Source organism: Salvelinus namaycush, chromosome 38 (genome assembly GCF_016432855.1).
Source record: "Salvelinus namaycush isolate Seneca chromosome 38, SaNama_1.0, whole genome shotgun sequence".
Lineage (NCBI taxonomy): Eukaryota > Metazoa > Chordata > Actinopteri > Salmoniformes > Salmonidae > Salvelinus > Salvelinus namaycush.
In genome coordinates this window covers 846,448-918,536 of record NC_052344.1, presented here as the reverse complement: position 1 = coordinate 918,536, position 72,089 = coordinate 846,448, and positions in this window count along the sequence as shown.

Below are 72,089 nucleotides of genomic sequence, written 5' to 3'. Positions count from 1 at the left end.
CCCTACCCTAGATAAGTTAACCCACCATTTGGTTTACATTCCTTTCCAGTGAGCCACATACACTGTGTACACAAAACATCTTCCTAATATTAAGTTGCGACCACTTTTGCCCTCAGAACAGCCTCAATTTGCTGGTGCATGGACTCAATTTGCTGGTGCATTCCACAGGGATGCTTGCACATGTTGACCCCAATGCTTCCCACAGTTGTGTTAAGTTGGCTGGATTTATTTTGGGTGGTACACACGGGAAACAATTCTCTTGATAGAATTTCTCTTGATAGAGCTTCCCTGGCACAATGGAACCAAAAGTGCAAACTCTATTCCCAAACTGGCCCTCCAGGGAGGCTCAAACAGACTGTCAAAATATTTGTAAGAAAGCAAATGCTATTTGAATCCAGCTCTGCTACATATCTCAGCTCTATGGTTGTGCTACCACAGAGAGGTCTGTGAGATATGTCAGTGACCACATCATTAGTGGTGACTGATGAGGAGTCAAGTTGATTAACAGCAAGAAAATGAATGAGATGTAAAGAGATTATGCATTCTGGTCTGGAGCGTGTTAGAACACTAATCAAGGTGTGTTTGGGTTAGAGAGAGAGAGAGAGAGAGAGAGAGAGAGAGAGAGAGAGAGAGAGAGAGAGAGAGAGAGAGAGAGAGAGAGAGAGAGAGAGAGAGAGAGAGAGAGAGAGAGAGAGAGAGAGAGAGAGAGAGAGAGAGAGAGAGAGAGAGAGAGAGAGAGAGAGAGAGAGAGAGAGAGAGAGAGAGAGAGAGAGAGAGAGAGAGAGAGAGAGAGAGAGAGAGAGAGAGAGAGAGAGAGAGAGAGAGGACTGGTAGGAGATGGTAGACAGATCCCAACACTTTGTCTCAAGACACCGATTTTCACGTGTGACCTCACAAGCCACCTCCATCTGATGTGTGACTCTATAAGGGCAAAGCGTACATGATAATCCCAAGTTTGGTCAACATCAACTTGGTTCCTGGATCCTTTCACAGCATTACAAGGCTGCGTTGAGACAATGACTTATCAATGACCCAAGACCAGCTCATTTCATCCCTACCACTGTGTCGCTCAGTTGTCATAATGCTTCAGCAAATGTACATTATCCCAGGGGATTTGGAGTAACTTAATTCATGTCCCTCTTACTGCCCTGAATGCCTCTGCTGATTCCACAGCTATTGTATGTAGTAATCATGTGCTTATGAACGAGAGTGATACTGTTAGCACTAAGGCATTGTTTCCTAGCAAGAAGTACACTGTGTACAGCTCACCATGCATGAACATAAATAACATGAGCATGTCTACCTCTGCTAAGCTTCCCAGTAAAGCAATAAAAACAATCAAGCATCCCAGAAAAGTGTTAAAAATAGCCCACGTTAACATATGTAGCTTATAATGAAATCAATTATTTTTTAGTAACAGATGACATTCATATTCTAACAATCTCTGAAACTCACTTAGATAATACCTTTGATGATACCTTCAGCATCGTAGTTGGAGTCCAGGACACCTACAGCACCAGATGTCACAGGAAGGCCAAAAAGATTAGCAAGGACATCAACCACCCGAGCCACGGCCTGTTCATCCCGATATCATCCAGAAGGCGAGGTCAGTACAGGTGCATCAAAGCTGGGACCGAGAGACTGAAAAACAGCTTCTATCTTAAGGCCATCAGACTGTTAAATAGCCATCACTAGCCAGCTTCCACCTGGTTACGCAACCATGGACCTTAGAGGCTGCTGCACTATACACATAGGCTTGGAATCACTGGCCACTTTAATAATGGAACACTAATCACTTTAATTATGTTTAAATAATTTTTACATACTGCTTTCCTCATCTCATGTATATACTGTATTCTATTCTACTGTATTTTAGTCAATGCCACTCCGACATTTCTCAATCTAATATTTATATATTTTTTAATTCCATTCTTTTACTTTTAGATTTGTGTTGATTTTTGTGAATCATTTTTAGGTACTACTGCACTGTTGGAGCTAGGAACACAAGCATTTCGCTACACCCACAATAACATCTGCTAAACATTTGATTTGATTTGATTTTGATACAGTGGCAGCTGTAACGGTGTTCCTCCTCCTCTTCATACGAAGAGGAGGAGTAGTGATTTGACCAAAGTGCAGCGGGGTGTGAATTCATAATGATTTAATAAACAAAACGACGAAACACGAAATAACACTATAGAAATACAAAATAACAAAACGAACTAAACAGACCTAAACTTACGAACTTACATGAAACGAAGAACACACGAACAGGAACAGACAAACCGAAACAGTCCCGTGTGGTAACATCTACTGACACGGAAGACAATCACCCACAAACAAACAGTGAGAACAACCTACCTTAATATGACTCTCAATCAGAGGAAACGTCAAACACCTGCCTCTAATTGAGAGCCATACCAGGCAACCCAAAACCAACATAGAAACAGAAAACATAGACTGCCCACCCAAAACTCACGCCCTGACCAATAAACACATACCAAACAACAGAAAACAGGTCAGGAACGTGACAGAACCCCCCCCCCCCCTCAAGGTGCGAACTCCGGGCGCACCCCTACAACTCAAGGGGAGGGTCTGGGTGGGCATCTGTCCGCGGTGGCGGCTCCGGCGGTGGACGAGGACACCACTCCACCACTGTCTTTGTCCCCCTCCTTAGCGTCCTTTGAGTGGCGACCCTCGCCCCCGACCATGGTCCAGGAACCTTCACTAAGGCCCCTCCTACATAGAGGAGACAGCTCAGGACAGAGGTAGCTCAGGACAGAGAGGTAGCTCAGGACAGAGAGGTAGCTCAGGACAGAGAGGTAGCTCAGGACAGAGAGGTAGCTCAGGACAGAGAGGTAGCTCCGGACAGAGAGGTAGCTCCGGACAGAGAGGTAGCTTAGGACAGAGGGACAACTCTGTACTACTGGCAGCTCCGGACTGAGTGGCAGCTCCGGACTGAGTGGCAGCTCCGGACTGAGTGGCAGCTCCGGACTGAGTGGCAGCTCATGACTGTAGGGCAGCTCATGACTGTAGGGCAGCTCATGACTGTAGGGCAGCTCATGACTGTAGGGCAGCTCATGACTGAGTGGCAGCTCATGACTGGAGGGCAGCTCATGACTGGAGGGCAGCTCATGACTGGAGGGCAGCTCATGACTGAAGGGCAGCTCATGACTGTAGGGCAGCTCATGACTGTAGGGCAGCTCATGACTGGAGGGCAGCTCATGACTGGAGGGCAGCTCATGACTGGAGGGCAGCTCATGACTGGAGGGCAGCTCATGACTGTAGGGCAGCTCATGACTGTAGGGCAGCTCATGACTGTAGGGCAGCTCATGACTGTAGGGCAGCTCATGACTGTAGGGCAGCTCCTGACTGGCTGGCGGCTCTGGCAGCTCCTGACTGGCTGGCGGCTCTGGCAGCTCCTGACTGGCTGGCGGTTCTGGCAGCTCCTGACTGGCTGGCGGATCTGGCAGCTCCTGACTGGCTGGCGGATCTGGCAGCTCCTGACTGGCTGGCGGCTCTGGCAGCTCCTGACTGGCTGGCGGCTCTGGCAGCTCCTGACTGGCTGGCGGCTCTGGCAGCTCCTGACTGACGGACGGCTCTAGCGGCTCCTGACTGACGGACGGCTCTAATGGCTCGGGACAGACGGGCGGCTCTAATGGCTCGTGGCAGACGGATGGCTCAGAAGGCGCTGGGCAGACGGATGGCTCAGAAGGCGCTGGGCAGACGGATGGCTCAGAAGGCGCTGGGCAGACGGATGGCTCAGAAGGCGCTGGGCAGACGGATGGCTCAGAAGGCGCTGGGCAGACAGATGGCTCAGACGGCGCTGGGCAGACAGATGGCTCAGACGGCGCTGGGCAGACAGATGGCTCAGACGGACCTGGGCAGACAGATGGCTCAGATGGCACTGGGCAGACGGATGGCTCAGACGGACCTGGGCAGACGGATCTCTCTGACCCGCTGAGGCGCACAGTAGGCCTGGTGCGTGGTGCCGAAACTGGAGGCACTGAGCTTGAGACACGCACCACAGGAAGAGTGCGTGGAGGAGGAACAGGACTCTGGAGACGCACTGGAAGCCTGGTGCGTGGTGTAGGCACTGGTGGTACTGAGCTGGGGCGGGAAGGTGGCGCCGGATATACCGGACCGTGTAGGCGTACTGGCTCCCTTGAGCACTGAGCCTGCCCAACCTTACCTGGTTGCATGCTCCCCATAGCCCGTCCAGTGCGGGGAGGTGGAATAACCCGCACTGGGCTGTGTTGGCGAACCGGGGACACCATGCGTAAGGCTGGTGCCATGTACACCGGCCCGAGGAGACGTACTGGAGGCCAGATATGTTGAGCCGGCTTCATGGCACTTGGCTCAATGCTCACTCTAGCCCGGCTAGTGCGGGGAGGTGGAATAACCCGCACCGGGCTATGAACACGTACAGGAGACACCATGCGCTCTACTGCGTAACACGGTGTCTGCCCGTACTCTCGCTCTCCACGGTAAGCCCGGGAAGTTGGCGCAGGTCTCCTACCTGACTTCGCCACACTACCCTTTAGCCCCCCCCCAAGAAATTTTTGGGTTGTACTTGCGGGCTTCCAGCCTTGCTTCCGTGCTGCCTCCTCATATCGTCGCCTCTCCGCTTTAGATGCCTCCAGCTCCGCCTTGGGACGGCGACACTCCTCTGGCTCTGCCCAGGGTCCTTCTCCGTCCAGAATCTCTTCCCATGTCCAATCCTCCTTGACCCACTGCTGCTGTCGTTGCTGTCCGTTAACCCGCTGCTTGATCTGGGTTTGGTGGGTGATTCTGTCACGTTCGTCTGGTGGTGTATGAACGGACCAAGGCGCAGCGGGTGATGAATACATAACGATTTATTTCAAACAGACGAAACACTGACAAAACACTAGAACAAACTACAAAACAATAAACGAAGGCAACAGACCTGAAACAAACGAACTTACATATAGACGAAGAACACACGAACAGGAACAGACAAACCGAAACAGTCCCGTGTGGTAACATCTACTGACACGGAAGACAATCACCCACAAACAAACAGTGAGAACAACCTACCTTAATATGACTCTCAATCAGAGGAAACGTCAAACACCTGCCTCTAATTGAGAGCCATACCAGGCAACCCAAAACCAACATAGAAACAGAAAACATAGACTGCCCACCCAAAACTCACGCCCTGACCAATAAACACATACCAAACAACAGAAAACAGGTCAGGAACGTGACAGCAGCAATACATGGTTATAAGATCTACAGAAAATACAGAAATGCCAAAGGTGGAGGTGTGGCCGTTTATATTCAAAACCACATTCCTGTAAACCTTACAGAGGATCTCATGTTAAATACTGTTGAAGTAATATGGCTACAGGTTCATCTGCCTCACCTAAAGCCAATTCTGGTGGGAAGCTGCTATAGACCACCAAGTGCTAACAGTCAGTAGCTGGATAACATGTGTGAAATGCTGTGATAATGTTTGTGAAATCAACAGAGGTATATTTTCTGGGTGATTTAAATGTTGACTAGTTTCATCAGGCTGGCCATTCAAGAAAAAGCTGTTAAAAACTGTAACTAGTGCCTGCAACGTGGTTCAGGTTATCAGTCAACCTACCAGGGTAGTTACAAACAGCACAGGAACAAAATCATCAACATGTATTGATCACATCTTTGCTAATGCTGCATAAATTTGCTTTAAAACAGTATCCAAATCCATCGGATGTAGTGATCACAATATAGCAGCCATATCTAGAAAAGGCTGGGCCTAATATAGTGTAGAATAGGTTATACAATATGTTTTGTAGTGATTCCTATGTTGTTAATGATTTACTGATTTACTAATGCAATAAAATGCACATTAATTACCTAAAAATCATACAATGTGATTTTCTGGATTTTTGTTTAAGATTCCGTCTCTCACAGTTGAAGTGTACCTATGATAAAAAATTACAGACCTCTACATGCTTTGTAAGTAGGAAAACCTGCAAAATCGGCAGTGATTCAAATACTTGTTCTCCCCACTGTATATACAGAGAAAAGAGTCAGCCCGAGAATTGAACCCTGAGGCACCCCCATAGAGACTGCCAGAGGTCCGGACAACAGGCCCTCCGATTTGACACACTGCACTATGTCTGAGAAGTAGTTGGTGAACCAGGCGAGGCAGTCATTTGAGAAACCAAGGCTGTTGAGTCTGCCGATAAGAATGCAGTGATTTACAGAGTCGAATGCCCCGGTCGATGAAGACGGCTGCACAGTATTGTCTTTTATCGATGGCGGTTATGATATCGTTTAGGACCTTGAGAGTGACTGAGGTGCATCCATGACCAGCTCGGAAACCAGATTGCATGGAGAAGGTACGGTGGGATTCGAAATTGTCGGTGATCTGTTTGTTAACTTGGCTTTCAAAGACTTTAGAAAGGCAAGGCAGGATGGATATAGGTCTATAACAGTTTGGGTCTAGAGTGTCTCCCCCTTTGAAGAGGGGGATGACTGTGGCAGCTTTCCAATCTTTGATCTCAACGATACGAAAGAGAGGTTGAACAGGCTAGTAATAGGGGTTGCAACAATTTCGGCGGATGATTTTAGAAAGAGAGGGTCCAGATTTCTTTTCAGCTCTTTCAGAACATCAACTGTCTGGATTTGGGTGAAGGAGAAACGGGTGGGACTTGGCCAAGTTTCTGTGGGGGGTGCATTGCTGTTGGTCGGGGTAGGGGAAGGCAGGTCGAAAGCATGGCCAGCCGTAGAAAAATGCTTTTTGAAATTATCGATTATCTTAGATTTATCGGTGGTGACAGTGTTTCCTAGCCTCAGTGCAGTGGGCAGCTGGGAGGTGCTCTTATTCTCCATGGACTTTACAGTGTCCCAAAACTGTTTGGAATTAGTGCTACAGGAAGCAAATTTCTGTTTGAAAAAGCTAGCCTTAGCTTTCTTACCTGACTGTGTATATTGGTTCCTGACTTCACTGAAAAGTTGCATTTCGTGGGGGCTATTCGATGCTAATGCAGTCCACCACAGGATGTTTTTGTGCTGGTCAAGGGCAGTCAAGTCTAGGGTGAACCAAGAGCTAAATCGGTTCTTAGTTTTAAAAAAAATAATGGGGCATGCTTATTTAAGATGGTGAGGAAAGCACTTTTAAAGAGCAACCAGGCATCCTCTACTGACGGGATGAGGTCAATATCCTTCCAGGATACCCTGGCCAGGTTGATTAGAAAGGCCTGCACGCCGATGTACAAACTCTGAAGATTGATGTGGGCCAATCATTTCACATATGGTGTCCAGGGCACAGCTGGGGGCTGAGGGGGGTCTTCAACAAGTGGCAACGGTGAGAGACTTATTTCTGGAAAGGTGTCTTTTTAGAAGTAGAAGCTCAAATTGTTTGGGTACGGACCTGGATAGTATGACAGAACTCTGCAGGCTATCTCTGCAGTAGATTGCAACTCCGCCCACTTTGGCAGTTCTATCATGTCGGAAAATGTTGTAGTTGGTGGACTAATGTTGTAGTCCACCAACTGGACTGGAGTCATCTTTTAATCACCCATGTGAGTATATGCTCCTAAAAACCAAGGAGGAGATGGGAGAGTCTACGTCCAAGAGGCTTCTAAACAGCTTCTACCCCCAGGCAATAAGACTCCTGAACAGCAAATCAAATGGCTACCCAGACTATTTGCACCCCCACCCTGATGCTACTTTCTGTTGTCATCTATGCATAGCCACTGTAATAACCCTACCTGCATGTACATAATTACCTCAACCACCTCGACACCGGTGCCCCCGCACATTGACACATTGACTCTGTACCAATAGCCCCTGTATATCAAATCAAATCAAATGTAATTATAAAGCCCTTCTTACATCAGCTGATATCTCAAAGTGCTGTACAGAAACCCAGCCTAAAACCCCAAACAGCAAGCAATGCAGGTGTAGAAGCACGGTGGCTAGGAAAAACTCTCTAGAAAGGCCAGAACCTAGGAAGAAATTTAGAGAGGAACCAGGCTATGAGGGGTGGCGAGTCCTCTCCTGGCTGTGCAGGGTGGAGATTATAACAGAACATGGCCAAGATGTTCAAAATGTTCATAGATTACCAGCAGGGTCAAATAATAATAATCACAGTGGTTGTCGAGGGTGCAACAAGTCAGCACCTCAGGAGTAAATGTCAGTTGGCTTTTCATAGCCGATCATTCAGTGTATATCTACCGCTCCTGCTGTCTCTAGAGAGTTGAAAACAGCAGCTCTGGGACAGGTATCACGTCCTGTGAACAGGTCAGGGTTCCATAGCCGCAGTCAGAACAGTTGAAACTGGAGCAGCAGCACGGTGTCACGCCCTGACCTTAGTTCCTTTTTTATGTCTCTATTTTGGTTTGGTCAGCGCGTGAGTTGGGGTGGGCATTCTATGTTTTGTTCTATGTTTTGTATTTCTAGGTGTTTGGCCTGGTGTGGTTCTCAATCAGATACAACTGTTTATCGTTGTCTCTGATTGAGAACCATACTTAGGTAGCCTCATTCCCACCTGTACATGGTGCGTAGTTGTTTTCTGTTTTGTGTATTGCACCTTGCAGAACTGTTCGTTTGTCGCTTTGTTGTTTTTGTTCAAGTGTTCGTATTTATTAAAAGTATTATGAATACTTACCACGCTGCACCTTGGTCCTCTTCTCCTTCTCCCGACGACAATCGTTACACACGGCATGTATATAGCCCTGCTATTGTTATTTACTGCTGCTCTTTAATTATAACTTTTTCTTATCTCTTCCTTTTTTTTCTATTTTTTTTGGTGTTTTCTTAAAACTGCATTGTTGGTTAACTTCTCTAGGGTAGGGGGCAGCATTTTCGCGTTTGGATGAAAAGCATACCCAAACTCAACTGCCAGCTACTCATCCCCAGGGGATAAGATATGCATATTATTAGTAGATTTGGATAGAAAACACTCTGAAATTTCTAAAACTGTTTGAATCATGTCTGTGAGTATAACAGAACTTATTTAGCAGGCGAAACCCCGAGGACAAACCATTCAGATGTTTTTTTTGAGGTCACTCTCTTTTCAATGAGGTTTCATTGGGAAACCAGATTTCTAAGCGACTTGCTTGCAGTTCCTACGGCTTCCACTGGATGTCAACAGTCTAGAGGAATTGGTTGAGGTTATTCCTTTGTGTAATGAAGAAATACGGCCATCTTGAAGTCGAGTCACTCTAGGTGTCCTGTGAGATAGAAGCGCATGACCAGAAGGCATGCTATGGTTGGTTTTAATCCTGTATTGAACACAGATCATCCGGTCTTAAATTTTATTGATTATTAACGTTAAAAAATACCTAAAGTTGTATTACAAAAGTAGTTTGACATTTTTTGGCAAAGTTTTCAGGTAACCGTTGAGATGTTTTGTCGTCACGTTTGAGCAAGTTGGAACCTGTGTTTTTCTGGATCAAACGCGCCAAATAAATGGACATTTTGGATATATATCGACGGAATTAATTGAACAAAAGGACCATTTGTGATGTTTATGGGGCATATTGGAGTGCCAACAACAGAAGCTCCTTAAAGGTAAGGCATGAATTATATTTTTATTTCTGCGTTTTGTGTCGTGCCTGCAGGGTTGGAATATGCTTATCTCTCTTGGTTTACAATGGTGCTATCCTCAGAAAATAGCACCGTATGCTTTCGCCGAAAAGCCTATTTGAATTCTGACATGTTGGCTGGATTCACAAACAGTGTAGCTTTTATTTGGTATCTTTCATGTGTGATTTAATGAAAGTTTAATTTTATAGTAATTTTCATAGTAATTAATTTGAATATGGCGCTCTGCATTTTCTCAGGCTTTTTGCCAAGTGAGACAGTAGCGTCCCGCCTAAACTCAGATTTTTGGATATAAATATGAACTTTACCAAACAAAATATACATGTATTGTGTAACATGAAGTCCTATGAGTGTCATCTGATGAAGATCATCAAAGGTTAGTGATTCATTTTATCTCTATTTCTGCTTTTTGTTACTGCTCTCTTTGGCTGGAAAAATGGCTGTCTTTTTCTGTGACTTGGCTCGTACCTAACATAATCGTTTGGTGTGCTTTCGTCGTAAAACCTTTTTGAAATCGGACACTTTGGCTGGATATACAACAAGTGTAGCTTTAAAATGGTGTAAAATACTTGTATGTTTGAGGAACTTAAATTATGGGATTTCTGTTGTTTTTAATTTGGCGCCCTGCAGTTTCAATGGCTGTTGATGAGGTGGGACGCTACCGTCCCACATACCCTAGAGAAGTTAAGGGCTTGTAAGTATTTCACTGTAAGGTCTACATCTGTTGTATTCGGGAGCATGTGACCAATAACATTTGATTAGATTTGATTTGAGAGGCGGAACTTGTAGCGCGTCAAGTGTCACAAATTATTCTGTCTGAAGATGGCGCCGACAGGGAGGGCTGCCTCGCTTCTAGTCCTTAGGAAACTTTGCAGTATTTCGTTTTTTGATGTATTATTTCTTTCATTGTTAGCCCAGAAAATCTTAAGTGTAATTACAGACAACTAGGAAGAACTTTTGGATATCAGAGCGATGTCAACTTACCAGCACTACGACCAGGAATACGACTTTCCCGAAGCAGATCCTTTGTCCGAACCACCCAGGGCATTTGAACTGATTCCAGAGGGTGACCCAAAACAACGCCGCCGGATCGGTCTTCTGGTCAGACTTCGTAGGTGCGCACACCACCCACAGCATACAAGCATTTCGCTACACACGCAATAACATCTGCTAACCATGTGTATGTGACCAATAACATTTCATTTTAAATAAAACCAAGTTCTATTTTAGCGCCTGGCTACGCAGACACTCGCGATCAGTGTGGGTGCAATGATTGAATAACATGTATGTGTAAATTTATGTTGCAACGCTTGCGCACGTGACGCAAGCGGTGTGGTCAGAATGTTACTCCTATTGGCTATGCAAATTGTTTCATATTCGTTTCTGTGTATTTGGAGCAGAAAATAAAATATTCCAAATGGGTCGTTTTGTTGCTTACTTGAGCCTTGTTGTGTAGAAGAGGAAAGAATTCAGAGCTAATAAAGTTGTAACTCGTTCAAACATAGAAGCGATTATCCAAACGTTGCAAACAAACATTCTGAAACCTCTTTCCAGGAACTCCGGAACCCCGGTTTGTTCCATGTTTAATGCTAGGTCATTGGACACCACCTGTGAGGAGTTAACAGCCTGGATGAAAGCGATGAAAGGGAGCGAGGGGGAGAAGGGGCCATGGCAAGGCTAGACTGTAGCGTGTCGCCCCCCCTTCTGTCCCCCACTCTCTGAGGCCACTCTCTGCTATTGTTTTGACTAAGAGGCTATGGTCACGTGTGCGCCGCTGTATTATGTCTGGGTGTCTTGGAATTTAGGTCACTCTAGAGACCTCTCTCTCCTCCCCTCTTCACTCCCTCCCTTCCCCTGTCCTCTCTCTTCTCTCTTTTGAGCTGGCTCTCACCGAGACCTCTCCCTCCTCTCTCTCCTTTCAGCTTCTCTGTCTATTTCTCTCCTCCCTTTCTCTACCTTCTCCCATCCCCTTCTTCTCTTCTTCTGACAAACTCTGCTCTTTAATCCTGTGTCTTGTGGCACTGTGCTGTTTCGTTCCTGGGTTAGCTAGCTGTCTAGGTCAATGTGTCCCTGCCTCTGTCTACGTTCCAAATGGCATCCTATTCCATATGGGACCTGATCAAAAGTAGTGCACTATAAATGGAATAGGGTGCCATTTGGGACGGATCCCTGTCTCTGTCTGTTGTCGCTATCCGCTAGCTGCTGCTGCAAATGCCAGGCGTTTATCAGAGCTAAACAGCTGCTGCCTCCCTACTTTTCTGGGCACTGGAAGAGAGACTCAATGAGAGATACACACATATACAGACACGATTGCAGGAGAGCTGGGAGATACAGGCAAACTCATCTGGCGCAGTTGATTGTTTAGTAAGATTTTTTTGTTGTTGTTGTAGAGATACAGACAGACTCAGTTGACTGTCTAGATTCAAAGTCTGACAAGTGAGCAAATTATCTTGATTTTGACCCCAGATATGGGAAGTCAAAGCAAACAATCACATACTCAACATTATGATGGTATTGCGTTATTATGTCTTGTTACATCAGCAGGATATTAAAATAACTGGCAAAGAGGTGAAGGCTAAGCAAAATGTGTCATAGTTGGAATGTAGTGCCTAAACAATGGGATTACTTACAGTAACACTCGTCAACTTTCACTGAGGACTCATAACTCAGTACGCTAGTTAGAAACAATATAGTTATAAACAAATGGAAGCCCTAACGTGATGGTGTTGTGTTTGTAATTCCCTGATGCAGCACAGGCATCTGACAGAGCTGTTCCGTCTGTCTTTATCGCTCTGCCTCATATAAGAACTGCCTGCTAATCAACCAATTTGATGGTTTTACTGAACAGAAACTTAATGAGAGGAAATTACACTCCTTTATCTTCTTAACATAATTACCTATCCTCTAACCTATAGTGGATAGACTATGGAAACATAAAGCATCTGACTATTTTGCTAAATATTTTAGTTCTGGGTTAACCAAGATTACCTATCCACTGACACCAGATACTCTCTGCCAGCCCTCATGTAGCATGCCTAGTCAGCTCATCTGTACAGAAGCCTTCCCTAGTAGTGTTTGCTTTGCTCTGTTGACTTTAATCAGATGGTATCTCACACAGGGCAACATGTAATTTGGCTAAAACAGGGGTGTCAACCTAATTTTGCCCAGGGGGGCACATTCGGTCTTCAACGAGGTCTGGAAGGCCACACTGAAAATTGGTTATATTTCCTCGCTGTCATCATTTTCAAAATATTATCCTTTATCCATCGTTTTTGGAACTTTTAATGCTCCCTGACTGTTTAGCTAATGCCCGCGGACATTTGTTTCTTCTCCTTAATGAGTCTGGATCTGAGTACATCCACAACAATTTCTAGAATGAAAAAACATTCTTACCGTTCTGATTGGTCCCAGAAACCGATGGGTTGGGCCAGAGCCATTCATCAATGGCTTTGCTACTCTGATTGGTAAGATATGATCCAATCGCTGGTTAATTTGTTTTGTACAAAACCCCTCATTTTGAGGTCACCAAAAACCAGAGGCAGCCCGCCTATTAGGGCTTCAAGGTCGGTGCCCCACTTGTGATTGGTTGAAAGAATTCTCATAAAATTGCGGTAAATGTGTACATTTTCATGTTTCAAAAATATATTGTTCAAAACAAGCTGTTCACTAACTTTCTACTCTGCCCATCAATGACTGCCAACAGCAGCAGCTCCACTTCTGTGGGTGCATAGGCAGTGTGAACATTGCTTGGATTGTTTTGCCAACTATTTGCTATGAGGGGGAACTGCCCCAATGAAATCGTAGGATTTCATAGCATAAATTGTAACAGCACAAAGTAAATGGACCATCCTTGGGTGCTCAAATGTGCATCCGTTCAGTCAAAACTTCTGGGTCTGCTCTAGGCTCCCTCCCAATCTAAGTCTCTCGCCGGCAGACAGTTTACTTCTACACGTGAGACTCTATCAGGTGCAGTTGGCGCTAAAGACAAATCAAATTGTAATGAACTTGTAAATAATCATAATATTCGTGGGAGCCTGGGACCTGATAAAATACATCCAACAAGAGTCGAAGGACATAGGAGTGACGATTCTCGTCCTGGGAAGATGAGGAGGAAGGATCGGACCAATACGCAGCGTGGTAAGTGTCCATAATATGTATTTTAATAAATCAATTGAACAAAATAACAAAGAGCACGAACGAACAAACGAAACAGTTCTGTATGGTGAAAACACACAACACAGAAAACAACTACCCACAAACACAGGTGGGAACAGGATACCTAAGTATGGTTCTCAATTAGAGACAACGATAGACAGCTGCCTCTGATTGAGAACCACACACGGCCAAACACAAAGAAATAGACAACATAGAACACCAGACATAGAATGCCCACCCCAACTCACGCCCTGACCAAACCAAAATAGAGACATAAAAAAGGAACTAAGGTCAGGGCGTGACAATAGGGATACACCTACTATAACCTTCTCTATGCGGATCTGGTAGGACAAAAATGTGATTGTTTCCCCCATGTTGTTCATCAGGTTCTACTGTAGGGGGACATGGTGACATGTTGTGTGGACTAAAATAGCATTAAACCGGGTGTATCACAGAGCATGACCAAATGAATTAGCCAGCTACAGTAATTTTAAGAAACATTGAGAAATAGTTTGGTCGATTTTTTTGGTAGCTTGCTAGCTAGTTAGCGCCCATGCCAATTTCAAGTCTTTCTGAACTAATATCTTACTATCTCGGAAATATGAAGTTATTTCAGAATGAAAGTTAACTGGCTAGCACATCATGCTTTGTGACATTATGTTAACTAGTTATCCCCCGTTAGATAATGTGTTTTTCACTTATGCTTGCTTGTTGAGTTTTCCCTGGTGCACTCATTTGTTTGTGACATGAGCTGGCTGCTCTTTCTAAACACTATAATCTAATCTGTTTATAACAGTGGCAGCATGTGCAGCAGGGGTCATTCCATTTTTGCAAAAGTTAAACAAGTGTATTTATGCTGTTGTTCAAATGCACAGATTGCTTCATATATATTCTAAAAGAAACTACCGGAAGTTAAAAAGTTGGCATGAAATTTCTGTCATGCTGCTTCGTTGACAACTCCAACCACCTCGGGCCCTGGATATTCAGTCAGTCAGTGGCTGCCACAAACGACTTCAACGAAGACTGAAGTATGTAGTGAACGATAGAGCAGCGGAATAATTCATTTTTGAGTCGTCAAGCAAAGTCCACCCCCCCCAAAAAAACGAAAACATAATATACATGCAGTATTTAATTTTTTTTTTATAGTCAAACCACTCTTGGGCCGTATGTTTGATACCCCTAGGTTAAAATGACACTCATATATCATGGAGACTAGTGCAGCCAAAACACTGTACTGTTGCTGCAGGGCTGGACACACACATACACACGTGTACACACACACAGTCAAACAGTAGAGCTGAGGGACCCAGCTGAGAGTAACATTCCAGAGAGCACCCAGATAGACACCCAGGACACATAGCTACAGTTCCTCTCACAGTGCACACACAGCTCAAACACAACTCCATCCCACAGCACATCAGGGTGTATTCACACTCACTACTCCTCTCCTGAGGACTGGAACCTCTCATGTGTCTGTCCTGTCTGTACTGGTGGCCAGCACTGATGTGCTTGTGTGTCCGCGCTTGTGCGTGTGCGTGTGCGTGTGCGTGTGTGTGTGTGTGTGTGTGTGTGTGTGTGTGTGTGTGTGTGTGTGTGTGTGTGTGTAGAGGAGGGTTGCGGGTAAATGAAAGCAGTAGGCTGTGACTGTCACAATGCGTCTCCCTTCCCAGGGGACCGTGACAGAGATCACAGCTGGGGGGCCGCATGGATGTTCTGTCCCTGTCCTGTAGGACATATACACACACACACATACAGAGACATGCAATTACTCCTCTCCACAGTTTAACAGCACACAGGCAGGATGTCACCGTGAGCTGGGTTTGTAGGAATCAGAAGAGGACTGTGTACATTGTCAACATTCTGTTAGAAATAGGGATAGGGTTGAATTGCTCACATGAACAGGTTAGGAAATAGGGTGTTGAGTAGAATAGCCTAGGGTGGGGTCATTAGGTTTGCTTGTCCCAGTCATATGGCTGTGGTATGTTGAATCACTCTGTTAGATTTATTCAGAATGATTTGGCTACACCAAACCTGATGCCGAATTCCTTATTGTTTGGAATGGACAATTTTTTTTATTGCGTACTGATCGCGATTGTAATCCAGGACATTCATTGTATTGTAAACATAATGGATTGGTATACAATGGCTGAGGTCAATTGGTTAATGACGATTAAAAAGGAGTGTTGGGGTTGGAATGGGAGGTGGGATGGGGATGATTGACAGAACAGTGTCAGATGGGAGGCTGACGAGCGGGGGGAGGGGGGGGGGGGGGCTGGGGAAGTGGGTTGTGGTACCTCAGAGGTTTGGGGATAGGGTGGAAAGATGGGGCGGGGCATGAGATAGGAGGGGGGCTTATGTACCGTCACCACCACAGGGCTCAGCGGGAAAGGGGGCCATGGGTGGGGGTGGGGGGGTGGGGGGGGGGGGGGGGGGGTTGAGATAGTGCACTGACTGAATTCGGTGCCCCTCCTATCAAGATCTGGCAGCTCTGGCAGCTTGTCAAGAAGACTTCACACACTTGTCAATCAAACTGTCCTTCAGTGAATAAGCAATTCATCATTTGCATCCACAAGCAATCAACAACAGAGGAGGACTATGTGTGTGTGTGTGTGTGTGTGTGCGTGTGCGTGTGCGTGTGCGTGTGCGTGTGCGCGTGCGCGTGCGCGTGCGCGTGTGCGGGTGAGCGTGTGTGTGATAACAATGACCTCTATTCCCGGTAGAGTTCCTAGCTATAGTGGTAGCTATAACCACAGGATTATCTCCTTAATAAGTCATGGAGTTATGGAAATGACCGTTAGCTAATCACAACAGAGCTGAAGAGCATCTGTGAACCAGCTCCTTTGTTTTCTCTTCTTCTTGGGGTACTTCCATTCTCCTTCCATTCTTCACCAAGAAAGGCTGCATATCTTCTAGATCTAGGTCCTTTGGTTTGGGTACATCGACTGGATATCTAGCCTCTCGTATTGGAGCTGGGATCATTGTCTTCACTTGTTGGCTATCTAATGTTTGGGGTTTCCCTTTTCTTCCAAGAGAAGTGTGTATCTGCTTGTAGATCAAGTGTGTTTGGTAATTTCATGCATGTTGTGTTGGTTAGAATGTGAGATTGTGATAGTGAACGTTCCTCTTTGGGCATTTGTTTCCCAGAGACTGGAGGAAACATTGTCCTCAAGTATCGGCTGATGATAATCCTTATTGGTCAGGTTGGTGACCTATAGCACAATACATGTTGGGTGGCAAGTAGCCTAGTGGTTAGAGCATTGGGCCAGTAACCAAAAGGTTGCTGGATCAAATCCCTGAGCTGAGAAGGTAAAAATCTGTCATTCTGCCCCTGAACAAGGCAGTAAGCGGTAGGCCGTCATTGTAAATAAAAATGTGTTCTTAACTGACTTTCCTAGTTAAATAAAACATCATGCCCACTTCCATCATTGGATTCAAATAATAATAAAAAACGTTTCAAGTTTTATTTGTCACATGTACAAATACAGTGACATGCAAGCTCTTACCAACAAATACAAAAACCAAGAGAAATAAGAACTATGAAAGGAGATGTTACGTTCCTGACCTGTTTTATGTTATTTTTGTATTTGTTTAGTTGGTCAGGGCGTGAGTTGGGGTGGGCATTCTATGTTTTGTGTTTCTATGTTTAGGTCTCTTGTAATTAGCCTTATATGGTTCTCAATCAGGGACAGGTGTTTGACGTTTTCCTCTGATTGAGAACCATATATAGGTTGGCTGTTCACACTGTTTGTTTGTGGGTGATTGTCTCCTGTGTCTGTGTATGTGCACCACACGGGACTGTTTCGGTTTGTTCGTTCGTTCGTTTGTTGTAGTCTGTTCCTGTTCGTGCGTTCTTCGTGTTATGTAAGTTCCATGTTCAGGTCTGTCTACATCGGTTTTGTTATTTTGTAAATTCTCAAGTTTGTTTAGTTTTCGTCTTGTTTAAATAAAAGTCATGTCGTATCACAACGCTGCGTTTTGGTCAAATCCCTACTCCTCCTCTTCGGACGAAGAGGAGGAGGAAAACCGTTACAGAATCACCCACCAACCAAAGACCAAGCGGCGTGGGAGAGCGCAACAAAGAAACCAGGACTCGTGGACATGGGAGGAAATATTGGACGGAAAAGGACCCTGGGCTCAGACCGGGGAATATCGCCGCTCTGTTGAAGAGAGGGAGGCAGCTAAAGCCCAGGAGCGGTGGTTTGAGGAGGCAGCAAGGAGACGTGGCTGGAGACCCGAAAAGCCTGTGAGTAAACCCCAAAAATTTCTTGGGGGGGGGCTTAAAGGGAGAGTGGCGAAGTCAGGTAGGAGACCTGCGCCCACTCCCTGTACTTACCGTGGAGAGCGAGAGTACGGGCAGACACCGTGTTACACAGTAGAGCGCATGGTGTATCCTGTACGTGTGCATAGCCCGGTTCGGTACATTCCAGCTCCACGTATCGGCCGGGCTAGATTGAGCGTTGAGCTGGATGTCATGAAGCCGGCCCAACGCATCTGGCCACCAGTGCGTCTCCTCGGGCCGGCTTACATGGCACCAGCCTTACGCATGGTGTCCCCGGTTCGCCTACATAGCCCGGTGCGGGTTATTCCACCTCCCCGCACTGGTCAGGCGACGGGGAGCATACAACCAGGTAAGGTTGGGCAGGCTCAGTGCTCAAGGGAGCCAGTACGCCTGCACGGTCCGGTATTTCCGGCGCCACCTCCCCGCTCCAGCCCAGTACCACCAGTGCCTACACCACGCACCAGGCTTCCAGTGCGTATCCAGAGCCCTGTTCCTCCTCCACGCACTAGCCCTATGGTGCGTGTCTCCAGCCCAGTGCCTCCAGTCCCGGCACCACGCACCAGGCTTCCAGTGTGTATCCAGAGCCCTGTTCCTCCTCCACGCACTAGCCCTATGGTGCGTGTCTCCAGCCCAGTGCCTCCAGTCCCGGCACCACGCACCAAGCCTCCTGTGCGTCTCCAGAGCCCTGTACGCACTGTTCCTTCTCCCCGCACTCGCCCTGAGGTGCGTGTCTTTAGCCCGGTACCTCCAGTTCCGGTACCACGCACCAGGCCTACAGTGCGTCTCAGCCGGCCAGAGTCTGCCGTCTGCCCAGGGCGCCTGAACTGCCCGTCTGCCCAACGGCGCCTGAACTGCCCGTCTGCCCTACGCCGTCTGAACTGTCCGTCTGCCAAGCGCCGCATGAACTGCCCGTCTGTATTGAGCCTTCAAAGCCGCCCGTCGGTACCGAGCCTTCAAAGCCGCCCGTCTGCCATGAGCCTGCAAAGCCGCCCGTCTGCCATGAGCCTACAGAGCCGTCCGCCAGACAGGAGCCGCTAGAGCCGTCCGCCAGACAGGAGCCGCTAGAGCCTTCCGCCAGACAGGAGCCGCTAGAGCCTTCCGCCAGACAGGAGCAGCCAAAGCCTTCCGCCAGACAGGAGCAGCCAAAGCCTTCCGCCAGACAGGATCAGCCAGAGCCTTCCGCCAGACAGGATCAGCCAGAGCCTTCCGCCAGACAGGATCAGCCAGAGCCTTCCGCCAGACAGGATCAGCCAGAGCCGTCAGCGAGCCATGACCAGCCAGAGCCGTCAGCGAGCCATGACCAGCCAGAGCCGTCAGCGAGCCATGACCAGCCAGAGCCGTCAGCGAGCCATGACCAGCCAAAGCCGTCAGCGAGCCAGGACCAGCCAGAGCCGTCAGCGAGCCAGGACCAGCCAGAGCCGTCAGCGAGCCAGGACCAGCCAGAGCCGTCAGCGAGCCAGGACCAGCCAGAGCCGTCAGCGAGCCATGACCAGCCAGAGCCGTCAGCGAGCCATGACCAGCCAGAGCCGTCAGCGAGCCATGACCAGCCAGAGCCGTCAGCGAGCCATGACCAGCCAGAGCCGTCAGCGAGCCATGACCAGCCAGAGCCGTCAGCGAGCCATGACCAGCCAGAGCCGTCAGCGAGCCATGACCAGCCAGAGCCGTCATCCAGCCATGACCAGCCAGAGCCGTCATCCAGCCATGACCAACCAGAGCCGTCATCCAGCATTTTGCCCCTCATTCTGGTGTTGCCCCTCATTCTGGTGTTGCCCCTCATTCTGGTGTTGCCCCTCATTCTGGTGTTGCCCCTCATTCCGGTGTTGCCCCTCATTCCGGTGCTGCTCCTTATCCTGGTGATGCCCCTTAATTTAGGTGGGGTTATTTGGAGGGTGGTCATTGTGAGGGGGATAAAGAAGCGGGGATTTATTATGGTGGGATGGGAACCACGCCCAGAGCCTGAGCCGCCACCGTGGACAGATGCCCACCCAGACCCTCCCCTAGACTTTTGGTGGTGCGTCCGGAGTTCGCACCTTGAGGGGGGGGTTCTGTCACGTTCCTGACCTGTTTTATGTTATTTTTGTATGTGTTTAGTTGGTCAGGGCGTGAGTTGGGGTGGGCATTCTATGTTTTGTGTTTCTATGTTTAGGTCTCTTGTAATTAGCCTTATATGGTTCTCAATCAGGGACAGGTGTTTGACGTTTTCCTCTGATTGAGAACCATATATAGGTTGGCTGTTCACACTGTTTGTTTGTGGGTGATTGTCTCCTGTGTCTGTGTATGTGCACCACACGGGACTGTTTCGGTTTGTTCGTTCGTTTGTTGTAGTCTGTTCCTGTTCGTGCGTTCTTCGTGTTATGTAAGTTCCATGTTCAGGTCTGTCTACATCGGTTTTGTTATTTTGTAAATTCTCAAGTTTGTTTAGTTTTCGTCTTGTTTAAATAAAAGTCATGTCGTATCACAACGCTGCGTTTTGGTCAAATCCCTACTCCTCCTCTTCGGACGAAGAGGAGGAGGAAAACCGTTACAGGAGAATGTAAGCTCAGGGTCAGTGCCAGTACCAAATGTACAATGTGCAGGGATACTGGAGTAGTTGAGGTAGATACAGTGTCTTCAGAAAGTATTCACACCCATTGACTTTTTCCGCATTTTGTTGTGTTACAGCCTGAATATAAAATAGATTAAAATGAGATTTTATGTCTCTGGCCTACACACAATACCCCATGATGTCAAAATGGTATTATTTTTTCAGAATATTTTACAAATTAATTACTACTGAAAAGCTCAATGTCTTGAGTCAATAAGTATTCAGGCCCTTTGTTATGGCAAGCATAAATATGTTAAGGAGTAATAATTTGCTTAACAAGTCACATAATACATTATTTGGCATGGACTTATGTACAGATGAAAATGTATCCACAAACTACTGTAAGTCGCTTTTAAATTACTAAAATGTAAATGACGTTGTATGCAATGATAGTGTTTAACATGATTTTTGAATGACTACCTCATCTCTGTACCTCACACATACAATTATCTGTAAGGTTCCTCAGTCGAACAGTGAATTTCAAACGCAGACTCAACCACATACACCAGGGAGGTTTTCGAATGCCTCGCAAAGAAGGGCACCTTTCTCTTTGAGCATGGTGAAGTTATTAACTAGACTTTGGATGGTGTCGCAGCTATCAATGAGGAGTCGGTCCCTCTTCCAGAGGGCCAGAACTGATTGAGTCAGCCCGGAATCGGGTGTCGGACTTGGCCCGGAATCAAAATGAATGACTGCACAAGTACATCTGGCCATTTCCGTCTACCGGAATTCCCCCAGAAGCGGCCCGATGCAAATTTAAATAAATGTATACAAAATTACCCGATTTAGTCATTTTAAATATTACTATTATACATTTTATCCATACAAATTATACCCATCCACAAAAAAACATTTTGCATCAGAGGAAACACCAGGTGACCGTGTCAGCGCCTGGCCCATCACAGGAGTCGCTACAGCGTGATGGGACAAGGACATCCCAGCCGGCCAAACCCTCCCCTAACTCGGACGACGCTGGGCCAATTGTGCGTCGTCTCCCGGGCACAGGTCTCGAACAGGCATCTGTAGCAACGCTGTTTGCACTGCAATGCAGTGTCTAAGAACGCTGAGCCACTCGGGAGTTAATGCTTATCAATTGCCTTGCACCAAGTATCAAAAGACTAAAATACTACACAGGGCTCTTAAAGAATTTCATTTAAATGTTAATTGTATTTTTTGATCACAGAAACAATGAGAAAATATGGGGGGAAAAATTATGAAAAGTTATTTAAATAAAGCAGCCCACGTAATCATCTGCCACAAAGTAGCCCCAATCGGAACGAGCCCCAAGTAATACATTTGGGTCGGATAACTATCACCGGAATTGGACTGAGCTCAATCCCTGTTTCCTGGCCATAAGCAATACTGCCGAAGGCGGCCCAGACTCGGGCCATATGACGTCGGCCGAGTCTGACTCTCAGCCGGAATTGGCCCAGATCCACTGTGCTAGCTGGTGTGTCAATACACCCAGTCAATACAAATATACAGGCATCCTTCCTAACTCAGTTGCCAGAGAGCAAGGACACCGCTCAGGGATTTCCCCATGAGGCCAATGGTGACTTTAAAACAATACAGAGTTTAATGGCTGTGATAGGAGAAAACTGCGGATGGATCAACAACATTGTGGTTATTCCACAAAACTAACCTAAGTTACAGAGTGAAAAGAAGGAAGCTAGTAGAGAATAAAACAATTCCAAAACATGCATCCTGTTTGCAACAAGGCACTGAAGTAAAACTGAAAAAAATGTGGCAAAGAAATTAACTGCATGTTCTGAATAGAAAGTGTTATGTTTGTGGCAAATCCAACATATCACTGAGTACCACTCTTCATAATTTCAAGCATGGTGGTGGCTGCATCATGTTATGAGTATGTAAGGACAAGGGAGTTTTTTATGATAAAAATAAATGGAATATAGTAAACCACAGGCAAAATCCTAGAGGAAAACCTGTCTCAGTCTGCTTTCCAACAGACACTGGGTGACAAATTCACCTTTCAGCAGGACGCTTACCAAGACGACATTGAATGTTCCGGAGTGGCATTGTCACGTTCCTGACCTGTTGTCTGTTATTTTTGTATGTGTTTAGTTGGTCAGGGCGTGAGTTGGGGTGGGCATTCTATGTTTTGTGTTTCTATGTTTAGGCCATTGGTAATTAGCCTTATATGGTTCTCAATCAGAGACAGGTGTTTGTCGTTTCCTCTGATTGGGAACCATATAAAGGTAGGGTGTTCACACTGTTTGTTTGTGGGTGGTTGTCTTCCGTGTCTGTATTGTATGTTCGTACCACACGGGACTGTAGCGTTTTGTTTGTAGTCTATTCCTGTTCGTGAGTTCTTCGTGTTATATGTAAGTTCTCTATTTCAGGTCTGTCTTCGTTCGTTTTGTTATTTTGTAATTATTCCAAGGTTTGTTTCGTGTTCGTCTTCGTGGTTGAATAAATTCATTATGTTCTCAAAACCCGCTGCATTTTGGTCTGATCCCTACTCCTCCTCTTCGGACGAAGAGGAGGAGAACAAGCGTTACAGGCATAGTAACAGTATTGACTTAAATCGGCTTCAAAATCTATGTTATGACTTGAAAATGTCTGTCTAGCAATGATCAAATTGAAGAATAAAAATAATAATATTTAGCAAATATATTTTAAACAAACACTCTATAATCATCACCACAACTAGACTAACTTTCACAGAACCAATTTTGGTTTGCTGGGTAGTCGACTCTCAGATGGAAAAAAATCCCAGATATTTTTTGTGCCTAATGTAAAATTTAACGATTACTGTGTTGATATATAGCATACTACATGGTATTAGCATTAATTACTATTTCTTGCCAATTGAAAATATGGGTTTTCATGCAGTCATATCACATGTCACAGTCAATAGAGTAGAAACACAACTTGGTGAACCAAAACAATATATAATTTGTATTTGCATTTATTTTGGATCCCCATTAGGTTCTGCCAAGTCAGTTACACAATTTTAAAAACATTACAATACATTCACAACAGATTTCACAACACATTAATTGTGTGCCCTTAGGCCACCACTCTACAACACAAAATGTATGTGTGTGTGCGTATGTTATTGTGTATGTGTATGCATGAGTCTGTGCTTGTGTTTGTGTCTCCATAAGGTGTATTTTTATCTGTTTTTTAAATCTAATTTTACTGCTTGCATGACTTACTTGATGTGGAATAGAGTTCCATGTAGTCATGGGTCTATGTAGTACAGTGCGCCTCCCATAGTCTGTTCTGGACTTGGGAACTGTGAAGAGACCTATGTCTAATAGATCTCAAGCACTCACAGCTTAATTTTCTTTATGCATTTTGTCTTATTTTACTGGTAAATTAACATTGCATTGTTATACAGTGCATTCGGAAAGCATTCAGACCACTTGACTTTTTCCACATTTTGTTAAGTTACAGCCTTATTCTAAATTTGATTAAATAAATCTACAATCTACACACAATACCCCATAATGACAAAGTGAAAACAGGCTATGAGACTCGAAATTGAGCTCAGATGCATCCTGTTTCCATTGATCATCCTTGAGATGTTTCTACAACTTGATTGGAGTCCGCCTGTGGTAAATTCAATTGATTGGACAAGATTTTGAAAAGCACACACTTGTCTATATAAGGTCCCACAGTTGACAGTGCATGTTAGAGCAAAAACCAAGCCATGAGGTCGAAGGAATTTTCCGTAGAGCGCCAAGACAGGGTTGTGTCGAGGCACAGATCTGGGGAGGGGTACCAAAACATTTCTGCAGCACTGAATGTCCACAAGAACACAGTGGCCTCCATCGTTCTTAAATGGAAGACGTTTGGAACTAACAAGACTCTTCCTAGAGCTGGCCACCCCCAGGCCAAACTGAGCAATCGGGGGAGAAGGGCAATGGTCAGGAAGGTGACCAAGAACCCAATGGTCACACTGACAGAGCTCCAGAGTTCCTCTGTGGAGATGGGACAACCTTCCAGAAGGACAACCATCTCCGCAGCACTCCACCAATCAGACCTTTATGGTAGAGTGGCCAGATGGAAGCCACAGCTCAGTAAAAGGCACATGACAGCCCGCTTGGAGTTTGCCAAAAGGCACCTAAAGACTCTCAGACCATGAGAAACAAGATTTTCTGGTCTGATGAAACCAAGATTGAACTCTTTGACCTGAATGACAAGCATCATGTCTGGAGGAAACCTGGCACCATCCCAACAGTGAAGCATGCATCATGCTGTGGGGATGTTTTTAACCTGTTTGGGCTGCAGGGGCAGTATTGAGTAGCCGGATAAAAGGTGCCCATTTCAAACGGCCTCGTACTCAATTCTTGCTCGTACAATATGCATATTATTATTACTATTGGATAGAAAACACTCTAGTTTCTAAAACCGTTTGAATTATATCTGTGAGTAAAACAGAACTCATTTTGCAGCAAACTTCCTGACAGGAAGTGGAAAATCTGAAATCGATGCTCTCTTCTAGGGGCTGCCTATTAAAGTCCTTGATATATATCAGTATACATGCACTTCATACGTCTTCCACTAGATGTCGACAAGGAGTGAGAGAAGAAATGGAGTGTGTAACTTGATCTGGACTCGCATAATAGCTCTTGGCATGACGTGTCACCAGTTTCCTGTTTTCTGGAGAGCGTGTGAAGGGACCTGGATTTGCCTTCTGTACAGCTGTCGTTATAGACGACTAATATTTCCGGCTTTGATTTTATTTGATACGTGACAATATCATCGTAAAGTATGTTTTTTCAATATAGTTTCATTAGATTATTGAAATTTTTTCGGGACGTTAGGCGTGTTGCGTTGTGTGCCTTTGTTCAGGAAGGAGAGCTTAGCGCCACTTTGCTAGCTTTCCGTGCAAATTGACTGGAGAAGAGGACATTCTAAATCCAAACAACGATTGTTCCCGACAAAGGACCCCTTGTACAACATTCTGATGAAAGATCATCAAAAGTAGGACCCATTTTATGATGCTATTTCATATATCTGTCGAACATGTGAAATAGTCGTTTGCGCCCAGAGTTTGGGCACTCTCTCGCTATACCTAAGCTGGATGTCGTAATGAAGTTATTTTTAGAATTCTAACACGGCGATTGCATTAAGAACTAGTGTATCTATCATTTCCTATACAACATGTATTTTTTAGTTATGTTTATGAATAGTAATTTGGTCAGAATATGTGTGTCAGAAAAAGTGTCAGAAAAATATCCGGACGTTGTGGGAAAAATATGCTACGTTAGCACAACGTTAGCACAATGTATAACCACTGATTTCAGCTCTAAATATGCACATTTTCGAACAAAACATAAGTGTATGTATAACCTGATATTATAGGACTGTCATCTGATGAAGCTTATCAAGGTTAGTCAAAATTATATATCTTGCTGGTTTATTCGCTATCGCTAACGTGCCTATTGCTATCGCTAACGTGCCTTGATGAATGAATGCGGTAGTGTGGTAGGCTATTGTAGTAAGCTAATATAATGCTATATTGTGTTTTCGCTGTAAAACACTTAAAAAATCGGAAATATTGGCTGGATTCACAAGATGTTTGTCTTTAATTTGCTGTACACCATCGATTTTTCAGAAATGTTTTATGATGAGTATTTAGGTATTTGACGTTGGTGTCTGTAATTATTCTGGCAGCTTTCGGTGCAATTTCTGATTGTAGCTGCAATGTAAACTATGATTTATACCTGAAATATGCACATTTTTCGAACAAAACATAGATTTATTGAATAACATGTTATAAGACTGTTAACTGATGAAGTTGTTTGTTGGTTAGTTTGGTTGGTTCTTGGTTAGTTAGGTTGGCTTTGTGCATGCTACCTGTGCTGTGAAAAATGTTAGTGCTTTTTTGTATTTGGTGGTGAGCTAACATAAATATACGTGCTGTTTTCGCTGTAAAACATTTTAAAAATCGGACATGTTGGCTGGATTCACAAGATGTGTACCTTTCATTTGCTGTATTGGACTTGTTAATGTGTGAAAGTTAAATATTTCAAAAAAATATATTTTGAATTTCGCGCCCTGCACTTGAAGTGGCTGTTGTCATATTGATCCCGACTTAGGGCTTGCTGCCATAAGAAGTTAAGCGGCAGGGACTGGGAGACTAGTAAGATCTAATCAAAGATGAACGGAGCAAAGTACAGAGAGATCCTTGATGAAAACCTGCTCCAGAGCACGCAGGACGTCAGACTAGGGTGAAGGTTCACCTTCCAACAGGATAACGAACCTAAGCACACAGCCAGGAGTGGCTTCGGGAGAATTCTCTGAATGTCCTTGAATGGCCCAGCCAGAGCCCGGACTTGAAACCGATCGATCTTCTCTGGAGCGACTTGAAAATAACTGTGCAGCAACGCTCCTCATCCAACCTAACAGAGCTTGAGAGAGAGGAATGGGAGAAACTCCCCAACTACAGTTGTGCCAAACTTTTAGCGTCATACCCAAGAAGACTCGATGCTGTACTGAGTAAAGGGTCTGAATACCGTTTTTATTTAGCAAACATTTCCAAAAACCTGTTTTTGATTTATCATTATGGAATATTGTGTGTAGATTGATAAGGGAAAAAAACTTTTTCATTATTTTTAGAATAAAGCTGTAACGTAACAAAATGTGGAAAAAGTCAAGGGGTCTGAATTCTTCCCGAGGGCAAGTATTGCATTGCATTTGCCATTTATCTCTGGTGGGCTTAAAGCAGTGATATTCAAAGTCGGGAATTGGAGTGACGTCGCCAAAATATACCAAAAAAATTCAAGGGTTCCATATTAATATACAAACGTTTTTGAGAAAGTTAATTTGAAAAATAAAATTATTGAGTGATTGAGTAAATGTATTTATTTGATTATTTTCATTGTGATAACAGAAGTAAATTTAACGAATTGAAGGTCATTTGTTGATGTAAAAATGTACACATTTTAGGGTTGCATCATTACCTTTGGTGTGGCGTTTGGTAACCCGAAATTCTGTGGGAAAAAATGCTCCCCACTCCCAGCGGGACTCCCGCTGAAAAAGTTTGAATTCCATAAATAAGTATTGTTCAATAGGATCAACACTAACTTAACATAATACTGTAGTCTACAGTGTATACTTATTTGATTGGTTTCCAAAGATTCTATAAATAAACTTTGGTATTCTGTATTTTTTTTTTTACCATAAATCATTGTTGTTCCATCTAGGCCCAACATCAAATCCAATTTTATTGGTCACATACACATATTAAGCAGATGTTATTGCTGGTGTAGCGAAATTCTTCTGTTCCTAGCTCCAACAGTGCAGTAGTACAGTGGCCTGCGAAAGAATTCACCCCCCTTCACATTTTTCCTATTTTGTTGCTTTACAACCTGGAATTAAAATCGTTTTTGGGGGGGGTTGTATCATATGCCTTGTATACATTTGTTTAGGGTAGTTGTTTTCATTGTTTTATTTTACTACGGAGCCCCTAGCCCCACTCAACATGCCTCAGATCCCTCTTTTGTCCCACCTCCCACACATGGGGTGATATCACCTAGCATAACTAGTGCCTCCAGAGATGCAACTTCTCTTGTTGTCACTCAATGCCTAGGTTTACCTCCACTTTACCCGCACCGTACCATACCCCTGTCTGTACATTATGCCCTGAATCTATTCTACCACACCCAGAAATCTGCTCCTTTTATTCTCTGTCCCCAACGCACTAGACGACCAGTTTTGAGAGCCTTTAGCCGTACCCTCATCATACTCTGTTCCTCGGGTGATGTAGAGGTTAACACAGGCCCTGTGTGTCCCTAAGCGCTCTCATTTGCTGACTTCTGTAACCGTAAAAGCCTTGGTTTCATGCATGTTAACATCAAAAGCCTCCTCCCTAAGTTTGTTTTACTTACTGCTTTAGCACACTCCACCAACCCTGATGTCCTTGCCGTGTCTGAATCCTGGCTTAGGAAGGCCACCAAAAACTTGGAGATTTCCATCCCCAATGACAACATTTTCCGTCAGGATAGAACTGCCAAAGGGGGCGGAGTTGCAACCTACTGCAGAGATAGCCCGCAATGTTCTGTCATACTTTCCAGGTCTGTGCCCAAACAGTTCGAGCTTCTATTTTTAAAAATGAATCTCTCCAGAAATAAGTCTCTCACTGTTGCCACCTGTTATAGACCCCCCTCAGATCCAAGCTGTGCCCTGGACAACATATCGGAATTGATTGCCCCCCATCTATCTTCAGAGTTCGTTCTGTTACGTGACCTAAACTCGGATATGTTTAACACCCCGGCCGTCCTACAATCTAAGCTAGATGCCCTCAATCTCACACAAACCATCAAGGAACCCACCATGTACAACCCTAAATCCGTAAACATGGGCACCCTCATAGATATTATCCTGACCAACTTGCCCCCCAAATACACCTCTCAGCGATCACTGCTTCATTGCCTGCATCCGTTATGGATCCGCGGTCGAAAGACCACTCCTCATCACTGTCAAACGCTCCCTAAAACACTTCTGCAAGCAGGCCTTTCTAATTGACCTGGCCCGGATATCCTGGAAGGATATTGACCTCATCCCGTCATCCCGATGCCTGGTTGTTCTTTAAAAGTAATTTCCTCACCATCCTAAATAAGCATGCCCCTTCCAAAAAATGTAGAACTAAGAACAGATATAGCCCTTGGTTCACTCCAGACCTGACTGCCCTCGACCAGCACAAAAACATCCTGTGGCATACTGCACTAGCATCGAATAGTCCCCGCGATATGCAACTTTTCAGGGAAGTCAGGAACCAATACACACAGTCAGTTAGGAAAGCAAAGGCTAGCTTTTTCAAACAGAAATTTGCATCTTGTAGCTCTAACTTAAAAACGTTCTTGGACACTGTAAAGCCCATGGAGAATAAGAGCACCTCCTCCCAGCTGCCTACTGCAATGAGGCTAGGAAACACTGTCACCACCGATAAATCCACGATAATCGCGAATTTCAATAAGTATTTCTCTATGGCTGGCCATGCTTTCCTCCTGGCTACCCCAATCGCGGCCAACAGCTCCGCATCCCCACAGCTACTTCCCAAGCCTCAAAAGCTTCTCCTTCATCCAAATCCAGATAGAAAATGTTCTGAAAGAACTACAAAACCTGGACCCATACAAATCAGCTGGGCTAGACAATCTGGACCCTCTCTTTCTAAAATTATCTGCCGAAATTGTTGCACCTATATTACTAGCCTGTTCAACCTCTCTTTCGTATCGTCCGAGATTCCTAAAGATTGGAAAGCGGTCATCCTCCTCTTCAATGGGGATGACACTCTAGACCCAAACTGTTACAGACCTATATCCATCCTGTCTTGCCTTTCTAAAGTCTTCGAAAGCCAAGTTAACAAACAGATCACTGACCATTTCGAATCCCACCGTACCTTCTCCGCTGTGCAATCCGGTTTCCGAGCTGGTCATGGGTGCACCTCAGCCACGCTCAAGGTACTAAACGATATCATAACTGCCATCGATAAAAGACAGTACTGTGCAACCGTCGTCATCGACCTAACCAAAGGCTTTCGACTCTGTCAATCACCGAATTCTTATCGGCAGACTCAACAGCCTTGGTTTCTCAAATGACTGCCTCACCTGGTTCACCAACTACTTCTCAGATAGAGTTCATTGTGTCAAATCGGAGGGCCTGTTGTCCGGACCTCTGGCAGTCTCTATGGGGGTGCCACAGGGTTCAGTTCTGTATACATCTGGCCCTTCTTTGGACACTGTGTTAACAAACCTCCAAACGAGCTTCACTGCCATACAACACTCCTTGCAAGGCCTCCAACTGCTCTTAAACGCTAGTAAAACAAAATGCATGCTCTTCAAACGATTGCTGCCCGTACCCGCCCGCCCGACTAACATCACTACTCTGGACGGTTCTGACTTAGAATATGTGGACAACTACAAATACCTAGGTGTCTGGCTAGACTGTACACTCTCCTTCCAAGCATCTCCAATCCAAAATGAAATCTAGAATCAGCTTCCTATTTCACAACAGAGCCTCCTTCACTCACGCTGCCAAACATACCCTTGTAAAACTGACTATCCTACCGATTCTCGACTTCGGCGATGTCATTACAAAATAGCCTGTATGCTCTCGTCGGCTGGCCCTCGCTACATATTTGTCACCAGACCCACTGGCTCCAGGTCATCTATAAGTCTTTGCTAGGTAAAGTGCCACCTTATCTCAGCTCACTGGTCACCATAACAACACCCACCCGTAGCATGTGCTCCAGCAGGTATATCTCACTGGTCATCTCCAAAGCCAACCCCTCCTTTGGCCACCTTTCTTTCCAGTTCTCTGTTGCCAATGATTGGAATGAATAGCAAAAATCGCTGAAGTTGGAGACTTATATCTCCATCACTAACTTTAAGCATCAGCTATCTGAGCAGCTTACCGATCGCTGCAGCTGTACATAGCCCATCTGTAAACTACCTACCTCATCCCCATATTGTTTTTATTTACTTTTTTTGCTCTTTTGCACACCAGTATTTCTACTTGCACATCATCATCTACACGTCTATCACTCCAGTGTTAATTTGCTAAATTGTAATTACTTCGCTACTATGGCCTATTTATTGACTCCGTTTGCACACACTATATAGATTTTTCTATTGTGATATTGACTGTATTTTTGTTTAACCTATCTGTAACTCTGTGTTGTTTTATGTCGCACTGCTTTGCTTTATCTTGGCATGGTCGCAGTTGTAAATGAGAACTTGTTCTCAACTGACCTACCTGGTTAAATAAAGATAAAATAAAACAAAAAAACATTTGATTTACACAACATGCCTCCCACTTTGAAACTGCAAAATATGTTTTATTGTGAAACAAACAAGAGATATGACAACAACAAAAAACAGAAAACTTTTGCGTGCATAACTATTAACCCCTCAAAGCCAATACTTTGTAGAGCCACCTTTTGCAGCAATTACAGCTGCAAGTCTCTTGGGGTATGTCTCTATAAGCTTGGCACATCTTGCCACTGGGATTTTTGCCCATTCAAGGCAAAACTGATCCAGTTCCTTCAAGATGGATGGGTTCCGCTGGTGTAGAGCAATGTTTAAGTCATACCACAGATTCTCAATTGGAATGAGGTCTGGGCTTTGAGTAGACCATTCCAAGACATTTAAATGTTTCCCCTTAAACCACTCAAGTGTTGCTTTAGCAGTATGCTTAGTGTCATTATCCTGCTGGAAGGTGTACCTCCGTCCCAGTCTGAAATCTCTGGAAGACTGAAACTGCTTTCCCTCAAGGATTTCCCTGTATTTAGCGCAATCTATCATTCCTTCAATTCTGACCAGTTTCCCAGTCCCTGCCGATGAAAAACATCCCCACAACATGATGCTGCCACCACCATGCTTCACTGTGGAGATGGTGTTCTCGGGGTGATTGAGAAGGGTTTTGGGTTTGCGCCCGACATAGCTTTTTCCTTGATGGCCAAAAAGCTACAATTTTGTATCATCTGACCAGAGTACCTTCTTCCATATGTTTGGGGAGTCTCCCACATGCCTTTTGGCGAACACCAAACGTGTTTGCTTATTTTTTTCTTCAAGCAATGGCTTTTTTTCTGGCCACATCTCTGTGGAGTGTACAGCTTAGTGATCCTATGGACAGATACTCCAATCTCCACTGTGGAGCTCTGCAGCTCCTTCAGGGTTATCTTTGGTCTTTTTGTTGCCTCTCTGATTAATGCCCTCCTTGCCTGGTCCGTGAGTTTTGGTGGGCAGTACTCTCTTGGCAGGTTTCTTGTGGTGCCATATTCTTTCAATTTTTTAATAATGGATTTAATGGTGCTCAGTGGGAGGTTCAACGTTTTGGATATTTTTTTATTACCAAACCCTGATCTGTACTTCTCCACAACTTTGTCACTGACCTGTTTGGAGAGCTCCTTGGTCTTCATGGTGCCGCTTGCTTGGTTGTGTTTCAGACTCTGGGGCCTTTCAGAACAACATACTGAGATCATGTGACAGATCATGTGACACTTAGATTGCACACAGGTGGACTGGATTGAACTAATTATGTGACTTCTGAAGGTAATTGGTTGCACCAGATCTTATTTACTGGCTTCATAGAAAAGGGGGTGAACCACCACTTTTCCTTTTTTTATTTTTATGAATTTTTTGAACCAATATTTTTTTTCTCATTGTACTTCACCAATTTGGACTATTTTGTGTATGTCCATTACATGAATTCCAAATAAAATACATTTAAATTACAGGTTGTAATGAATTACAGGTTGTTTTTCAGTCTCTCTGTCCCAGCTGTAATGCACCTGTACTGACCTCACCTTTTGGATGAGTGCAGGGTGAACAAGCCGTGGCTCGGATGGTTGTTGTCCTTGATGATCTTTTCGGCCTTCCTGTGACATCGGGTGGTGTAGGTGTCCTAGAAGGCAGGTAGTTTGCTCTCGGTGATGCATTGTGCAGACCTCACTACCCTCCGGAGAGCCTTACGGTTATGGGCAGAGAAGTTGCCGTAACAGGCGGTGAAACATCGCGGCAGGATGATGAATAAAGCAGTATGTAAACATAATTAAAGTGACTAGTATTCAAATATTTATAATCATGAAATCACAAGTGAAATATACCAAAACACAGCTTAGCTTGTTGTTAATCCACCTATTGTGTCAGATTTTGAAAATATGCTTTACAGCGAAAGCAATCCAAGTGTTTGTGAGTTTATCAATCAATAGACAAAACAGTAAGAACAGCTAGCCTCAAATTAGCTTGGTCACGAAAGTCAGAAAAGCAATAAAATTAATCGCTTACCTTTGATAATCTTCGGATGTTTGCACTCACGAGACTCCCAATTACACAATAAATGTTCTTTTTGTTCGAAAAAGATGAGTTTTATAACCAAAAACCGCCATTTGGTTTGCGCGTTATGTTCAGAAAACCACAGGCTCGTTCCGGTCCTGAAAGGCAGACGAAAATTCCAAAAAGTATCCGTAATGTTCGTAGAAACATGTCAAACGTTTTTTATAATCAATCCTCAGGTTGTTTTTAACATACATAATCGATAATATTGCAACCGGACGGTAACCTATTCAATACTACCGAGAAAGAAAATGTCGAGCTACATCTCTCGCGCGCAGGAACTAATCAAAGGACACCTGACGCGTTTTGAAAAATCTCGCTCATTTAAAAAAAATAAAAGCTTGAAACTATGTCTAAAGCCTGGTCACAGCCTGAGGAAGCCATTGGAAAAGGAATCTGGTTGATACCCCTTTAAATGGAGGAGGGGCAGGCAACGGAACAGGGATTTTTCCAAATAAAAGGCACCTTCCGGGTTGGATTTCCTCAGGTTTTCGCCTGCAAAATCAGTTCTGTAATACTCACAGACAATATTTTGACAGTTTTGGAAACTTTAGAGTGTTTTCTATCCTAATGTGTCAATTATATGCATATTCTAGCAGCTGGACCTGAGAAATAGTCCGTTATTGGGAACGTTATTTTTCCAAACATAAAAATTCTGCCCCCTAGCTGAAAGAGGTTAAATGCTGAGCTGTAGTCGATGAACAGCATTCTTACATAGGTATTCCTCTTGTACAGATGGGTTATGGCAGTGTGCAGTGTGATTGCGATTGCGTCGTCTGTGGACCTATTGGGGCGGTAAGCAAATTGGAGTGGGTCTAGGGTGTCAGGTAGGGTGGAGGTGATATGGTCCTTGACTAGTCTCTCACAAAGCACTTCATGATGACAGAAATGAGTGCTATGGGGCGGAAGTCATTTAGCTCAGTTACCTTAGCTTTCTTGGGAACAGGAACAATGGTGGCCCTCTTGAAACATGTGGGAACAGCAGACTGGGATAAGGATTGATTGAATATGTCTGTAAACACACCAGCCAGCTGGTCTGCGCATGCTCTGAGGACACGGCTGGGGATGCCATCTGGGCCTGCAGCCTTGCAAGGGTTAACATGTTTAAATGTTTTACTCACGTTGGCTGCAGTGAAGGAGAGCCCGCAGGTTTTGATAGGTTTTGGTTGACTGTAGACCCTGCCACATGCCTCTCGTGTCTGAGCCGTTGAATTGTGACTCTACTTAGTCTCTATACTGACGCTTAGCTTGTTTGATTGCCTAGCAGAGGGAATAGCTACACTGTTTGTTTTCGGTCATTTTTCCGGTCACCTTGCCCTGATTAAAAGCAGTAGTTCGCGCTTTCAATTTTGCGTGAATGCTGCCATCAATCCACGGTTTCTGGTTGGGGAATGTTTTAATAGACGCTGTGGGTACAACATCACCGATGCACTTGCTAATAAACTCGCTCACCGAATCAGCGTGTTCATCAATGTTGTTGTTCGACGCTGTGCGGAACCTATCCCAGTCCACGTGATCAAAGCAATCTTGAAGAGTGGAATCCGATTGGTCGGACCAGCATTGAACAGACCTGAGCGCGGATGCTTCCTGTTTTAGTTTCTGTCTATAGCCTGGGAGCAACAAAATGGAGTCGTGGTCAGCTTTTCCGAAAGGAGGGCGGGGGAGGGCCTTATATTCATCACGGAAGTTAGAATAACAATGATCTAGGGTTTTGCCAGCCCGGGTCGTGCAATCGATATGCTGATAGAATTTAGGGAGCCTTGTTTCAAGATTAGCCTTGTTAAAATCCCCAGCTACAATAAATGCAGCCTCAGGATATGTGGTTTCCAGTTTACATAGAGTCGAATTAAGTTCTTTCAGGGCCGTCGATGTGTCTGCTTGGGGGGGAATATACACAACTGTGATTATGATCGAAGAGAATTCTCTTGGTAGATAATGCGGTCGGCATTTGATTGATTGTGAATTCTAAGTCAGGTGAACAAAAGGACTTGAGTTCCTGTATGTTGTTATGATTACACCATGTCTCGTTAATCAAAAGGCATACACCCCTTCTTCTTTCCAGAGAGATGCTTGTTTCTGTCACCAGGTGGCTGTACTGACTCCGATTGCGTGTCTCGAGTGAGCCATGTTTCTGTGAAACAAAGAACGTTACAGTCTCTGATGTCTCTCTGGAAGGCATATCACATAAAAAAATCCAAATACTGCAGCATAGTTTCCTAGGAACGCGAAGCGAGGCGGCCATCTCTGTCGGCGCCGGAAGTCATTTCCGGTCTTTGTGCATGGCCTCTTATCCACAGAGGGCCGGTGCGGGTGCAGGTTTTTGTTCTAACCAAGCAGTAACACACCTGAATCAACTATTCACGTATTGTTTGAATGATTAGTTGATTGGTTGAATCAAGTGTGTACTGGTTGGCAGGAACAAAAGTCTGGGCCCATATTGATCTCTCTGGATATGATTGGACACCCCCTGTTATGAGTGCTCCTTCCATGATAAATAGTAATGATCAATTGATTAGAAAAGCTTTGAGGGAGAGTATTATAATTTAAGCTTCCATACAAAAATGTCTGTTTGTAATTTTTGGAAATGTATTCTAATTGATAATTTAAGTGGTCTTATTTGGAATACCCATGGACTTTTCACATATTTGATCAAATATTTGTTTCTCACATATTTTTTTTTTTAGTGAAGTCAAATCTCCCATGAGAGAATAATCTTTAATTTTATCTACACTTTTATTTTACGAAAATGTTAAAAGTATACATTAGAAATGTCTAAAATTAGATTTTGGTAGGCTTAATAGGTACACTTACCCTATTCTTTTTAAATTAGGGGTAAGTGACCTCACCATAGTGGGCTCGACCAGTATTTCCCACACCTCTCCTTTAGTACCCCAACCACTTTCTGTTATTTGATCTAATCCAATGAGGCAGACGTATTATCAGCATTATCAACATTTGTAGGGTTTCTATCTGTCTCTAGGTTAATTATCTCCCTATTTATATATCAGTGTCCTGATTTGTTATGGGAGTGCCCCATTGCACAAAGTCTTACCCTTAATTCTGGCTTGTATTGCCTGTCATACACACCGAAGTGGAGCAGTGCACAGTAAACTACTGAAGCAACCAACGCCCCAATATCTATATTCACTTATCTCAGATCCCAGTTCTGTATGAGTTAAGGTGTGTGTGTGTGTGTGCGTGCGTGCGTGCGTGTGTGTGTATGAGTTGAACACCAACTTGAATACTTGCATTCCCGTGTTCCTTATTATATACTTGGCATTCTGTCTTGTGTTTTTTATTTAATTCTATTTTCTGTTATCACTGCATTGTTGGGAAAGAGCTCTCAAAAAATAAATCACTGCATTGTTTTACACCTTATACTGTAAACTTTGGAACTTGAACACAAACTTGATGTATACTGATGGTCACACACACAGTTAGCAGCTAGTAAATAGTACATTTTTAGTTGCAGAAATGTACCTCTAAAAAGGTTTCTGCGTATTGTTTTAACGCTGTAGGTTGTAAACACATATTTGCATATTTCCCAGGGTGCCTTTCAAGTGATTTTTATAGTTATCAGTATTACCCATGACTGTGTTTGCTAGTGACAGAGAGATTGGTGCATTCAATAGTATTCCCTCTTGTAGCCTTCACCAAGGGAGTTCCAGGTACATGCCAAATACCAGTCGGTCACCTCTAAATATATGCCTTTGTCAAAGGAGATGATTTACTTTTCCGTCTCCCTAGTTTCTCACCTCGATGCTGGGTCTATATTAGGCTCACACAAGGTCTCTGACTGAGTCCCACATGGCAGCCTATTCCCTATGTACTACACTACTTTTGACAAGGACCCATAGGACTGCCATTTGGGAAATACTGGCAGTCTGTCTCTTCTATTCCAATACACTGTGGTCAGAGTACTGCCATGCAGGATCCTGAGGGGGACAGTTTTACAGCGGAGATGTTATTAGGTCAAGTTGGTTATGTAAAGGGTTTAGCATTACCCTGCAATAGATAGCATTCAAGCAGAGACAGAGGAGAAGGAGGGAAGGAAATGTAGCAGGGTAGCGTGAGGGAGAGAGGGAGGGATGGAGCCAGAAAAGAGGTTAGTAAACCAGTTGGAAATTGAATAACACTGCCGCACCAATCCAATGATGGGCTGAGCTTTCAGTTAGTCAGGGTTTTAGTGAATTAAATAGGAGATTTGGCTATAGCGGTGTAAGCCGACAGAACAGATCAAAATTATTTTGTGTTCAGTTTGTTAGTCTGCTTGGTTGCATCTCAAATGGCACACTATTACCTATATAGTGCACTACTTTTGAACAGAGCCCATATGACCAGATCTGTATGGGCCCAGTTAAAAGTAGTACACTATATTGCCATTTCAGACATGCCCTTAATTTGTTAGTCTGACCCAAATTATGGTTTAGATTAGTGTTTCCCAACTCTTCGAGTACGCCCAACGACACACAGTTTTGTTGTAACCCAGGGTAAACTCACCATATTCAATTCATTGAGGTGTTGATGATTAGTTGACAAGTTGAATCAGGTGTGCTTGTCCGGGGCTACAACCAAAGTGTTTTACTGTTGGGGTACTCGAGGACTGGAGTAGGGTAACATTGTTTTAGATGGCTAAGTACTGCTGTCATTGATAAGGTGTCACCCTGATCTCTTCTCTCTATCTCACCTGCAGTGGATTGGTCTGTAAAGTCTTAATAGCATCTATCACGTCAGAGGGAAATCACAGAGAACCTTTTGTACCATTCTCCTTCTTTGAAGCGGCATGTGCTCATTTGAACACTTCGTGTGAATTATGTACATTCATATGTGTGTGTGTGTGTGTGTGTGTGTGTGTGTGTGTGTGTGTGTCTGCTTGCCTTGTGCATGTGTGTGTGTGTCTGTGTGTGTATAAGCCTGTGTGTGTGTTATGTGTTGTGCTGTCTCTTAGTGTGATGAGCCTGCTTGCTGCAACGTTCTCCCCAGGCCCTCGCCGCCTTCCTCTGTTCTGTGATTTCTACTAGAACACTCTGTCCCTGACAGCTCTCCTCTCTCCCCCTCCTCTCCTTCTCTCCCTCTTCTCCCCCTCCTCTCCTCATATCCCGCTGTGTTCTTTCTCTCCTTCCCCACTCCATCTTCTCCTGACTTTCCATCCTCTACCCTCCCAACCCCAGCGATCAGATCTCTGCTCTCGTTCTCCCTTTTCCTCTTCCTCTTCCTCCTCTTCTTCCTCCTCTTCCTTCTCTCCCTCTTCTCCCTCTTATTTTGTGCTCTCCCCTATGTACCCTCCAACCCAGAACAATCAGTTATCTCATCTCATACTTCTCCTCTTTCTCCTCTTCTTCACTCCTTTCTCTCTCTTCTCCTCTCCACCCTCCTCTACCACTTGTTTGCAGGTTTATCTGTTCTTGGCCTTTGTGAAAATAAGATTAATAATAATGAGTTTGTACAGTGCATATCCGGCACTCAACGTGCATACGGAAGAAAACAAAACAAAAAACAACAAACAGCAACAATACATCAAAAGGTATAAAAAACAATCACAATATATCAAAACATGACCTATTAATGCAAAAGATAGACTTTAAGTAGATAAAGTTTTTAAGTGCTTACATTTGGAGCCTTTGCTACACTGTTTAGGGTGAGCAGCAGGTCAGTGTGTGAGTAACCTTGTCTCCAGGCTATTGCGCACAGAGCGTATAAGCCTGGAATATCAAAAACTCAAAGTTGGCCTTACTGGGAGTGACCACAGGCCAGATTTTGATGGAAGTGTCTGGGAATGAGATTAGTCTGTGGTGACTCGCCTCACCTATCCTGCCTTGTCCTTCCTTGTCCCCCCCCCTCCCTCCTCCTCTTTACTGATGAGCTTTGGATGATACACACTTGATCTCTATAAGGAGTGTGTGTGTGTGTGTGTGTGTGTGTGTGTGTGTGTGTGTGTGTGTGTGTGTGTGTGTGTGTGTGTGTGTGTGTGTGTGTGTGTGTGTGTGTGTGTGTGTGTGTGTGTGTGTGTGTGTGTGTGTGTGTGTGTGTGTAAAACATATCACCAGTGGGGGAAAAGTACTGTCATACTTGAGTAAAAGTAAAGATACCTTTATAGAAAATGACTCAAGTAAAAGTCATCCAGTAAAATTCTACTTGAGTAAAAGTCTGAACGTATTTGGTTGAAAATATACTTAAGAATCAAAGTAAATGTAATTGCTAAAATACACTTAAGTATCAAGAATAAACGTGAAGTATAAATCAGTTCAAAATCCTTATATTTAGCAAACTAGATGGCACCATTTTCTTGTTTTTTTTATTTCAGCCAGGTGCACACTTGAACATTCAGACATAATTTACAAACGAAGCATGTGTGTTTAGTGAGTCCGCAAGATCAGAGGCAGTAGGGATGACCAGGGATGGGAAGTGCGTGTATTTGACAATTTTCCTTCATTCAAAATGTTTTGGGTGTCAAGGACAATGTATCAAGTAAAAAGTACAATATTTTCTTAAGGAAAGTCGTGAAAATAGTAAAAGTTGTCAAAAATATGAATAGTAATGTAAAGTACAGATGCCCCCAAAAACGACTTAAGTAGTACTTTAAAACTTCTTCAGGCTAGGGTCTATTTTTCTCCACTTCCACTTCCTGACTGACGTGTCCAAAGTAAACTGCCTGTTGCTCAGGCCCAGAAGCCAGGATATGCTTATAATGAGTAACATTGGATAGAAAACACTTTGAAGTTTGTAGAAATTGTAAAATAATATATGAGACTATAACACAATTGTTATGGTAGGAGAAAATCCAAAGAAAAACCAACCGGAATAGTTTTATTTTTTTGAGAGCCCATGCTCTTCCAATGGAACGTATAGGGTCATACCCAAATCCAGCTCCCAGATTGCAATTCCTATGGCTTCCACTAGATGTCTTTGTTCAAGGTTTCAGGCTTGTTTCTTCCCAAACGAGGAAGGATTTTGAGTTTCACTACTGGGAGTCAGAGTTGGAAATCAGTCTGTGCGCGCGCGACGAAGAGGACGCACATCTGCTAATGTTGCTTTCCAATTAAACATACAAAATATTCCGTATGAAATATTATAGTTTACTTACATTTTAGGGTACCTGAGGATTAAATAGAAACATATTTTTACTTGTTTTAACAAAGTTTAGCAGTAGCTTTTTGGATTCCTTTCTCTGCAGGTTGAACGAGTGGATTACTCAAATCAATGGCGCCAACTAAACTGACTTTTTGGGATATAAAGAAGGATTTTATCTAACAAAACAACCATGCATGTTGTAGCTGGGACCCTGTGGATTGCAAATCAGAGGAAGATTTTCAAAAAGTAGATGAATATTTAATCGCTGTAGTAGACATCAAAGACTCGCTCTCCTCCCTCTCACGTTTACAGTATAGTTTTAAACACCCAAAGTTCAGACTCAATCTTAGCTTTTCCCCTTCTCCCGCCTCGTTCTCCCCTTCCACCTTCCCCCTCTCCTCTCCCCTCTTTCCCTTCTCCCCCCACCCCTTTGCCCCCTCTTTTCCCCCACTTACACCTGTCCCCATTCTCTCCCTTACCCTTCTCTCCCTTCTTTTCCCCCTCTTCTACCTGTCCCCCTTCCTCCTGTCCCCCTTCCTCCTGTCATCCCTCTCTTACTTATTCCTGTCATTTCTGCTGCTGGTCCTCATGACTGCTGAGTGCGTCAGCAGCTTACACAATATCCTCACACACGCATGCACACACACTCCGAGCCCCCAATGCTAACAACTTACTGGAATAGAAAACACTGGTCACGCTTGAAGAGAGCATGTGCATACAGACTCATATATCCCTCACTAACTTTAAGCATCAGCTGTCAGAGCAGCTCACAGATCACTGCACCTGTACATAGCCCATCTGTAAATAGCCTATCCAATTACCTCATCCCTATATTGTTATTTTTTATATTAATTTGCTCCTTTGCACCCCCGTGTCTCTACTTGCACATTCATCTTCTGCACATCTATCACTCCAGTGTTTAATTGCTAAATTGTAATTACTTCGCTACTACGGCCTATTTATTGCCTTACCTCCCTAATCTTACCTCATTTGCACACACTGTATATATATTTTTTATATTGTGTTATTGACTGTATGTTTGTTTATTCCATGTGTAACTCTGTGTTGTTGTTTGTGTTGCACTGCTTTGCTTTATCTTAGCCAGATCGTAGTTGTAAATGAGAACTTGTTCTCAACTGGCCTACCTGGTTTAATAAAGGTGAAATAAAAAAAATAAGAAAACACTCCCTCCACTGTAAGACCATTCTGCCCTTTCTCATCTGGACAAGAGGAATACCTATTTAAGAATGCTGTTCATTGACTACAACACTATAGTGCCCTCCAAGCTCATCACTTAGCTCGGGGCCCTAGGTCTGAACCCCACCCTGTGCGACTAGATCTTGGACTTCCTGACGAGCTGACCCCAGGTGGTGAAGGTAGGAAACAACACCTCCACTACACTGATCCTCAACACGGGGGCCCCACAAGGGTGTGTGCTCTGCCCCCTCTTGTACTCATGTTCACCAATGGCTGCATGGCCACGCACGTCTCCAACTCAATCATCAAGTTTGCAGATTACATAATAGTGGTAGACCTGATAACCAAAAATGACGAGACAGCCTACAGGGATGAGGTGAGGGCCCTGGTGGAGTGGTGCCAGGAATGCACATGATGGATAACCTGAAATGGTCCATCCACACTGCAACAGCACCTCTTCAACCTCATGAGGCTGAAAGAATTTGGCTTGGCCCCTAAGACCCTTACAAACCTCTACAGATGCACCATTGGGCTCATCCTGTCGGTCTGTATCACCGCCTATTAGGGAAGGGTGTAATTGCAGACCGCAATTAGAGGTGTTTTCTCATATAGCCGTTTCTTGATATCAAGTAACACCCATTGATGCTCGCCATTGATCCGTGACTGATTCTTTCATGTCATGGACAACAGTAGCATTGTAGCTAAGCCTAACCCTAACCCTTTTCTTAATTTTATCCTCAGTCTCCTAACCTGCCATGCTAATTCACCTAACCTGCCATGCTAGATCACCTAACGTGTCATGTTAATTATCCTAACCTGCCACGTTAGTTAACCTAACCTGTTATGTAAACAAATCATCTGTGTCGAGAAACCACCAGTCTCATAACACTGGAACTGACCAACGGCAGGTATAAATGGCCATTTCCTGATATCAGGGAACACCCACATCAAGAAAGCCTCGAATTGCAGTCTACAATTACACTATATTCGCCTGGTACGGCAATTGCACTGTCTGCAACCGCATGGGTCTCCAGAGGGTATTGCGGTCAGCCAAACGCATCACTGGGGGCACACTGCCTGCCCTCCAGCACATCTACAGCACCCGGTGTCACAGGAAGATCAAAGACCTCAGCCATCTGAGCCACGGCCGTCTAGAAGTGGGAGACAGTACAGGTACATCAAAGCTTGGGCCGAGAGACTGAAAAACAGCTTTATTTCCAGGCCAACAGACTTAAATATTCAAAGCTAGCCAGCCAATTCCCTGCCCAGCAGAACTTAGTCACTGTTACTAGCTGGCACTCTACCCTGCACCTTAGAGACTGCTGCCATATGTACACAGTCATTGAACACGGGTCACTTTCAAATCTAGACTCATACTATATAACTACTGCACACACCTTTTCATAATGTCTATACACACCATCAAAAACATATTTTAGTAATTTAGCAGATGCTTTTATCCAGAGAAACTTACAGTAGTAAGTGGAAACATTTTTGTACTTGTCCCCCGTGGGAATCAAACCCACAACCCTGGTGTTGTAAGCGCCATGCTCTACTACCTGAGCAACACTACAACTACCTTTTTATTGATTCTGACATTTGTGTGTATTGTTCTGTGTTGCTAGGTATTACTGCACTGGAGCTAGAAACATAAGCATGTTGCCGCCCCTGTGATAACATCTGCAAAATATGTGCAAGCGACCAATACAATTTGATGATTTGATTTGAGACACATCATCTTTTTAAAATAGACAATGCTTAAAGGGATGGTCGAAATTAAGTGTGTTTGTGTGTGTGTGTGTGTGTGTGTGTGTGTGTGTGTGTGTGTGTGTGTGTGTGTGTGTGTGTGTGTGTGTGTGTGTGTGTGTGTGTGTGTGTGTGTGTGTGTGTGTGTGTGTGTGTGTGTGTGTGTGTGTGCGTGCGCATGTGTGTGTAGAGAGAAGAGGATGTTACGTGTCTCAGTCATTAAATGGGAGATCAGCAGCTGAAGGGAATACTACTGACTGACAGACATCCAAACAAGGGTGCCAAATATAGATCCATTTCCTTTATCTGTCCTTCCTCTTCCTCTCTCCTCTCCCTCTATCCCCTCCATTACACTCCCTATACATTCATATTCCAATAGCACTTATGGCTGAAATCCTAGATATTGATATAGTCACTATTTATTTGTAGTGAGTCGGCAAAAAATGAAGACTGTCTGTTGCCATCGCTGTATAATGGATTAACAATTATCTATTTCAACAGTAACACTTAAGTAGCTACAGACGTTTTTGTGAGAAGACCAATTTTCAGGATGTCTCATGTGACAATCACCGCTCCAGCTCTGCCATCTTTCACCGCAGATGGGGAGTGCGACATAGGCGGATGTGGTGATTGGGACGCATCCATTACCTTAAACTGACCGATTTTTTTATTATGTTACTTAGATTTTCTCACCGGTGCATCAATTTAGTCTATGGGGTTAAAGAATTCTTACATATTTGTAAACGTCATTAAACCTACAGTCGTGGCCAAAAGTTTTGAGAATGACACAAATAATAATTTCCACAAAATGTTGCTACTTCAGTGTCTTTAGGTATTTTTGTCAGATGTTACTATGGAATACTGAAGTATAATTACAAGCATTTCATAAGTGTCAAAGGCTTTAATTGACAATTACATGAAGTTGATGCAAAGAGTCAATGTTTGCAGTGTTGACCATTCTTTTTCAAGACCAATGCAATCCGCCCTGGCATGCTGTCAATTAACTTCTGGGCCACATCCTGACTGATGGCAGCCCATTCTTGCATAATCAATGCTTGGAGTTTGTCAGAATTTGTGGGGTTTTGTTTGTCCACCCACCTCTTGAGGACTGAACACAAGTTCTCAATGGGATTAAGGTCTGGGGAGTTTCCTGGCCATGGACCCAAAACATCAATGTTTTGTTCCCCGAGCCACTTAGTTATCACTTTTGCCTTATGGCAAGGTGCTCCATCATGCTGGAAAAGGCATTGTTCGTCACCAAACTGTTCCTGGATGGTTGGGAGAAGTTGCTCTCGGAAGATGTGTTGGTAACATTCTTTATTCATGGCTGTGTTCTTAGGCAACATTGTGAGTGAGCCTTGGCTGAGAAGCAATCCCACACATGAATGGTCTCAGGATGCTTTACTGTTGGCATGACACAGGACTGATGGTAGCGCTCACCTTGTCTTCTCCGGACAAGCTTTTTTCCGGATGCCCCAAACAATCGGAAAGGGGATTCATCAGAGAAAATGACTTTACCCCAGTCCTCAGCAGTCCAATCCCTGTACCTTTTGCAGAATATCAGTCTGTCCCTGATGTTTTTCCTGGAGAGAAGTGGCTTCTTTGCTGCCCTTCTTGACACCAGGCCATCCTCCAAAAGTCTTCGCCTCACTGTGCGTGTAGATGCACTCACACCTGCCTGCTGCCATTCCTGAGCAAGCTCTGTACTGGTGATGCCCCAATCCCCCAGCTGAATCAACTTTAGGAGACGGTCCTGGCACTTGCTGGACTTTCTTGGGCGCCCTGAAGCCTTCTTTACAACAATTGAACTGATCTCCTTGAAGTTCTTGATGATCTGATAAATGGTTGATTTAGGTGCAATCTTACTGGCAGCAATATCCTTGCCTGTGAAGCCCTTTTTGTGCAAAGCAATGATGACGGCACGTGTTTCCTTGCAGGTAACCATGGTTGACAGAGAACAATGATTCCAAGCACCACCCTCCTATTGAAGCTTCTAGTCTGTTATTCAAACTCAATCAACATGACAGAGTGATCTCCAGCCTTGTCCTCGTCAACAGTCACACCTGTGTTAACGAGAGAATCACTGACATGATGTCAGCTGGTCCTTTTGTGGCAGGGCTGAAATGCAGTGGAAATGATTTTTGGGGATTCAGTTAATTTGCATGGCAAAGAGGGACTTTGCAATTAATTGCAATTCCTCTGATCACTCTTCATAACATTCTGGAGTATATGCAAATTGCCATCATACAAACTGAAGCAGCAGACTTTGTGAAAATTAATATTTGTGTCATTCTGAAAACTTTTGGCCACGACTGTAGACAACTATCAGTGTTGAACCTTAACGTTTGTAAAAGGTCCTGAACAGTCATTCTGATTCCCATGTAAATTAGCCTTATGAGCAAATAAAATATCCCCCATACTTTTTGTGGGGGATAGAAATGCAATTTTTTGAACAAGTACTTTGTCGCTCATGGCTAATTACCAGGAAGTTCAAATAGACAGGCAGAGCAGGGGGGGGGGGGGGGGGGGGTTATATTCATGAGCTCGCCTTGACTGACAGCTCTTTGAATTGCCTATGTCAAGAAACTTGAATTTGGTGATAAACATCACATTAATGATGTAAAACAAATATATGTTTGACGTTGTTCACAGCAGTACTGATGGATGTGTTGATGTGACAACTGCGTCAGAGTTTTGAATTACCCTTCCCCCCCCCTTTGTTCCATGCTGGCTGAAGACCTAGCTAGCCAGTAACTAGATAACAGCAGAAAGGGGAAATGTATAAGTGTCTTTGCCATAAACATTTCATTATATTTTCCAACACCCTACAGCCAAATTTTGGCAACAGTAGAGTAGCTATCTGGTGACTATATATAAACCAAGCCCCTCTGCAAACACACCTTCACTGATGTTTGTTGCAAGGCAGTACTTTTTAAATTAGATAAGAGAATATCATGTTACCATTGGTGTATTAAAATGAGAGTTCGGGTTATAATGGGCGAAAAAGGTCAATATCAGGGGATGTCTTTATCTATATATATCTGGATATCTGACATTTTATTAGCTATGAGTATACATGCCCCAGATACGCATGTCCTTAATTTTGTATATGGAGTTAGTATATTTTCCGTAATGGGACAGTTTCTACCTGCATCCAATCCAGACCTCAGAAATATCCCTGCTACCGTATGAATCCAGGGAGATGTCTGGGGTGAGATCCCTTCAAGACATGCCCCTAATGCTTGTGCACCCGCTTACATGTTTGTAGAATATATTATCTCTGGAAAGGGGTATGTGTCAACATGCCGACATATCTAAGCCTTTATACTTAGGCACATACTGTATCATATCTATAGTCATTACCTGATCAATTATGTATCCATATTTCTACAAAAATTCATGATTTCAATACATATCCTTACATGATATTTAACCTGTTTGGGCTGCAGGGGCAGTATTGAGTAGCCGGATATAAGGTGCCCATTTCAAACGGCCTCGTACTCAATTCTTGCTCGTACAATATGCATATTATTATTACTATTGGATAGAAAACACTCTCTAGTTTCTAAAACCGTTTGAATTATATCTGTGAGTAAAACAGAACTCATTTTGCAGCAAACTTCCTGACAAGAAGTGGAAAATCTGAAATCGATGCTCTGTTCTAGGGCCTGCCTATAAATGTCCTTCATACTTATTAGAATACATGTACTTCATACGTCTTCCACTAGATGTCGAAAGGCAGTGAGAGAAGAAATGGAGTGAATAACTTGATCTGGGGTCGAATAAAAGCTCTCGGCATGACGTGTCACCAGTTTCCTGTTTTCTGGAGAGCGTGTGAAGGGACCTGGTTTTGCCTTCTGATAAGCTGTCGTTATAGACGACTAATATCTCCGGCTTTGATTTTATTTGATACATGTGACAATATCATCGTAAAGTATGTTTTTTCAATATAGTTTTATTAGATTATTGAAAATTTTTCGGGACGTTAGGCGTGTTGCGTTGTGTGCCTTTGTTCAGGAAGGAGAGCTTTGCGACACTTTGCTAGCTTTCCGTGCTAATTGACTGGAGAAGAGGACATTCTAAATCCAAACAACGATTGTTCCCGACAAAGGACCCCTTGTACAACATTCTGATGAAAGATCATCAAAAGTAGGACCCATTTTATGATGCTATTTCATATATCTGTCGAACATGTGAAATAGTCGTTTGCGCCCAGATTTTGGGTACTCTCTCGCTATACCTAAGCTGTATGTCGTAATGAAGTTATTTTTAGAATTCTAACACGGCGATTGCATTAAGAACTAGTGTATCTATCATTTCCTATACAACATGTATTTTTTTAGTAACGTTTATGTATAGTTATTTGGTCAGAATAGTTGAGTGCCATAAAAATATCCGCACATTCTGGGAAAAAGATGCTACGTTAGCACAATGTATAACCACTGATTTCAGCTCTAAATATGCACATTTTCGAACAAAACACAAGTGTATGTATAACCTGATGTTATAGGACTGTCATCTGATGAAGCTTATCAAGGTTAGTCAAAAATTATATATCTTTTGCTGGTTTATTCGCTATCGCTAACGTGCCTATTGCTATCGCTAACGTGCCTTGATGAATGAATGCGGTAGTGTGGTAGGCTATTGTAGTAAGCTAATATAATGCTATATTGTGTTTTCGCTGTAAAACACTTAAAAAATCGGAAATATTGGCTGGATTCACAAGATGTTTGTCTTTAATTTGCTATACACCATCGATTTTTCAGAAATGTTTTATGATGAGTATTTAGGTATTTGACGTTGGTGTCTGTAATTACTCTGGCTGCTTCGGTCCTATTTGTGACGGTAGCTGTGATGGTAGCTGCAATGTAAAACTGATTTATACCTCAAATATGCACATTTTTCGAACAAAACATAGATTTATTGTATAACATGTTATAAGACTGTCATCTGATGAAGTTGTTTCTTGGTTAGTTTGGTTGGTTCTTGGTTAGTTAGGTTGGCTTTGTGCATGCTACCTGTGCTGTGAAAAATGTCTGTCCTTTTTTGTATTTGGTGGTGAGCTAACATAAATATATGTGGTGTTTTCGCTGTAAAACATTTTAAAAATCGGACATGTTGGCTGGATTCACAAGATGTTTATCTTTCACATGCTGTATTGGACTTGTTAATGTGTGAAAGTTAAATATTTATAAAAAATATTCTTTGAATTTCGCGCCCTGCACTTGAAGTGGCTGTTGTCTTATTGTGCCCGGCTTCGGGCTTGCAGCCCAAAGAAGTTAATATTCATGCAACTGATCAAAAAAAGGACTAAATCTGACTCATGATCAATGTCCAGCGGCCAAATGATTTTACCTGTTCAGGTGGCGAAAATCGTTGTGCTTCTTCACATGAAGGTGACATATCTGAGCATACATTTGCACCATATTCAGTAGTAGGCTACAAGGCACGGAAAAACAAACGTCGTCATATTTAATCCAAAACACATCTTTGCTATTTCTGTTATAAAAATACAGCATAGCAAATACAAGGCTCCAATCACAACACCTGTTTTCTGTACAGATATAAACATAGGCCAATCTTAGCTAAAAATGTATTGTATTTATTTAACAGAAAATAAGAGTTGCACAAACTCAATACCTCTACCAGCTCTGTTTTTTTTATAGACGATGGATGCAATGAGTGCAGATTGGGTCGTCAGTGGCGTCGGTCCCTTGCAGTGGCATCGGTCCCTCGCAGTCCAGTCCAGACCCAACATGCATAAATCATGAATCAAAATTGTGTCAATATTGTAAGAAAATATTGTCATTTCACATAACCATACACAAGGTAGCTCCTCTACCTGCATCATTCATCATGAGAAAACTAGCTGGAACAAGCTAGCTAGCCAAGTTGCTATATTAACCAGTAATACAAAATACGCCCAAACATTTTAAAACATTAGCTGTCACCTTGGAGCCTGATAGGGGGCAAAAATATCCCTGAAGGGAAGGAAATTTTGTTATTTGTTAGCTAGCTAGGCTACCAGTTAGCTTGTACCCTCCTACCAAGCCTAGCTAGCTTGCTAGCTAGCCCTACTGGCTGCTGGCCAAATTACTGAACATTCTTGATTCTAGTTACTAAAATAAATAAAACATCTCAAATTAGCATTATTAAGTTCTTTGAGATATATTATTTTTAATTAATTTAACTAATTTTTGTGATATCCAATTGGTAGTTACAGTCTTGTCCCATCACTACAACTCCCCGATGTACTAGAGAGAGAGAGAGAGAGAGAGACATGCGTCCACCGAAACACGACCCGGCCAAGCCACACTGCTTCTTGACACATGGCTCGCTTAACCCAGAAGCCAGCCATACCAATGTGTCAGAGGAAACACCGTCCATCTGCCGACCAAAATCAGCTTGCCTGCCTACCACAAGGAGTGTGATGGGACAAAGACATCCCAGCCTGACAAATTCTCCTCTAACCCAGACAACGCTGGGCCAATTGTGCACCGCCTCATGGGTCCCAGCTGTGACACAGCCTGGGATCAAACCCGGTTCTGTAGTGACACCTCAAGCACTGCAGTGCAGTGCCTTAGACCGCTGCGCCACTCGGGAGTCCCTCTGAGGTATATTCTGAACAGCTTCTCACTTCTTTGTTTCTCCAGATGTCAGTTCGACCACACGCCGTTTACAAACTCATTTGTGGCGCTCAAATTCAAAAATGACAGTTGGAACTCCACAGCAGAAAATATGTGATTCTTGTTGCTAGGCTACCAGTTACAGTGCTTTTAGTTTGCGGTTTGTGCATGCCTTTATGCAGATGGGATACAAAAAATTCAGCTAGTGTCTGAAAGAATTATTGATTTAATATTTTTCTAATTATTAAACATGTCCTGAAAACTCAAATAAGCACCAGAAATTGTCCTCATTTACCATATCAAAAAGCATATCAAGATCCTGATATGGACTGTCAAGAGCATATGCATTGTATGTGCTGAGAAAATATACTAGGTAGGCCTACTGTCAGTATTTGTCATCATATAGATACAATAAGATGTCTACATAGGCCTACCTCAGGATATCTAATCAGTCAATATCTGGCCTTACCATGTATGATATCCGGAAGGAATCCAAAAATGATTTGTGCATGACAGAAAAATATATTTGACAAATTATTGAGCATGTGCTGAAAACTCAGAAAATGTCCTTATTTTCAGCATATCAAAAAGCATATCAAGATCCGGATATGGACCTCAGCCAAGAGAAGTATATCTGGAATCAATATAACTTATTATCTTGAATGTGCTGAGAAAACACAGATATGTGATGTATACAGTCAGTATTTGTTAACATGAAGAGAAAAACATAGGATGTCACATATCTCAGGATATCAAATGTCCATAGCCGGCCACAGGAAATGTCCATGTGTGATATTTGGAGTAATCCCAATATCATATATGTTTTAAAGACACAACGGGATTCAGAATTTGCCAGGATAAGGTGCAAATCCACATAACTAAAAATATGATTTGGAAATTGTTTATGATATTCTCTAGAATATCAAAGAGATTTCATGCAAAAATATCCTCTGATATGGACCCCTTTCACCCACTGTGATGTCACCCTATCCCCTTAATAATCCCACCTCCGGAAAAAGGTGTTTATCATGGGGGAGGGAACTAGTAACCTTATGATCAAACTTGATCAGTGTGTAAGCAATTTTCTTTTTTTCATATTGTCACCATCATATTTTGACCTGGTTTCATTCCAATATCATCCAATTTCATGTAAAACATGACTTTGACAGATTATGATCTTTAACAATATAACGGAACAGATTAACCGGAATGACATTTACTTTCACGGGTGGCCAAAAAAAGAACTCTGAATGCCACGCCCCTACTAAATCATGCCTCCAGTCTTCTGAGCTGCCCAGCTGGGTCATATCGCAATAACCCAGCATCAATAATCCAGTCTCAACAACCCAACATTTATTTTTTTAACAAAGAAACAACCCAACTAAGTGACTCAATACCTGCAACCCAGAAGTTGGGTCATCAAAACAACTCAGCATTTTTTTGAGTGTGTATTAACGCAACACAATGCTGTGCTTTTATCATGCCTCCATCACGTGCAACATAGCCGGTGTCCCAAGACACCCTATTCCCTACATATTTTAGACACACAGACAGTCATAATTTTATGACATCTCCACCATGTGCAGGAGATTAGACAGTAATAGACATAGATTAGCCATTATTGACCAGAACAGCCCTGCGCCTTAACATGGAAATATCAACGCTATTTGTGTGACGGTTGTCTCAGTGTACCACAATGTTTTGTATCTCCCTTGGCAGTGTGTGGGGGGAGATCAGTGTGTGTGTGTGTGTGTGTGTGTGTGTGTGTGTGTGTGTGTGTGTGTGTGTGTGTGTGTGTGTGTGTGTGTGTGTGTGTGTGTGTGTGTGTGTGTGTGTCACAAGTTGACATTGGGACGGGATTAGTCCTAATGAAAGGAAACGACTACCGTATATATCCAATTGTTGACAGATACATTGGATCGCTGCCAACTCCAGCAGCATGTGATCACAACACAAAGGTCACATGTCTTACCTGTTACTCAGCATTTCCTCTGCTCTCATAAGGGTCTTTATAGAATGGGCTTTTATGAGGTGTGTAGCAAGTGTGTGCTTGCATGCGTGTGTGTGAGATAGAGAGATTGAGTGATTGAGTTTACAAATTGCAATGTGACTGTGCTCAGAAATAGGAGAGGTTTGCACTTGGGCATTTGGCACACCATACCTTTACCCACATATGGGTACAAGTGTCCCATCTATACAGATCCAAAAATAAGATTACTCTCCCACATTCCTAACAACAACCAATTAATGCAAAACTGCAACAACTGACCTTAGATCGGTGTCTCTGACCAATGACCTCCAAGATGCCTTTTAGTCCATCTGTCAAACAGTGAAGCCTCCTCAGAGGAGAAAGGGGAGGACCATCCTCCTCAGTGAATTTCATAAAAATAAAAATAGTGAAACAATAAAAAACTATACTAAATATATTCATGTCACCAAATAACTGATTAAAGCACACTGTTTTGCAATGAAGGTATACAGTAGCCTCAACAGCACTCTCTGGGGTAGCACCATGGTGTAGCCGGAGGACAGCTAGTTTCCGTCCTCCTCTGGGTACAATGACTTCAATACAAAACCTAGGAGGCTCATGGTATACAACCTCTTCCATAGACTTACACAGTAATTATGACAACATCCGGAGGACATTCTCCAACCTATTAGAGCTTTTGCAGTATGAACTGACATGTTGTCGACCCAATCAAAGAATTCGAGAATTAATCTAGTACTGAAAGCACAAGCTACATATGGCTAGCAATGCACTGTATAACATGTGGTGAGTAGTGGAATCAGAGAGAGAATAGAATAGAATAGAATAGAATAGAATAGAATAATAGTTGAACAGTTTTGAAATAATGAATTTCTTCAAAAACTAAGGACAAGCAAGAGAGAGTGAAATATATACACTGCTCAAAAAAATAAAGGGAACACTTAAACAACACAATGTAACTCCAAGTCAATCACACTTCTGTGAAATCAAACTGTCCACTTAGGAAGCAACACTGATTGACAATAAATTTCACATGCTGTTGTGCAAATGGAATAGACAACAGGTGGAAATTATAGGCAATTAGCAAGACACCCCCAATAAAGGAGTGGTTCTGCAAGTGGTGACCACAGACCACTTCTCAGTTCCTATGCTTCCTGGCTGATGTTTTGGTCACTTTTGAATGCAGGCGGGGCTTTCACTCTAGTGGTAGCATTAGACGGAGTCTACAACCCACACAAGTGGCTCAGGTAGTGCAGCTCATCCAGGATGGCACATCAATGCGAGCTGTGGCAAGAAGGTTTGCTGTGTCTGTCACTGTAGTGTCCAGAGCATGGAGGCGCTACCAGGAGACAGGCCAGTACATCAGGAGACGTGGAGGAGGCCGTAGGAGGGCAACAACCCAGCAGCAGGACCGCTACCTCCGCCTTTGAGCAGGAGGAGCACTGCCAGAGCCCTGCAAAATGACCTCCAGCAGGCCACAAATGTGCATGTGTCTGCTCAAACGGTCAGAAACAGACTCCATGAGGGTGGTATGAGGGCCCGACGTCCACAGGTGGGGGTTGTGCTTACAGCCCAACACCGTGCAGGACGTTTGGCATTTGCCAGAGAACACCAAGATTGGCAAATTCACCACTGGCGCCCTGTGCTCTTCACAGATGAAAGCAGGTTCACACTGAGCACGTGACAGACGTGACAGAGTCTGGAGACGCTGTGGAGAACCTTCTGCTGCCTGCAACATCCTCCAGCATGACCGGTTTGGCGGTGGGTCAGTCATGGTGTGGGGTGGCATTTCTTTGGGGGGCCGCACAGCCCTCCATGTGCTCGCCAGAGGTAGCCTGACTGCCATTAGGTACCGAGATGAGATCCTCAGACCCCTTGTGAGACCATATGCTGGTGCGGTTGGCCCTGGGTTCCTCCTAATGCAAGACAATGCTAGACCTCATGTGGCTGGAGTGTGTCAGCAGTTCCTGCAAGAGGAAAGCATTGATGCTATGGACTGGCCCGCCCGTTCCCCAGACCTGAATCCAATTGAGCACATCTGGGACATCATGTCTCGCTCCATCCACCAACGCCACATTGCACCACAGACTGTCCAGGAGTTGGCGGATGCTTTAGTCCAGGTCCAGGTCTTTGAGAGAGCACGTAGATGCGAGAAGGAATTATACAATGAGCAAATAATCATGCTGTACATATGTGGCTACTATGAAAGTGTTTGCGTGTGATCAGGGGTGCATTCATTCCGGCAATTCTGTTGAAAAACATTTCTTAAAAGGAAGCAAATGGAACAAAACGATTATACGCTAGATCAGCTAGATGCAGGCAAAAGTGTGCAAGTTGGTATTGAATGTGTCACTGTCTGGATTGCTCAAATTTTCCCTCAACCTGTTGTAGCAACCTCATGATGTGTATAGTGAAATTTTGAGTATCACGTAGTAGCCTAAACCTATTGATGTTACATTGAGCTGGGTGAATGAAATATGAATGACAGTCATCCAATATGCTCTAATAGAAATAAGGCCATGCTCATAAAGAAAAATCGTCCTCCCTCATCTTAAACGGCACCGACCGCCACTGCTGTCCATTCACCAGATGATTTTATTGTGGTGGATCATGGTGCCACTATTGTACAATGAAGACATTATAATGTGGTAACAAAAATAACCACCATAAAGTCCCACCTGACCTGCCATAAGTTAAGGCACCATGTTGGTGCTTGATTTCATAGTTTCCCTTAACCTTTACTTAACACCCATCCCGGATCCGGGAGCATCCTCATCAGTAAAAGCTGACTAGCATAGCCTAGCATAGCGCCACAAGTAAATAATAGCATATAAATATCATGAAATCACAAGTCCAACAAATGAAAGATAAACATCTTGTGAATCCAGCCATCATTTCCGATTTTTAAAATGTTTTACAGCGAAAACACAATATGTATTTCTATTAGCTAACCACAATAGCCAAAGACTCAACCGCATATTTTCACCATGTTTCTACCGCATAGGTAGCTATCACAAAACCGACCAAATATAGATATAATTAGTCACTAACCAAGAAACAACTTCATCAAATGACAGTCTTATAACATGTTATACAATAAATTTATGTTTTGTTCGAAAATGTGCATATTTGAGGTATAAATCATAGTTTTACATTGCAGCTACCATCAAAAATATCACTAAAGCAGCCAGAATAATTACAGAGAGCAACGTGAAATACCTAAATACTCATCATAAAACATTTATGAAAAATACACGGTGTACAGCAAATGAAAGATAAACATCTTGTGAATCCAGCCAATATTTCCGATTTTTTAAGTGTTTTACAGCGAAAACACAATATAGCATTATATTAGCTTACCACAATAGCCAAACACACAACCGCATTTATTCACCGCATAGATAGCATTCGCAAAAACCAGCAAAAGATATAAAATTAATCACTAACCTTGACCAACTTCATCAGATGACAGTCTTATAACATCAGGTTATACAATACACTTATGTTTTGTTCGAAAATGTGCATATTTAGAGCTGCAAACCGTGGTTATACATTGTGAATATGTAGCATCGATTCACCAGAATGTCCGGAGCTATTTTGGACACTCACCTAATCTGACCAAAGAACTCATCATAAACTTTACATAAAAATACTTGTTGTATGGCAAATGAAAGATACACTGGTTCTTAATGCAACCGCCGTGTTAGATTTAAAAAAATAACTTTACCATAACAAACAGCTTGCGTTATTGCGAGACAGCGCCCGCCAAAACGGCAGAGAATAGGAATCAACATTTTCCACAGAAATACGAAATAACATCATAAATTGTTCTTACTTTTGTTGAGCTTCCATCAGAATCTTGTACAAGGAGTCCTAGGTCCAGAATAAATCGTTGTTTGGTTTTAGAATGTCCTTTTCTCCTGTCGAATTAGCAACATTAGCTAGCCATGTGGCGCGAACATGCCCATCTTCTCTTGACGCAAAGAATGGAAAATTCCAAAAGTCCCAATAAACGTTGAATAAACTGATACAACTCGGTTGAAAAAAACTACTTTATGATGTTATTATCACATGTATCAAATAAAATCAGAGCCGGAGATATCCGCCGTGTATACCGAACGCTTTTCAGAAGCCAATGTCGACGTACTTCGCGCGCCAGAGAAGACAAAAATTTCCAGACCTGTCACTCCAAAAGCTCTTGTTCGGCCTCAGATCAAGCTAGACACCCCATTCCACCTTCCACTGCCTGTTGACATCTAGTGGAAGGCGTATGAAGTGCATGCATATCGATAAATATTAGGCAATTGAATAGGCAGGCCCTGGAACAGAGCATCGTTTTCAGATTTTTCACTTCCTGTATGGAAGTTTGCTGCAAAATGAGTTCTGTTTTACTCACAGATATAATTCAAACAGTTTTAGAAACTTGAGAGTGTTTTCTCTCCAATAGTAATAATAATATGCATAGTGTACGATCTAGAATAGAGTACGAGGCAGTTTAATTTGGGCACGATTTTTTCCAAAGTGAAAACAGCGCCCCCTATTGACAAGAAGTTTTAAAGGACTTGCTTCCTGCCAACTATGTAGTGTGTTGAGCCCTCATGGCTCCGGTAAATGTGACTTTTTCTCGCTCAGTGTTAAATGGGGAGAGGGAAAGGAAAAACCACAAGGCATTTTTTAAATCAAATACTTCTATTGAGTCAATGAAAAGTCATTAATACAGTCCTTTGACAACTCTTTGGTCTTGGCCATAGTGGAGTTTGGAGTGTGACTGTTTGAGGTTGTGGACAGGTGTCTTTTATACTGATAACAAGTTTAAACAGGTGCCATTAATACAGGTAACGGGTGGAGGACAGAGGAGCCTCTTAAAGAAGAAGTTACAGGTCTGTGAGAGCCAGAAATCTTGCTTGTTTGTAGGTGTCCAAATACTTATTTTCCACCATAATTTGCAAATAAATTCATAAAAAATCCTACAATGTGATTTTCTGGATTTTTTGTTCTCATTTTGTCTGTCATAGTTGAAGTGTACCTATGATGAAAATTACAGGCCTCTCTCATCTTTTTAAGTGGGAGAACTTGCACAATTGGTGGCTGACTAAATACTTTTTTGCCCCACTGTACTTAATATGTTTATGTGGTACCGACTCAAAACTAAATGAGAAGTCACATCAACAACATTTTCTACTGCAGGTCAATTTTTGGGAATAATCATTTGCTACACAAAAAAAAAAAAATCTAAACTAATCCAATATTTTAGTTAGATTCTTTTGCACGTTACTGAAACGGTGGTTCCAGTTTAGATGGCTTAGGTAGTCTCCTCACAATGTTCCTAACCCTGGCAGTCAATATGAATACAGGTTGCGGGTGAATAAAAATGTCATCTGGATATCTCCAGCTGTATTGTCATCAAGAGTTTAATGGATTCCAATAGGAATTGCACATCACTTTGCTAACAAGCATAATGCGACTTGCAGGTAGGGTTTCAAAATGCTGGTAAATTTACCAGGTTTTCCAGTAATTCCTATTGGGAGATAAAAAAAACAAAAAATAAAAAAAATAAAAAAAACTGGGATTTTGGGGAAAGTAACTGCCTGTCAACCACCAATATATAATGTATTGTCATCAAGAGTTGAATTATAATAATAATACTCACCTAAGAACTCAGTTGGTGAAGGCCACAGGACTGAATATGAACAAATTCAATAACCATGTTACTAACCACGTTTCCATCCAACCATTTCATGCAGATGAATTACAGTTGAAGTCGGAAGTTTACATACACCTTAGCCAAATACAGTTGAAGTTGGAAGTTTACATACACTTAGGTTGGAGTCATTAAAACAAATTTTTCAACCACTCCACACATTTCTTGTTAACAAACTATAGTTTTGGCAAGTCGGTTAGGACATCTACTTTGTGCATGACACAAGTAATTTTTCCAACAATTGTTTACAGAGATTATTTCACTTATAATTCACTTTATCACAATTCTAGTGGGTCAGAAGTTTACATACAGTAAATGGAATGTGCCTTTACACAGCTAGGAAAATCTTGGAAAATTATGTCATGGCTTTAGAAGCTTCTGACATCATTTAAGTCAATTGGAGGTGAACCTGTGGATGTATTTCAAGGCCTACATTCAAACCCAGTGCCTCTTTGCTTGACATCATGGGAAAATCAAAAGAAATCAGCCAAGACCTCAGATTAAAAATGGTAGATCTCCACAAGTCTGATACATCGCTGGGAGCAATTTCCAAACGCCTGAAGGTACCACGTTCATCTGTACAAACAATAGTACGCAAGTATAAACACCATGGGACCACGCAGCCGTCATAACGCTCAGGAAGGAGACGCGTCCTGTCTCCTGGAGAGGAACGTACTTTGGTGCGAAAGTGCAAATAAATCCCAGAACAACAGCAAAGGACCTTGTGAAGATGCTGAAGGAAACAGGTACAAAAGTATCTATAGCCACAGTAAAAACAGTCCTATATCAACATAACCTGAAAGGCCGCTCACCAAGGAAGAAGCCACTGCTCCAAAACCGCCATAAAAAAAGCCAGACTACGGTTTGCAACTGCACATGGGGACAAAGATCATACTTTTTGGAGAAATGTCCTCTGGTTTGATGAAACAAAAATAGAACTGTTTGGCCATAAGGACCATTGTTATGTTTGGAGGAAAACGGTGGAGGCTTGCAAGCCAAAGAACGTCATCCCAACCAGGAAGCACGGGGGTGGCAGCATCATGTTGCGAGGGTGCTTTGCTATAGAAGGACTGGTGCACTTCACAAAATAGATGGCATCATGAGGAATGAAAATGATGTGGATGTTTTGAAGCAACATCTCAAGACATCAGTCAGGAAGTTAAAGCTTGGTCGCAAATGGGTCTTCCAAATGGACAATGACCCCAAGCATACTTCCAAAGTTATGGCTTAAGTCAAGGTATTGGATTGGCCATCAATCATATGGAAATTACTGTACCGGACACATGAAAAAAGTCACGACTGGGCTGATGGAGACATGAAATGCTGGTACAATTTTTTAAATGCCTACAGATGAAAAAATGTTAGACTACGTGGGATCTTTTTGTGTCAGTACAATTAAGTTCGCGAGAAATGGCTGTGGAAGCGCCTTTTTACGCAAATGTTTCTATAATAACCATCATATCAAAGTAAACTTGGAGTCACGTGATGATATGTTTTTTGGCCCTCCTACTGCGACTCGGGATAGCATGCAGTTTATTAGGCTACAGATGAAATAAGTTATGATGGACTTCACAGGGTAGTAATGTGCAAGGTGATGAGCTTGATGCTCCTTTCCAATAAATATTGAGGGTCTTATTCTGGTAACATGGTGATCGATGCCTGGCTGCTGTTTGAAAAATACAAATAATATCACTCTTATCCATAATAATCTTAGAATGTAAGCAGCACTGTATCTGCGAGCTGTTGACTAGAGCGCACGTGCCAAAACTAGAGTTGGCACATTTACTATATAACGCAACAGTGTTTGTGACAAATCCATCAGTAGAGTTGAAAATGCAATTGAAAACACATTTTACATTCGGGTAAATGGGAATTTAACAAAAGTTTTTTATGTGCACTACACCATCACACACTGCCTTTTGTTCACAAAAAGTCAGTTTGATGGAAACACATTTGGATATTTTTTTATGTCGTTCTTTTTATTATTCACATTAAAATATGTTATCTATTGGATGGAAACCTCAATTCTGTCACTAACAAATACAGTCATGGGTGGTAACACTATAATTCACACAGGCAAGGCACACTGGGAAATGATATTGGAGGCGTGGTATAGTGGGGGGTTACTCAAAATGTTCAAGCTTTTACAACTAAAATCTGAACCACCTACAGTCACTGTAGTGTAGTTATTCCCTCCACAAGGCAATCAAACAAGCGAAATGTCGGTATAGGGACAAAGTGGAGTCGCAATTCAACGGCTCAGACACGAGACGTACAGTATGTGGCAGGGCCTACAGGCAATTTCGAACTACAAAAAGAAAACCAGCCACGTCACGGACACCGACGTCTTGCTTCCAGACAAACTACTAAACACCTTCTTTGCCCATTTTGAGGATAATACAGTGCCACCGACGCAGCCCGCTACCCCCCTTCTCCGTGGCTGATGTGAGTAAGACATTTAAACATGTTAACACTCGCAAGCCTGCCGGCCCAGACGGCATCCCTAGCCGCATCCCCAGAGCATGCGCAGACCAGTTGGCTGGTGTGTTTACGAACATATTCAATCTCTCCCTATCTCAGTCTGCTTTCCCCACATGCTTCAAGATGGCCACCATTGTTCCTTAACCCAAGAAGGCAAAGATAACTCAACTAAATTACTATCGCCCCATAGCACTAACTTCTGTCATCATGAAGTGCTTTGAGAGACTAGTCAAGGATCATATCTCCTCCACCTTACCTGTCACCCTAGAAACACTTCACTTTGCTTACCGCCCCAATAGGTCCACAGACGATGCAATCACCATCACACTGTACACTGCCCTATCCCATCTGGACAAGAGGAATACCTATGTAAGAATGCTGTTCATCGACTGCAGCTCAGCATTCAACACCATAGTGCCCTCCAAGCTCATCATTAAGCTTGAGGCCCAGGGTCTCAACCCCGCCCTGTTCAATTGGGTGCTGGACTTTCTGATGGGCCGCCCCCAGGTGGTGAAGGTAGGAAACAACGTCTGATACTCAACACTGGGGCCCCACAAAGGTGTGTAATCAGCACCCTCCGCTACTCCATGTTCACCCATGACTGCATTGCCATGCACGCCTCCATCTCAATCATCAAGTTTGTAGATGATACAACAGTAGTGGGCTTGATTACCAACAACGACGAGACAGCCTACAGAGAGGAGGTGAGGGCACACGGAGTGTGGTGTCAGGAAAACAACCTCTCACTCACCGTCAGCAAACAAAGTAGATGATCGTGGACTTCAGGAAACAACAATGGGAGCACCCCCCTATACACATCGATGGGACAGCAGTGGAGAAGGTGGAACGTTTTAAGTTCCTCAACGTTCACATCACGGACAAACTGAAATGGTCCACCCACACAAACAGTGTGGTGAAGAAGGCGCAACAGCACCTCTTCAACCTCAGGAGGCTGAAGGAATTTGTCTTGTCACCTAAAACCCTCACAAACGTTTACAGATGCACAATTGAGAGCATCCTGTTGTGTACTGCATGACCCACAACCGCAAGGCTCTCCAGAGGGTGGTGCGGTCTGCACAACGCATCACCAGGGGCAAACTACCTGCCCTCCAGGACACTACCTGCCCTCCAGGACACTACCTGCCCTCCAGAACACCTACAGCACTCGATGTCACAGGACGGCCAAAAAGATCATCAAGAACAACAACCACCTGAGCCACTGCCTGTTCATCCAGACGGCAAGGTCAGTAAAGGTGCATCAAAGCTGAGGGCGAGAGACTGAAAAACAGCTTCTATCTCAAGGCCATCAGACTGTTAATAAACAGCCATCACTGACACAGAGAGGCTGCTGCCTACATACAGACTCAAAATCATTGGCCACTTTATAAATGGATCACTAGTCACTTTAATAGTTTCTCTTTAATAATGTTTAAATACAGTATCTTGCATCTTGTATCTTGCATTACTCAACTGTCAACTGTTTTCTATACCATCTATTGCATCTTGCCTATGCCGCTCGGTCATCACTCATCCAAATTCTTATTCCGTCCCTTAACTTAGATTTGTGTGTATTTGGTAGATGTTGTGGAATTGTTAGATTACTTGTTAGATATTACTGCACTGTCGGAACTAGAAGCACAAGCATTTCGCTACACTCGCAATAACATCTGCTAACCATGTGTATGTGACCAATAACACTTGATTTGACTTTTATCAATTTGAGTAATGACTACAAAATCACTTTAAGTATCTGTGCTCAGATATATTAAGTGCAATGTGTTTCCTCAAAAGTTTTGAGTAATGACAGCACGTTGGGCTTTACAGTGTGGGGTGTCGTGATATATCAGACCATTTCTGAAGTCACTGTCTCTCTGAAGTCACATCCATCTGTACACTGGAAGGAAACCTTGGGTTCGTCCCAAACGGCACCCTATTCCCTATAGTGCACTACTTTTGATAAGAGCCCTATGGCTCCCTATACAAGGAATAGGGTGCCATTTGGGACACAAAAACCAGTCAGATGGATGGATAGAGTCTCTTTAGGTATGGGTTGCCATGGAAACAAGTGCTTTGCAGTGGCTAAAGCGACAGAGACACAGTGTCTGGACGAGTGAGACATGAATGATTATTTAAATTTTTACAAGCTATATGGGGGCAATACCAGAATAAATGATCGAATGATTCTGTCTCTTCGCAGCATAATCTGCAGAGCTGAGATTGTTGTATGCCCCATTTATACACTGAGTATACAAAACATTAGGAACACCTGCTCTTTCCATGACACAGACTGACCAGGTAAATCCAGGTGAAAGCTATGATCCCCACTTGTTAAATCCACTGTAGATGAAGAAGAGCGGACAGATTAAAGAGGGATTTTTAAGCCTTGAGGCAATTGAGACATGGATTGTGTATGTGTGCCATTCAGAGGGTGAATGGGCAAGACAAAATATTTAAGTTCCTTTGAACAGGGTATGGTAGTAGGTGCCAAGCGCACAGTTTTGAGTGTTTCAAGAACTGCACTGCTGCTGTGTTTTTCACGCTCAACAGTTTCCTGTGTGTATCAAGAACGGTACACCACCCAAAGGACATCTAGCCAGCATCCCTGTGGAATTGAGGCTGTTCTGAGGGCAAAAGGGTATACAACTCAATATTAGGAAGGTGTTCCTAATGTTTTGTACTCTCAGTGTATAACATTCTGTTGGTGGCAAGAATTTTGTATAGCAATATAAATAGAAAAACTCGAAGTGTTGAATCAACTGTTGTTTTGTGAGACTAATTCATTTTAGTAATTGTGTATCATTTCCAACTGCCGACCAAAGGAGGGGTTCGTGGCTACTGTATCACAGGGTAAAGAAGGAGTAATCTGTGAAGGAGGCATTTGGCTCTCACACCCGCTGAAACTGTATTGCTACTGCCTCTTACCGTAGCTAACCAACGATAGAGGTCACCTTTGGATACAACATTCTCCTAATATAACCTCTTTGATAACCAAACAAAGATATTATCTTCAAATATATTATTTTATTTTATTGGAAGGAGGGGGTGTTTGGATAATTTAAACATAAACATTTTGCTCACAGTTATATGTCATGAACAGCTTCTGTTTCAATTCTGCCACAGAAGTGGAGGCTGGAGAGAGGAGCTATAGGAGGACAGGCTCATTGTAATGGCTGGAATGGAATTAATGGAACAGTATAAAACCACATTTGACTCCATTCCATTAATTCCATTCTAGCCATTACAATGAGCCCGTCCTACTTTAGCTCCTCCCACCAGACGCCACTGTGCCACAGAGCCTACAGTAGCCTATATTTAAGTTTCTATAAACCCTGACACATGAATCCCAGCTTCACTCATCTTTTCTTAGCACTGAATCTCCAATGAAAACATTGTCAATCACGAACCTTATAATAGGAGGTGTACTGTGGCTGTAGGCCTGGAAACAGGGAAAGTGAACCATGATGAGAACCCTAATGACTCAGTCATTCCAATGACTGCAAGGCTGGGTGAGTCTACTGATTGTTACTCTACTGCTGCTTGCTTCTGGAGAATGGAATCATAGCCGTGTGTGTGTGTGTGTGTGTGTGTGTGTGTGTGTGTGTGTGTGTGTGTGTGTGTGTGTGTGTGTGTGTGTGTGTGTGTGTGTGTGTGTGTGTGTGTGCATAGACACTGTCATTATAAGGGCACAAGATGAGACTCAGATGCAGACACAGGAGGCAGATGGTTAGAGTCCAAGATGTTGATTAACAACCCAAAAGGGGTAGGCAAGAGAATGGTTGTGGATAGGCAAAAGGTCAAAACCAGTTCAGAGTTCCAGAGGTACACAAATGGCAGGCAGGCTCGAGGTCAGGGCAGGCAGAATGGTCAGGCAGGCGGTAATGGAGTCCAGAAAACAGGCAAAGGTCAAACCCAGGAGGACTAGTAGAAGAGAAAAGAAAGAAAAGCAGGAGCACGGGAAAAACCACACTGATTGACTTGAACATACAAGACAAACTGGCACAGAGAGACAGGAAACACAGGGATAAATACACCAGGGAAAATAAGTGACACCTGGAGGGGATGGAGACAATCACAAGGACAGGTGAAACAGATCAGGGTGTGACAGTCATTAGCAGTGCTATTACCCATAAGCATACCATCCAGGCAGCTAGCTACCAATAGCAAACATTGCCATGAAAATGAATGCAACGGCACGGCTCAGTTCATCTTCAATGTGTGTTTGTGTTTTTAAAGAAGGAATATATGGGAGTGTGTTGGCAGGTGATGGCAGCACAACAAGTTTATAGAAGCAGTTCTGGAAATATTAAATGTATCCTAGTCAATCTGTCAGTGGGTGAAGTGATGGAAATCGTTTGTCTTTTTATGATGTGTTTTGAGTCTAATGGAGTGTTGGAGTCTATTTAGGTATGACAGTGTACACTGTAAGCCATGAAGCCCTAATGATGACGTCTGCTCAGTGCTTTGTAACTCAATAATGGAGTAATATTTAATATTTGTTCACCAGGAGTGTTGGTTTACACTAGCGACGTCATGGGGCCCTCATCACTCAAACAGTGAGAGTGAGTTGTGGAGAGGAGGGGCAGGCGTAAAAGACTCATGTGACCTAACACAAATTGGCATCTCCACTCCCCCCACCCCACAAACACCCTTCTATGCCAACATATCCCCTGCAGTAAAGACACATACCTGTCCAGAGCAGAGCGCTGGTCGTCACGGCATTATTTACAGCATTCCAGAGGGTTTCTGTAATCTTTTTGAGCCAGACAGGTCTCCTCCTCACACACAAATACGCACACACACATACTTGGGAGTACACACACACAGTCGTGCATACAAACACTCCTTACCTCTCCTCACCCTCCTTCCTCACTCCTTTACCCCCCTCCTTCCCCCAGGACCTTATGGAAGGTTGGGCTGCAATCACCAGTCCAGATGCCATCTATAGACAGCCCTATTTATATTGCCATCAAAGAAATGGATTGCCCTTTCCGTGTGACTGACTGCTCCAAGATGGAATACCGGAATGGAACGCTCCATTGTTCTTCTTGCTGTAGTCATTCTGATTCTGCATTTGGTGATGTGTCTAAAGTGCTCAGAATTTCCGCACTATTTGAGTTATGTCCGTCATTGACAGCACAATCATCTTATGGTGTTGTGTTGGAACAAAACAGAATCTGCTACAGCCCTGGATTGACATGTGGTATATTTATGTCTTCTGCTTTTAGTTGAAATGGAGGAATATGTTCACTCTACTGAGCAAAGCAAGCTCAGAGGTGAAGGTTGTTTTAAGGTTAGCTTAAGGTCATTCATCATTTTCTTATGCAATTCATCATACTGACGGTTTGATATCTGTGAAAGGCCAGCCACCCACTTACAAAACCAGTTCATCAATTGCTAAGGGGAATAGATAACTACTGATATTTTCGAATCATAGTTTACTCCAATTGTATATATTTTTTGCAATAATGTTAATAAACATAACCCCAAAAGAACATCCCACCCATATTTACTCATGATTCTCATATTCCGTCTATAAAATACAGTCTACTCTCTTTCTTCTCCCTTCGAGCATCATTTTTTATCATTACAAGCATTTCACTACACCAGCAATAAAATCTGCTAAATACTTGTATGTGTCCAATAAAATGTGATTTGATTTGAAAACCCATTAACAGGAAATCTTTTTTGAGGACCGTTCTTTGGTGGAGGCCCCATCAGCCAAGCCCCATGCTGTGATCAGGATGGCTTGCTATTAGTCGCTGACTGAGAGAGGATTGGCACGTTGTAAAATATTTATGGAATTCCCCTCGATGGCCCACTGTGATTCCTGATGCCCGATTGCACTAATAGATAGAGACCAGAGGACATTATGGATAACGTACACGGTGTCACTTTTTACCAGAGCTGATGACTAAGTGGCAACCCAGTCTAGTTACATTGACCACCACCCATTTATTTTTACCCTGCTGCTAATCGCTGTTTATTATCTATGCATAGTCACTTTACCCCTAACTATATGCACAAATTACCTAGACTAATCTGTACCCCGCACATTGACTCGGTACCGGTATCCCCTGTATATACAGTCGTTCTTCCTTTAAAAGTTGCTTCGTACTGCAGCACAGCTTGTGGGCTGCCGCATAATTCTATTGCACATTTTTTAAGTGTCACCCATTGTTGACATTAATGCCAGTTAGTGATAGTTTAACCACCAGAGGTTATCTTTGAGAAGCATTTGACTGTTTTTAATATTGGCTGTACTAGAGAAATGTAAAACCTTTTTATGTAAGAACAATTTTTTTTTGCTTGATTAATTTGATTAATATTATGGTGTTTCTATTCCAAGAAAAAATAAATGATACATCTGACAGACAGCGCCTGATTAAGTAACACTGAACAAAGATTAGATAGAGGCAGATGTTATAGGAAGAGCCATGGACGTATAGCTGAGGGAAGGTGGGAAGTATCTGGGCAACTACAGTACCTTTTATTTAGCGAGAAGAAAATAGGAGAATAAGAAAGAGAGAAAAAGTTTTGTTAACATGGCGGGCTGGGGGGGGGAAGAGGTGACTGGTTTTTAAAAGTTGGTGCTGTACAACGTGACCGGTCGGGAGTAGGCTACTAAGGGACTGCGAGTGAAGAGAGAAATAATCCTAACATTGATTTATCAAAACCAATCCCCATGCTTGTCTGAGGAGCGCGAAACAGGGTCGGCTATTGCTTCAAATTCTATTGTAACAATTAGATGACTTTGGGTGTTCCAGTAAGCAACAATTTGTTGCCTTCATTACCTTACATTATTCTTAAAAGAACTCCAGCACAGAGAAAAGAAAGGAGCCTTAAAATAATTAAACAATAAAGTGATTGAATTCACAAATGCATTTGGCTGTTTATAATATTCGCCGTCAACCAAAAACACAGCATCTACCGTGGTATTCCATTTCCAGCGAAACAATTCAAACCATTGACTCGCTGATGGTTGAAGATGATGAGCGATCGGCAAAGGCAATCTGGAATCTGCTGGCATCACCGCACAACATCAACATCGCTCTAATACAGTCAGAAGACAGTTGAAGAAACTTGGGTGGACTCATGACAAGGCTCTGTAAGACATGTTAGTCATACAGTGGCTTGCGAAAGTATTCACCGCCCTTGGCCTTACAATCTGCAATTAAAATAGATTTTGGGAGGGGGGGGTTGTATCATTTGATTTACACAACATGCCTACCACTTTGAAGATGCAACATATTTTTCTTGTGAAACAAACAAAACAGAACTTGGGTGTGCATAACTATTCACACCCCCAAACACTTTGTAGAGCCACTTTTTGCTGCAATGTAACGTCTGCTTCCAACTCGCACTTTCAAACACGTAGATCCCCTGAATGCAGCTCACTTTCCAGCTCACACTCTCAAACATATAGACGCCTGAACGCAGCTCACTCTCCAGATCCAAGTCACCTGAATTCTGATCACCTGTTCACACACCTGTATGTCATTATCACACACTATTTGGTTCAGTTCTTTGCACCCCATCATTGGGGGTATTGTTTGCTTTGTGACAGATTTCTAGTCGGAGCTCTGTTTTCCCTGCAATTTAATCCTCCTGTGTATGATAGGTTTTGCCTGCCTCACTAACGACGCCTCTTGCCTATTCCCTGCCTGTACGTTAGCCTATCGGATTTCCTTTTATCAACCGATTGCCTGATCTCCTGGATGACATTACTAGCCTTATCCCTGCCTGTACTGTTGCCTTTTTGGACCCCCTGTGTATGACCTTCTGCCTGCCTCTGGACCCAGCAACCTGCCTCCCCCTGTGATCCTTTACAAATAAACACCTGCGCTTAAAACCAGCTCTCTGTCTCCCATCGTGTTCATTACAAGCAATTACAGCTGCAAGTATCTTGGGGCATGTCTCTGTAAGCTTGGCACATCTAGCCACTGGGATTTTTTCCCATACTTCAAGGTAAAACTGCTCCAGCTCCTTCAAGTTGGATAGGTTACGCAGGTGTACAGCAATCTTTAAGTCATACCGCAGATTCTCAATTTGTTTGATGTCTGGCCTTTGAGTAAGCCATTCCGAGACATTTAAATGTTTCCCCTTATACCACTTAAGTGTTGCTTTAGCAGTATGCTTAGGGTCATTGTCCTGCTGGAAGGTGAACCTCCGTCCCAGTCTCAAATCTCTGGAAGACTGAAACAGGTTTCCCTCAAGAATTTGCCTGTATTTAGCGCCATCCATAATTTCTTCAATTCTGAGCAGTTTCCCAGTCCCTGCCAATGAAAAACATCCCCACAACATGATGCTGCCACTACCATGCTTCACTGTGGTGACTCGGGGCAATATTTTTTTATAACCCAACCCTGATCTGTACTTCTCCACAACTTTGTCCCTGACCTGTTTGGAGAGCTCCTTGGTCTTCATGGTGCCGCTTGCTTGGTGGTGCCCCTTGCTGAGTGGTGTTGCAGACTCTGGGGCCTTTCAGAACAGGTGTATAAATACTGAGATCATCTGACAGATCATGTGAACTTAGATTGCACTTGATTTAACTAATAATGTGACTTCAGAAAGTTATTGGTTGCACCAGATCATATTTAGGGGCTTCATAGCAAAGGGGGTGAATACATATGCACACCACTTTTCCATTTTTAATATTGAAAAATGTAACTTTTTTTTTTTTTTTCATTTCACTTCATCAATTTGGACTATTTTGTGTAGGTCCATTACATAAAATATAAGTTTAACTACAGGTTGTAATGCAGAAAAATAGGAAAATCACCAAGGGGGATGAATACTTTTGCAAGGCATTGTATGTATTTTTTTCCCCCCACACATTATTTCCTTATGGATCCATAAATATATTTCAAGTCCCTGAACTCGGCAAGAGTCTATTGTCCTGCTGATAGTTGAAATAAGCATCTGCATTTTGAAAGAGTATTTTTATCATCATTTTTATGAACGAAAGCTCAAAGATATGATGAATAAATACTGTGCAGTATATCATTTCCATGACGTTTTGAAGGATGCATGATGTTTTTAGTTAGAAATGTACAACTTTAGAGTACTTCATTGACTACATTGCAAGTTGGGGCGGATTTTCATTCACACCTAGCCCGAGCTATCCTTTTGTAAAGGTTGAAGAGTCTATTGCCCTGCTGATAGCCCATAATGGAAACGTTGTTTGCACCCATAGGTTTTAGGCCTGCAGTAGGTTATAATAATCCATGCCTTCTGGGAATGTCTAAAAGTTCAAAAGTTCTGGGTGGAGTTACAATAATGTACTATAGGCCTAATAATGCTAAAGATAACGCTTAAATAAAACTAATAACAGTCTTTACTGTCTGATGCACATTGTATTCCATTTCCAGCAAGACTATTCAAGCGATCGACTCACTGATGCGTGAAGATGATGAGCGATCAGAAAAGGCCATCTGGAATCTGCTTGCATCACGGCACAACAACATCGCTCTATTCACAGTCAGCAGACAGTTGAAGACACTTGCGTGGACTTATGGAAGGGTCCGTAAGACATTTTATATACACTGCTCAAAAAAAGAAAGGGAACACTAAAATAACACATCCTAGATCTGAATGAATGAAATATTCTTATTAAATACTTTTTTCTTTACATAGTTGAATGTGCTGACAACAAAATCACACAAAAATGATCAATGGAAATCAAATTTATCAACCCATGGAGGTCTGGATTTGGAGTCACACTCAAAATGAAAGTGGAAAACCACACTACAGGCTGATCCAACTTTGATGTAATGTCCTTAAAACAAGTCAAAATGAGGCTCAGTAGTGTGTGTGGCCTCCACGTGCCTGTATGACCTCCCTACAACGCCTGGGCATGCTCCTGATGAGGTGGCGGATGGTCTCCTGAGGGATCTCCTCCCAGACCTGGACTAAAGCATCCGCCAACTCCTGGAGAGTCTGTGGTGCAACGTGGCGTTGGTGGATGGAGCGAGACATGATGTCCCAGATGTGCTCAATTGGATTCAGGTCTGGGGAACGGGCGGGCCAGTCCATAGCATCAATGCCTTCCTCTTGCAGAAACTGCTGACACACTCCAGCCACATGAGGTCTAGCATTGTCTTGCATTAGGAGGAACCCAGGGCCAACCGCACCAGCATATGGTCTCACAAGGGGTCTGAGGATCTCATCTCGGTACCTAATGGCAGTCAGGCTACCTCTGGCGAGCACATGGAGGGCTGTGCGGCCCCCCAAAGAAATGCCACCCCACACCATGACTGACCCACCGCCAAACCGGTCATGCTGGAGGATGTTGCAGGCAGCAGAACGTTTTCCACAGCGTCTCCAGACTCTGTCACGTCTGTCACATGTGCTCATGTGCTCAGTGTGAACCTGCTTTCATCTGTGAAGAGCACAGGGCGCCAGTGGCGAATTTGCCAATCTTGGTGTTCTCTGGCAAATGCCAAACGTCCTGCACGGTGTTGGGCTGTAAGCCCAACCCCCACCTGTGGACGTCGGGCCCTCATACCACTCTCATGGAGTCTGTTTCTGACCGTTTGAGCAGACACATGCACATTTGTGGCCTGCTGGAGGTCATTTTGCAGGGCTCTGGCAGTGCTCCTCCTTGCACAAAGGCGGAGGTAGCGGTCCTGCTGCTGGGTTGTTGCCCTCCTACGGCCTCCTCCACGTCTCCTGATGTACTGGCCTGTCTCCTGGTAGCGCCTCCATGCTCTGGACACTACGCTGACAGACACAGCAAACCTTCTTGCCACAGCTCGCATTGATGTGCCATCCTGGATGAGCTGCACTACCTGAGCCACTTGTGTGGGTTGTAGACTCCGTCTCATGCTACCACTAGAGTGAAAGCACCGCCAGCATTCAAAAGTGACCAAAACATCAGCCAGGAAGCATAGGAACTGAGAAGTGGTCTGTGGTCACCACCTGCAGAACCACTCCTTTATTGGGGGTGCCTTGCTAATTGCCTATAATTTCCACCTTTTGTCTATTCCATTTGCACAACAGCATGTGAAATTTATTGTCAATCAGTGTTGCTTCCTAAGTGGACAGTTTGATTTCACAGAAGTGTGATTGACTTGGAGTTACATTGTGTTGTTTAAGTGTTCCCTTAATTTTTTTGAGCAGTGTATATACAGTTGAAGACAGAAGTTTACATGCACTTAGGTTGGAGTCATTAAAACTTGTTATTCAAACACGTCACACATTTCTTGTTCGCAAAATATAGTTTGGCAAGTCGGTTAAGACATCTACTTTGTGCATGACACAAGTAATTTTTCCAACAATTGTTTACAGACAGATTATTTCACTTATAATTCACTGTATCACAATTCCAGTGGGTCAGAAGTTTACATACACTAAGTTTACTGTGCCTTTAAAACAGCTCAGAAAATGGCTTTAGAAGCTTCTGATAGGCTAATTGACATTATTTGAGTCAATTGGAGGTGTACCTGTGGATGTATTTCAAGGCCTACCTTCAGTGCCTCTTTGCATGACATCATTGGAAATTCAAAATAAATCAGCCAAGACCTCAGAACCTTCACAAGTCTGGTTCATCCTTGGGAGCAATTTCCAAACACCTGAAGGTACCACGTTCATCTGTATATATAATATAATATTACGCAAGCATCATACCATGGGACCACGCAGCCGTCATACCGCTCAGGAAGGAGACTGTCTGTCTCCTAGAGATGAACATACTTTATTGCGAAAAGTGCAAATCAATCCCAGAACAACAGCAAAGGACCTTGTGAAGATGCTGGAGGAAACAGGTACAAAAGTATCTATATCCACAATAAAACGAGTCCTATATCGACATAACCTGAAAGGCCGCTCAGCAAGGAAAAAGCCACGGCTTCAAAACCACCATAAAAAAGCCCGACTATGGTTTGCAACTGCACA